Source organism: Festucalex cinctus, chromosome 6 (genome assembly GCF_051991245.1).
Source record: "Festucalex cinctus isolate MCC-2025b chromosome 6, RoL_Fcin_1.0, whole genome shotgun sequence".
Classification (NCBI taxonomy): domain Eukaryota; kingdom Metazoa; phylum Chordata; class Actinopteri; order Syngnathiformes; family Syngnathidae; genus Festucalex; species Festucalex cinctus.
The window spans coordinates 9,694,510-9,766,598 of NC_135416.1; the positions used below are offsets into that span (position 1 = coordinate 9,694,510).

General features: G+C 38.8%; 3 protein-coding genes and 1 long non-coding RNA gene across 5 annotated transcripts; 1 reads left to right on the forward strand and 3 right to left on the reverse strand.

Annotated features, from left to right (window-relative positions):
- Nucleotides 1-6,234: 6,234 nt before the first annotated feature.
- LOC144020814 (uncharacterized) lies at nt 6,235-10,706 on the reverse strand. The gene is made up of 5 exons (XR_013283978.1): nt 10,542-10,706; nt 9,360-9,771; nt 8,369-8,428; nt 7,193-7,305; nt 6,235-6,803 (listed from the first exon to the last, which is right to left on the reverse strand). It is a non-coding gene; the product is annotated as an uncharacterized LOC144020814 (long non-coding RNA).
- A 256-nt stretch (nt 10,707-10,962) lies between these two features.
- On the reverse strand, nt 10,963-32,484 carry rab11fip4b (RAB11 family interacting protein 4 (class II) b). The gene is made up of 13 exons (XM_077524686.1): nt 32,089-32,484; nt 21,488-21,714; nt 21,233-21,418; nt 19,641-19,775; nt 18,325-18,360; nt 16,829-16,928; nt 16,298-16,401; nt 16,055-16,195; nt 15,894-15,975; nt 15,635-15,772; nt 15,359-15,517; nt 13,716-13,859; nt 10,963-12,546 (listed from the first exon to the last, which is right to left on the reverse strand). The coding sequence occupies exons 1-13, from the start codon at nt 32,164-32,166 to the stop codon at nt 12,430-12,432; spliced, it is 1,647 nt and encodes a 548-aa protein (XP_077380812.1). The 5' UTR covers nt 32,167-32,484; the 3' UTR covers nt 10,963-12,429.
- A 13,196-nt stretch (nt 32,485-45,680) lies between these two features.
- On the forward strand, nt 45,681-52,109 carry LOC144020948 (uncharacterized). Of its 2 annotated transcripts, XM_077524878.1 has the most exons (11): nt 45,681-45,826; nt 45,964-46,112; nt 46,198-46,351; nt 47,535-47,888; nt 48,057-48,338; nt 49,381-49,404; nt 49,482-49,583; nt 49,680-49,710; nt 49,824-49,873; nt 50,243-50,277; nt 51,799-52,109. In XM_077524878.1, exons 1-11 carry the CDS (start codon nt 45,766-45,768, stop codon nt 51,886-51,888), a joined length of 1,332 nt encoding a protein of 443 aa, XP_077381004.1. In that variant the 5' UTR covers nt 45,681-45,765; the 3' UTR covers nt 51,889-52,109. The 2 variants fall into 2 exon arrangements, with proteins under 2 accessions (XP_077381004.1, XP_077381006.1); XM_077524880.1 differs by lacking the exons at nt 50,243-50,277; nt 51,799-52,109 and having other exon boundaries at nt 49,808-49,873.
- A 3,900-nt stretch (nt 52,110-56,009) lies between these two features.
- On the reverse strand, nt 56,010-67,086 carry misp3 (MISP family member 3). The gene is made up of 4 exons (XM_077525596.1): nt 66,910-67,086; nt 62,457-64,410; nt 60,773-60,846; nt 56,010-57,548 (listed from the first exon to the last, which is right to left on the reverse strand). Exons 2-4 carry the CDS (start codon nt 64,366-64,368, stop codon nt 57,456-57,458), a joined length of 2,079 nt encoding a protein of 692 aa, XP_077381722.1. The 5' UTR covers nt 64,369-64,410; nt 66,910-67,086; the 3' UTR covers nt 56,010-57,455.
- Nucleotides 67,087-72,089: the final 5,003 nt, after the last annotated feature.

Consider the following 72,089-nt stretch of genomic DNA (forward strand, 5'->3'; position numbering starts at 1 on the left):
ATTCTGTATCAATTTATGTATTCTTTTATCTGTCACCGGCTCCTCCAGCCATTCCGGTTCCCTTCTCACATACAGTATGTGAGTGGTCTGCAGGGCGCCTGTTATCAAGTACCTTTCACGACATCCCTTGGCAGGGGAGCCAGACGGCACCAAACTGGCTTGTGTGCACACAGACAAAAGACACGTGGAGAGAATGAACCGCTGCAGTAAAACTAATGGGGAGAAAAGTGGGTAAGGGTGTGTGAGGAAGCTGTCGGGGTAGGAGTGGCGATAAAGGCCATCTTGTCAGAGGCAGACAGGTGGGCAAAGCAGCCAGACAAGCAGGTCGTTACAAGCTGGTGTGGAGCTGGAGGCTGAGCTACGAGCTCAGCATCTCAACAGGCCAGTGTCGATAGAGGCTGGGCTGATAAATACTGCCCCTATCTGGGCCTGGCCAGGTACTGCAGGATTTAAGAAAACTTGTAGACAACGCAGACGCGTCATACTGGAGGGAGTTTCAAAATTTTTGGTCCTCACACAGAATACATTTTTCCAAGGGCCCCCTTAAAATGCCACCTAAACATAACCGTAATGTTCATCCCTAAATGCCATGCAAATTATTTGGTTACTTAAATTCAAATATTCCAACCTGTTAATTAAATTTCATTTAATTAAAATCAATATTTATCAATCATCACTAGCTAACGTGAACTGATTTCCCAAACAACAGGGCTGCGACGCACAGTCAGTATTGACAAATTAGCAATTTAGTTGCTTTATTTAGCTTTATTTAGTTGCTTTATTTAGCTGGCCCCCATGCCTCTCATGCTGGAGGATTTTAGGTTTGGGATACTTCACAATCATATCTGAGCTTTTAATTGGCCCAAAGATGAGGTTGGGAAACGTAATTATATTAGTACGTACACCGTCTTGTTCCAGAGTACTTGAGGAAGCTCAGCGCTCTGCCAATGCCAAATTAAAACCATCATTCACAAATCTGGCAGGTTGACGGTAGATTTGTAGCGAGGCGAGACTCAAAATATGGTAGTCATAGACTTGTTTTTCCAAGTTGGAACTGATTTGGATACAAACTGCGCAAACATCCTTGGATAAATAGCGATGTTGTAATGGCGTCAGCTGAGTGAACCTTGGAAGAAGTAGATGGAAGTCACGCTGGCTGGCTTTACGTCTATGTGGTGTACTCAGATGTCACTGTAAGGCTTCTTTTTTTTTTATTCGAGATGGTGCATGTCATGCTGCTTTCTGCTGTGCCTCAATGAACTTGGGCACAAAAAAGGAACAAATACAAGCATAGGACATGATCAGTGTCTCAATTGTCAAGATGGGCTTATTTCTTGAAAACAGATTGTATTCTGCTATTTTGCAGTTGCATGACTGCTCGCAAATTAATAACATAAGAAATTAACATGGATTTTTCACCTCTTATAATGGCATATTCAAAACACTGCACATTCTATTATAAATTAGTATCTTCAAGGTGAATACTGATTGGTTTTTTTTTAGAATTCAATATTATTCATTTGGCAGCCTTACAGAGTAAACATATCATCATCGCTCTCTCTTTTTTGTGCATGTGTGCGCGCTTTTTAATTCACCTAAAACCTGAAACCCTTCACCTAAACCGGATACTTCAGAGTTCCATCAGAGTCGTTAAGTTGTTAGGAGACCGGTGGAAGGATCAAAGGAAGGAATGATGAAGGAAAGTGAAATACAACAATTTGGCATCACCCTGCATCAACAGAGCTACAAATCCAGAAACATTCACCAACCCTAGATACATCTGAATTCCAACAGGATTAGGGAGATATCAAGAGACCAGAGGAAAGACTGAAGGAAGGAAAGAAGGAAGGACTGAAGGAAGGAAGGAAGGAATGAAGGAATGAAGGAAGGAAGGAAGGATAAATGAAGCAGAGTGTAAAAGTGGAAGAAGCAAATTGTTTTTGAGTTTCAGTAGATGCTGGTGTGGTGGATCTGGCATGCATGAGAACCTCAATTCACTCCTGTGCAATGCCCACAATGAAGTTATTGCTAACCAAACCAAAAAAGAAAACATGACCAGTAGTCCATGTGGACTTGCAGTTTTTGTTAGTTAAATAAATAATCCCAGTACCACATAAAATGAGCTTTATCCATGGTTAAACCACATTCCACAACAATTGGCGGAAATCTGTTATGTATCGTGACATAATACATGCATACTGCACAAAGCTGGCTTTCATGAAGGTGTTAAGTACTCAACTCCTAGCCAATGTACCATTGAAAATTGCCTGGTGATGAATCTAGTGTGTCGTTCCAAGTCAACTGGATTCAGCTTCTGCCCCTTTCTGCCTGGGATAAGTATGATGCACCCAATAGTCAGGTCAAAGTAATCCAACCAAAGACCATGATAACAAAAGAAACCTCTAAAAACCCAGTTGACCAACCCGCCATGAATCCAACAGCCTTTTTACAGGGCCACGTGTTAACAATTTGAACAGCAATCACGTTACAGTAAAAGTGTTCTGCATTAACACTGCACACAGTGAGACACACACACACATGGTTGCATTACCAGCAGCAGTAACTATGCTCCACTTTCACAATATGGTGAAGATTTCACCCCAGAAAAAGAGTCTTGACTCACCGACTTGGCTAAATGTGCTGCCTTTCTTGTGTTCACCACATGTGGCAAGACTTTATTTCAGAACAATTCACCCAAGAGGACTAAAATGATTACACCCGCCCGTGTGTGAGATACAAGCAACAACAACAACAAAAAGAAAAAGAAAAAAGAAAATCAGGCTAGGGGTTTGCGGCCAAGAGGGAATGTCAAGAGCATGCAAGTTTGATTTATTAGAGTGAGGAAACATTGTGTATTGTCAAGAGGGCTTGCACCATTTTTGGGTCCAGACTGCAACCCTTCAATGATCCGTCACCCAGATCACGACAAACTGGCTGACTTCCAGCTGGGTCAAGTCACAATGAAAGGTTCCACCGCAAGAATTAAAGACACATCCTCACAGAACTGAACAATGCATCACATCCCAAACACTGATTATATAACGTCAAAGTCATTCAATTTAATGGTGAAATTGGCTCAAGTTGGCGTGCAACTAACCAGACTGAAGCACATTTTCGGATTTCCATCTTTTACCACTTGACACAAGATTACTGTGCCGACACTGGATTCTCCCGTAAATGGCAAAATGTTTTTCTACTTCTTGGGCCTGGTTGTGGTTAGCTAACTGCGACCATCTTTGTTTACGTGCCAACATACTGTGCAGGATCAATCAGGAGGAGGGCTCAGATGATGAGCAGACATACCAAGGGCAAGATGAGAAGGACTCGACTGGTTGTGAGTCACAGTGGAGGAAGAGAGAATGAGACGCCTGTTTATGTGAGTGTTTTATGTCCAATGCAGAACACACACACACAGCATTGATGCATGCTGTGTGCATGAGCAAAGAGGAATTCATCTGCTCGTGGTGCCAACTGATGGTGGCCAAATGTGATCGTGCAGCTAGTGGGTTAGCGGGACTGATAGATGAGAGGCCCTACTCTCAAGAGAAGTGGGTGTAAAAAGGTGACACAAAGACAAGTGATTATAAGACACTTGCATGTGTGTGAGTTTGTGCTCTTTAATTCACCTAAAACCTAATAAAAATCCCATACCCTTCACCTTAACCCCCCAGTTGTGAAGACAGTTGTGAAATTGGCAGGAGACCAGAGAAAGGATCAAAGGAAAGAAAGATTAAGCAAAATGAAATCCAACACCAACCAGACACCACCTGCCACCCACAAGGTTACAAAACCAGAATCTTTCACCAACCCCAGAAACCTCTAAATTCTAACAGATGAGGGAGATCTCAAGAGACCAGAGGAACAACTAAAAAAAGGGAAGAAGGATAGATGAAGCAGAGTGAGATCCACAGACACCAGCCTCCACTGATTCAGCGACCAGTGAGAGAAGCAAATTCTGTTTGAATTTCAGTATATGCTTATTGGCAAATTCTGTGTGTATAAATGGTAAATGTTTTTTATAAAGCATTTTAATTACAACATATGGTGCCCAAAGCGTTTTACAATGCCTCATATTCACCCATTCACACACCAATGGTCAATTGCTGCCATGCAGTGTGCCGCCAGGTCCACTGGGAGCAAATCGAGGTTCAGTGTCTTCGACATGGTCACCAGGGGTGGAGGATCGAACCCACAACCTCATGGATGGGAGACGACCACTCTACCACTGAGCCATGCCGCCGATATAAGATCTCTTAATGTTTCATATCAAGTCCAGAGCCTTTAGTCCCAACTCCAAGTTGAGTCTCAAGTTTTTTGTTTGTTAATCAAGTCAAATCACTCGATATGAAAAAAGTAACTACAGGCGACGGTCCAGTCCAAGATGCGATGACTCAAGTCCTCATATCCGTATATCATGCAAATCTGCATGTGTTATATTCTTTTACTGCGGGTAGGTCTGGAAACCTCATGATTCAATTACATTTTGATTCTTTAGGTTGTGTTTAGATTCAATATTGATTTAAATCATTTCGATATGCAACTGACGGGACAGCCTCCATGTGTATGTGCTAAAACGCTACTAGGCAGTCGAACAGTACATTACACAAAACACAATATATTGGCATGCAAAAATCTGTGAATTATCATTCACTACCCAAATCCAACTCGTAGAATTTAAATGATGAATTCAAGAATGCTGATGCAATTAAAGACGACTCATTTACATGCTGAACATCACCATCTGGACGACACATCAAAAGTGACTTAGGAGAAATCGTGGTGATAGTGACAGCCACGTGTTCGCCAAATCTGACTTTCAGGAAGTCAAAACGACCACAAGCCTCCATCCAGCGCCATGGCTGACAAGCCAGTCTCCCGCCGCCCGATCAATAAGACGCTACTTGACAGCTCATACAGGAACCAGATGAATGAAATAACTGCTGGTGAATCACATCTGAGGGAAGTGGCGCTGAAGCCCTGCAGCTTCGCCTCTCCAGACGTCATGACCAAAAACGGTGCGGTTGGTAGTGCAACACACGCAGACCAGCTTTATTAAAAACTGAGTGAGTTATTTTTGACAGCTGGAAAGAGGCTATTCGCTGGGATTTCACAACATGAGCAAGGTTGCAGGCTTGTGGCATTATCAAACAGATATATATATATATATATATATATATATATATATTATATATATATATTGTTTTTAATACTGTTACTTTAATAGAACCTCAATGAAAATGGCGCTTAGGAGACTGAAACTAATTATTATTAGGGATGCACGATAATATCGGTGACCGATAATTATCTACCTATGTGACGTCAAACAGATAAACCAGATAATAGAGAAATCTGCCAATAATTATCGGCAATTATCAACCAATTTGACATCATACAGACAAACCAGATCATAAAGACATTTGCTGAAAATTATTGGCAATTATCGACCAATTTGATTTCAACTGTATTCAAATTAATTTGCAAACAGTTATCAGCTTACTCATCGGTTTATCGACATCGGCTTTCTAAATGATTGCTTTATCGGTACCGGTTGAAAATAGCATTATCGTGCATCCCTACAACAGATACATACTTTTAAAATGTATAAGCATATAGACTCATAGTACTTGTGAACTATGTTACTACAAATAAAAATATTACAGTATACTAGAAATATATGTCTGTCTTTAATCATTTTCGATTGGCAACCGTGAGTACCCAGAAGCATGAATAGATTGTCCTTTTTTTTTTTTTTTAAATAAATAAACAGAAGGAAAAAAAACCACCTAATTTTTGTTAAATACCATTGTTTCCCGGACAACGTAATGTTTGTCCCACTTGAAGTCCACCAATCATAACGTGAGAAACCAATAGCTACACTTACTTGTATGTATCTAATGCAGAACGAGTTGAATAACAACACAAGGTCGTGTATTGCAAATAACATGACAATTGTGGACTGAAATGCTATTTATATCATAAAAAAAAACATCTAATTGGCACGATAACAGTTGCCTTGCCTGCATTAAGTGCTTCATGAATGAAACTCCAGGGAGAAATGCAGTCAGTAAGCAAGGGAGTCCTTGGAAATGAACTCATTCAACTCTCATTGCTGCCAGGAAATAACAAGACGCTGCAACAACTGCACCATCAAGTGGCCAAACACTGTCATCGCTACAGCAAACATTTCACTTTCAACATGATTTGAGTCAAACTGGTGAATAAAATAAAAAAATGTTTTGTGCTTCAGAACATTTGCTTTATTGGGGTTATGAAACTGAATTTGTTGATCAGAACCAATAAATGATAGCATACTGTATTAGTTGTATCATACTGTAAATGCGGCATTATGCATTTATTGTACACTGCACAGAAATCAAACGCCAACTAATGTTCAGATTAAAAACTTAACAGTCAGTAACTAACTGCAAAAAGTAGTAATGAAAATTAAAATAAATAAAACCAATGAATAAAACCAAAATGACAACTAATCAGAACAAGCCAAAAACAAAAAAACAAAAAAAAACAAACAAACCTCAAACTATTGTATTTAACAAGCATTCTATGAATGAACCTTAACCATTTATGGCAAACAAGTTTGGCTGTGATGAATCGTGGGGGCACCAGAATGCGGATTCACTCATCAGCATCTGCAAACTGTTCAGGCTCGGTACCGACGCTGTCGACGTACAGCAGGAGTGGGAGTGGGTGGTGTTCGGCTGGACTGTAACTGGCTGCGTTAGGCACGTCCTTCCCTTGTTCCAATGTTAAATCCTGAAAAGTCAACATAAATGCACGTTCTGGACCTAGAAGGAGCACAAAATATTTTCCAAACAGTCATTGGGGCGGCTAGTTTTTACAGTGACTGAGTCGTTAGCATATGCACCTCAAAATTCTATGGTTGGTGGATAGAATCCATGCTCATTGATTAATAGCCATGCAGCAAGCGCAAACCTCTATCGTCCTATATTGTGTGACGAGGAAACTTAAATGGGGAACAATTAACTCCAAGAATTGAAAAAAATAAAATAAAAAATACAGAAACTGACATTGTTTGCGTGAGGCTATTCGAGGAACTATGATAGCACACAAACCAAAGAAATTGCATTTCTGCTTTGTCCATGTTAGTCAGCATTACTGTTAAACTACAAATGCTAGAGGCAGACATTAATACAAAAGGGGAAACATGATTTACCGTAAGGTTGGACTGAAAATCTCTTCTTCAAGTTGTCTTCATACTCTTGCTCCCAGTCTTCCTCCTGGGGTGGTGGCAATGTTGGCTTCTTGGACTGTGTAGGTTCATTGCCTCTATAAAGGTCAACTCATTACTACGGCACGTTTACAGCTGATGGCACAGACACACGGTGAGGACAATAACTGGCTGAAAATTTGTGTGTGTGACGTAACTTATTTTTGTCACAACATTACCCGTTTTTGTTTTTTAACAATAGAGCAGGACCTTTTTTGGTAGTAGTTTGTGAATACTTGTGGCATGATTGATATGCTCATATTTAAAAGGCAGGGACAATGTGTTAAATTAGTACAAAGATTAAAAAATATATATCTGCTAGCTAAACTGACAAATTTTATGCAATATATGCGTTGTTTATAGTGTATTTCTTCACACGGTGACTGAGGTTGGCTAGTTAAGTTTCAGGTTAGACATTTATTATGGGGATATCCTCAAGTGGATTAATTGGGGTATAATGGTGATTGGACAGAGGCCACTATTGGAGGAAATATGGAAACTACATAATATAATCAAATGTTTTTGCAAGGCTGCCTCTACTCTTTAGCTTATTTCCATACTTGTAGTTGTAAAAACTATTGCTAGATTACAATGCTGCTTTAGGTACAATTGATTATCTAGTTCGAACTTCGACTTATTCAAAATAAAGGGCCTAAATTATACTCTATTATTATTAATAATATTGTGCTTTCAGATAGTGGTGCCTTGAGATACAAATACAACTGATATTGTTTAAGGGTTTTATGAGGTACGAGCTGCTGCTTGGCCAATTTTTCTCTCAAAGGATGAGCTAAAATAAGAGAACCCAGCGCACTTCAAACCCCCACCATTAGATGGCGGCAGCAAACATCAAACGTCAGGCCACCAAATGTTTCTTGGAGACTTTGATTCAGTAAAACACTGTTGAGTGCAAAATAGAGGTTTAAAAAACAATAATTTGGGTGCTTTTCAGGCGGGTTGAAATGAATTAATTGCATTTCTACTCATTTCATTGGTGAGGAATGATTTGAGATCCTAGCGTTTTGAGATAACAATTATGGTCATAAAATGAATTTAACTTGTATCACAAGGCATCACTGTATTATTTGCCCTTCCATGTGAGGTCTGATAGGAGTGACTTGCCTTAAAATACGTTGTGAGTCGTCAACGCTGCTGTCAGGAACCTGTCTCCTTTTTTTACGCCTCCATCCATGTCAGATTTCAGGAAAAGAACAAATTGTGACTTTTTTCAGATTTGGCATTTTCAATTCAATTCATGATTTTCTTTTAATCATGCTTCAGTACAAACATGATAGAAAATTATAGCACTTAAAGCTATTACACTAATAATGCAAGGATGAACACTAAAGAATTGCTTCCAATATATTAATTTTTCTTATTTAGTTTTGTTTTGGAGATCGTTTTGTTCAACTTATCTGAACACAAGGATTTCTTACACTACATTTAAATTAAAAGTCATATATGTCGCTTTTAGAATACCAAAAGCACTTTAAAATGAAGCAAAAAACTAATGTAAATTAAAAGTATGATGATGTACATTCCAGTACGATTTTAACAATTATCCAAGTAGTGTAATATGGCAAAATTTTATATCCTGATAACAGTATTTACCCAAATATATAGTATTCCTTAATTCCTTAAAATTACATCTTATCTTGGCAATTTTCTAAAAAATAAAAATAAATAAAAAATCTGTTTATTGTAACATTGGCCTTTTTAGCAAGTCGCCATGCATCCCACTCTCCAGGCATGACTAATCAATTTAAACCCTAATTCACCTGTTACGCTAAAGTACTGCTTCTCAATTACCAGGATTTTCTTTTTATGCACCCCACCCTCAAAAACCCCCACCCCCTAAAAAGAAAAAAAAATCCTTTGTGCCCCCACTACTCACCACTGCGGGTTTGTGACTATTAATAATATAATTTGGCTATAAAATTATTACACTGTCACTGACTACAGAGTACAGGTGGTTTGTATGTGTAAAATAGTTGACAAGAGATCCTGAGTTAATCAGGATTGCAGAGAAGAAGAAGAAACGTTGAAAATTACATGATCACGTTGTCTGAAATTTGAAATTTCCATCAGAAAATTGTAAATTATCCAGACCTACCACCATTTCTTATTTTTCATCCTCCTGGGTGTCACAGGCAGGCCTGGCTCTGTAGCTGCTTGCTCATAGGTGGACAAAACGTGGGCCTCACTGGCAATCCCGTTTACCATGATGCCACCTGCAGTTGAAAATGTGCTTCTTTGTTTCCTTTCAGTTCTTGCAGGTATTGCATTGGTAGTCTTGTCCTTCACATGGTTCAAGCATCCATTAATCATGTGTTGTGGCTTGGTAACATTTGACTTGACTGTTTTTGTTCTTCTCTTCGTTCTAGTGGTAGTAGGTGGGTAGTAAATGGACACAGCCTGTTCTTCAAACACACACGGGACATTTGGACCATTGGCGCTACAGATGTTCTCCCGAGCTTTTTTCGTTCCATCCACAAAATCTGTAGGATGTTGAGACATCTCGAAACCTACATAAAGCAGCTTCATGTCAGTACATGACAAACTGACAAAAATATTTATCGATTAACTTGAATTTAATCATCGAAATTTGAGTGATGAGTAATATTCTCCTGCGACAGTAGCCTACATACTGTAAATGGAATGCATCTGCTCAGTCCCGATGAAGCATTTTTTTTAAGAATATTTGAGATTTGAGACTCCTTACTTACAATCATAAAATCCTACTTTTAATGAGTTGGTATTTATATACTTATTTATTTATAACGTTTGATATATTTATTTGAGACATTTTAGTGCCTCGTAAGGTTTTTCAAAGACTTTTTCGGATTCAACACAAAAAAATGGGTCAAATTTAAAATATCTCCATCTGTTTTAATATTATTTTTGACAAATACTTGTATTATTGGAATCGTCTATGAGACCAATTTGGTAACGCCGGCCTGAAGTAGATCAACTTAGCTTTGAAATTGGACACACAGAGCGTGCTACTTAATGTCTGGCCCTTCAAGAATCAGTTCACACGTACAGTTAACAAACATAAAAAATTAACCAGATTATTAATGGCGTTGTATTTGGTAAACTACGTGCTCTTTTCCGTTCATTAAACTTTTGGTAATACCTGTCTCGATGCTAAGCTAATTTTACATAGCATACGTTTGTGATTAATACAGAAAATGGATGGATGGAAGAAGCTAAAAACACATTTGGGAGGACTATAGTTTGGGAGGGTGTTGTTTTAACGTTACATTAGTTTAATTTTAACTATATTGTGCCTCACCCGTGCCGTAGGCTGAGACGCCCAACTCCTGCTCTGTGATCGATTGTTAATCCATTAGCCTCCACCTGGAAGTTGGACACTAGCTGGCGCCAAAACATTGGGAACGAAGCGCCATATTTGTAGTTCCAAAGGGTCACACGGCACTCGTTCCTTTCATAGGACGAGGATAACCTAGGTCAGAATGTAATGATTTCACTGTAATGAAAACAATACTGTTTTTGTATTTTTTTGCGATTTGAATTCATCGTGTGATTATCCAAAATTAAAATACATTTTGTAAACAGTTTTACACTTGCACAATAAAATTAAAACCAATAGGTACAAAATGCCTAACAAACCTAAATGCAACAATCATTGGCCAGTGAAAGTGCACTGCCGTATATTTCCATCATTATGGTGAAGAAGAAAAAGGCAACGATAGTACTAGCTCCATGTGCTCCTTTAATTTCAATTCTAGAATGTTACAAACAGTCAAAGTGAAACCATTTGTTAAGCAGACGCTAAAGAGCAGGTGTTTATGGATGAGTTAAAAATGCTCACCACCACCGAGCTCAGATTAGGAAGACAGTTTTACTAAGCACAAAGCAAACTTAAACCATTATGGACTTTCTTTAAACAATAATAAATGTATAAACGCAACAAAAATCTTTCCCCCGCAGTGTTATAAAACTTTTAGATTGACAAAGACGCTAACCTTTGCTGAAGTACCACACAATACATTGTGCTATGCATCAACTAATAGGACACTTAAGCCATTGCATGTTCTTTCCTGATAAGATCTGGAGAAAATATGTTCTGAAAAAGAGTAACCAGTGGCACATGTTTACAAATGATTACTATATAACACAAGTTGGAAGAATGATTAAGACATCTACGTACCCTTCTGAAAATCGTCCTACCAAGGCACAGACAGAATGTATATACCATGCAGAGGGAAAACATGTTTTTTTGTGCAAGGAAGCAAAACTCAAGTTTCAGTTAATTACATAATACAGCATATTGTTGTCCCTTCTGACACATCAACATGTACATTCATGATATTTACACTATAACAAAGTTTCACACAACCATTTGGACGGTGTAGTCATGTTGTCTTTTGTTGTCTTCTACCACTCCACAGTGCCAACACGAAAGTAGTCACATTCATTTCACCTCGTCACATTTATGTTGAGCTTATTATTGCTAACAGCCGTGTACCTTTCAAGCATTGGGGAGATTCTAGATAATAGCAATTATGGAAATTCCAGTTGAAAGACACTCCTTGGGCGGCTGTACCTTTCTCTCCCTACGTAATGAAACTGAGCGGAGTGACACAGCAAGTGTCATTGCAAAATTCCTGGAAGACGTTCGAGAGGAAACATAAATATTACCTTCATTTGACTTCACCAAATCCCTCCTCTGAGTACACAACCCATTTTACTCCAAAATATTCTCGGATCACTTTTGCCACATTTCACAACATTCTCTTAAGACGTGCCAGGACCAAGCATAACTCACAATCTTTTCTTTTTTTTTTTTTCCACCTACATGACTCAAAATGTCGCCACTTCCAGATCAGATGGCAGTATACTGGCCGAATGTCTCACAGTGCTTAACTACTGGCCTACACTGAGCCAACTGTCCCTTTATTAACATGACAACATATGATGGCTATATGTGTTCCAGTTCTCATACCAGTGTGCACATAATCCAGTATAGCTTTTGTCCAGTCCCAAAACGCAGACGGAGTAGAAAAAGGACAGAGTCACAGCAGCATAACCATCAAGTTACTCCCTTTACGTCCCTGTTTTTCATTCCACAAACAGCAGGGGGAGATATTCCAGTTGTTTATGTTCCATAACAGGGCGTCTCATGTTCTGTTACAATCTCTTCAGACCCGGAGTCACTGCTAGTTCTTGATCTCCAGGATGGACGGGTTGTGATCAAGGATGGATAGAATGATTTTGTCCATGTACTGCCGCAGCCGCATGTTGATTTCCTCCTGCTCCTTCAGAGCTTCCATTAACTGCGGAAATAGTAGCACAGGTCATACAGTTATGAAGAACTGTTTGACAAACAAATAAATGCAGGAATTGCTTGTCCTTTTCATTCCGGTTTAGGCGTGACAAGTCAGTTGTGTGCTAGAAATAGACCTAGTGTTGATCTCCATATTGCATAATAGCTGCACTATTGACTCAGATGAAGGAAGATGTCAGGCAGTGCAGTCCTGTGCTGACTCATCCATCGCTGCTCTCCACTGCACAGTAATGACTTGGCTGAAGTTGCCTTGGTTTTTCAAAATAGCACAAATGCAGTATTTTTAAAATGCGGAACAAGTCACTTTACTGTGAAAAAGAACAACAATGTACTTTTCTGTATGTGGCTCAGGAAAGAGGACACATTTTATTTATGTCTTAGTAGATTTTCCATTAAGATAATTCTCATTAAGATAATGGTAATCCACCCAAGTTGAATCAAGGCACCAGGACTTCACATGAGGCTTGTTGCTACGTGTGGCTAGCGGCATTTACCAAGACTCCAGTTGCCTCGAATCAAGTTTTGCAGATGTCCAGAGCTAAGGCATAGGAATTGTGGTGGTCATTTTGGTCATGGGGCAATGATGAATCTGCTTGACCAGCAGCATCAGTAACCAGCAATGGGATGACCAACTATTGGGAATATTACCTCATTGAGCCGGGTTTGGAAAATGGAAAAGCATACATTAGAATCATGTACAGCATTTTATATGCAGCGACAGATGTTTTAAAGTGCTTGATGAAATAAATTCCTTATCTTCTCTTACAGCTTTGAAGAAGTAATTTTGCAGTATCTTTGTGTGGAACAGGCAGACTTGACTGTAATCCATAAAATTGTGTTTGCTTCCACATTGCATCTAATAGGTATTCACGGTTCCTCATATTTTTACCAGATTTTATGTTACATCCATATTACAAAATGCAATAAATTATATTTTCCACTTAAAAATTCTACACACTCCACCTCATAATGACAACAATAATGGGTGAAATGGACCAAAAAGTAGGTGTGCCAAGCTTATGGCATCTTAAAGTGAATGCATTTCATGTCTGCAGAATTCCGAGGGAAACAAATGAATTCAATTCATATTGGCATGAATCAAAATGTCATCAATTTCCGGACGCACAGTACTATCACACACCGTATTATGAACCTTACCTGGTCTCTGGAGGCGTTATCTATCTCGGCAGCCAGAGACTGGGCCTTGGTCTGCGTGGCAAACAAATTCTTGGCTTCGTACAGGCTCATGCTGAGAATTTGCCCGTTCAGCTCGTCGTTCTGCTCCTTCAGCCTCTGGTTCTCCTGGAAATAGACAATTAGAGAAAACGAAGTAAGAATTTAGGTCACAGGGATGTATTTGAAAGACACGGCTACCACAAAGCGTCACGCCAAGTTGCTTGCACTTGCTTGGCCATCCGGGCAGCAATTCACAGCTATTAAGACAGTCAATACCTACGGGGCATTAAGCAGGTGATGAGTGTTACCCTGCATTGGCTGGCGTGTTATGGACGCTCTTGATGACCTTGAGCGGACCACTGATCAGCGAGTGAGTTTGCGTTTTCTTGGATGCTTTACTTTATCATTAGTAGGGGACTGCAGCCCGGATCAGGTGGTGCAGATTCACTCTACTCCACTGAGATTAGTGGTTAATGTCGAATGGAGGTGTCAAGGAAGCAATTTTACCATCAAACTGGGACTGAGCAGTGCCCCCGACAACCCCAGCTGCTGGAATTCAGGGAAAAGAAAGTCCTGGGACATAAATCGCTGCACACACACACACACGCGCACACACAAAGTATAGACATTTACACAAGTGTGCAGGCAAGCATGGGATGAGTTCTGCCTATGGGACATCGAGTGGGAGGTTATTTGTCCTATTCCAGGTAGCCCTTGTTTGTCTAAAACATAATTATGAAGTAACAAGGAAATTAGAAATATTGAACTACCGGTAGTTAATTGCAGGTAGCAGAGAAAAAATAATTATGAAATTCACCAGTTGTTAACACCTGTACAAAGCTGATCGTGGGGACATCTGAAAACACACATGTGCTGTCAATTTTTATCTAACAGCAGCTCTGTACACTGTACACTCGCTCAAACAGCAAATAATATGTCACAATTTTGAAACTCGGTAACATAAGGCATTCCAGGATGCACCGTCTTTCATAAAACAAAACAAATACAAAGACAAAGATGGACTGCAGAGTACTGTTAAGAGGCTTGTAAAGGTCATGCAGAATGGTTCAGTTCACGTTCAATGAAAGTGTGAATGTGAATGGTGGTCTGTTTCGACAGTATATGTGTCCTGTGATTAAATAGCAACCAGGCCAGGATGCAGTCTGCCTTTCACCTAAAGTCAGCTGGCATAGAATCCAGCTGCCCACAAACACTCAACAAAATATGCGGTTAAAGGGTCCATTAAAATTGTTGATTCGTTTCCTGGACGGACTGTGCGAATATTTTTCATCAAATACATAAACTAGGAACACAACAGGCCTCCATTGCACCATCCATGACATTTAGTAGCTGTACACTAAAAAAGCAATTATATAGGTAGAGCAGTAATTCCAAACCACTGTGGCGTGTCAGTGACCCAATTCCACTTATTTGGTCTGACTATTATTAGTTATTTACTACAAATAATGTCATTTGATATTCTACCTATTCCAGCAATGTATAGTGATGGTAATTTAATGCTCTTGCACTGAATGGAAGGAGGTACTCTATAAATAGACAGAAAGACAGACAGACAGACAGACACACCAGGCGTTACATATATCTGATACTGCGTTAAAAAGTACCTGCTTGAGCCTTTTGACCTCATACTCCAGCTCCACCTCCCTGGTCCTACTGTTGTATTCGGACAGACTCGAAGAAGAGCTGCGCCCTCGTCCGGGTTTCTCTGCCTCCAGCTTGAAGAGCTGCAAGTGCTCCAGCTCTCGCCGCAGGTCTTCGATCAGCTGCACAAAAGGATTTGACATATAGTATAGTATAGTATAGTATAGTAAGTCATGCTATATAATGTCAGTGGTAGAGTATGTGAGAGGAAGTGTGATTGATGAAATATTTATTCGCACCTCCTGCATGGTTTCTTTCTCTTGCTGAAACTGGTGCCTGCTCTGCCGCAGTTTGTCCATCATTTTCCTGTACAGGTCCATCTCATCCTTCAGGCGCAAACTGGTGTCCTCCAGCTTATCTGTCATCCTTTGCTTCTCCTGAGCACAAACGTACGTTGTGTATTTTTTCATTTGTAAGATAAAAAGATCAGGACAAATCGAAAAAGATTCATGTACATTTTGAGCTCACCGAAGCAAATATTCAAATACCGTGTCTCACCTCGTCCAATTTCTCTGTCTGTGTCTTGAGTCTGCACATGCTAACGTGCATTTCATTTTTCTCATCCTCCAGCTGCTTGAGTCTAAAAGTGGAAAAGAAACACAATCAACAATATAGCAATGTATGTCTCTTATAACGCAATACTTGTGTGAATTTCTCACCGGCTGTTCAGCAGCTCAATCTGTGTGTTTTTGTCTTTCTCCATTTTGCCGAAGGCCTCTCTGTGTCGTTTCAATTCCCCCTGCAGATTTTGGTTCTCACGGGTCTCCTGGTCTTTCAGCTGCTCCTCCAGCTCATTAACTCTTTGATAATTGAAACAAAAAATGAATATTCTTCCTACAGCAAATAATTGGCAAAAAGCTTTCAAAGCTTGTGAAGATGTGGCACGTTAGTTTGGCCCATACCTGTGTACTAAATGAGTGTTATCCTGCTTCAATTTGGACTTCAGATCACCGTTCAACAAAATTTCATTCTCTAGTTCTGCAACCTTCTTTTCCAAAGAGTTTACCTGGCAAAGAAACAGTGCTAAATAAATACTGCTGGTTGCCAGCCAATTAAACAATTCACATTCACATTCACAGGATAGTTTAAAGCTGTCCTTCCACATTATAAACACTTTAATTGAAAACTCTCTTTTGACCATAGGTTTAAATGTGTGGTTGCAAATGTGAGAAGTGAAGCACTACCAAAAAATATTTACCATATGAACTGCTGCTATAACATCCACATGTTTTGTTTTATTCTGTGTTAAACATGTATAGAAGAATATTCTTTGGCATGGATTTCTTAGTATCAGATTATGTCTGTTAACTAACAAATGCCTGTTAGTTTTTTTGTGCTGACACAATAAAACAAAACAAAAAAGTAAAATGTAAGAGGAAGCCAAGGAGTAAACCCAGCTTGCGCTTACTGCTACTTAAAAAAAATGAGCTAACCTTCTCATTGATGTCGATGTCACAAGAGTCGATGCTATCTCGGAAAAGGTCCTCGGTGCTGCCGTTGCTGCTACTCAAGTTGCTGTTGTGGAGCAGTTGCCTGTGAAAACACACAGTGTTACATAGTAGGTCTCTTTAGTGTGTTTGCATTACTGGAACAAAAAGTACAGGGCAGGACAAATATCTCTTCGAGGAAGGCGGAATGATAGACGATGACAGTGACACCCGAGGCCAATGTCAACTAGGGAAAGTGGTGCAAACAGAATTAAAGCAGCACACGTTTTAGCAGCGTCGTAAAGGTGTTTTTTACGTCTAAATTGACATTTAAATTGTGTTATTCATGCCTTTAAAGTACAACAGTGGCCTCTCATTCTTGGGGAAACTCAAAAGAGGAAACTAAAAGGAGAAACAGATAACGAGGGCGATAAAACGCAAAGAAGGAACCAAAGCAGACAGATAGACACAGATAGACAGAGAGAGACAGAGACAGAGACAGAGAGACAGAGACAGAGACAGAGAGAGAGAGAGAGAACCGTGCAGGATCAAGTGCTATATTGAATACATAGATCAGCTCTGACAGGCCATTTTCACTCTGTCACTATAACTCAATTGGTACGGCTGCAAAAAGGGATACTAAACATCTCACCCGGCTCAAACCAAACGACCGAGCAGCCCGGAGCAACGATTTTACAGCACGTTCTGTTAGTGATGTCAATGCTTTTATTGGAATATGCAGTTAGTAATTAACTGACTGTTTAAGTACAACACTGCACGTGGGAGCCGAGCGATAAGGAAGTAGTATACATGCTTATCTGCTGTATGTCAACAATGAGCAAATCTTTCTTGCCTTTGCTTTTATGTTGGACCAAAATTAAACCGTAATACAGGGTCTTAGAAAGACACTGAGGATAAACGGATGGATGGATGGCATACTGAAGTAACTTTTGAAGCTCTCTCATTCAGTAAATATGACCATTAAGAGTGGACAATATGGGCTCAAATTTATATCAACCCTCCATCTAGCATGTATTCGATGGCGCTTGTCCTCATCAGGGTCGAGGGTGAGCTGAAGCCTAGCTCAGCTGAAACGGAACGCAGGAACACAAATTTAAACCCTTAACCTCAGAACTATAAGATAAATGTGCAAGGCATATAAAAATATTTGACATTTTCTGAACTTTTGCAATATTTTTATATGCCGAGAGGTGAGATGTACCCACTTTCATTTCAAAAAGTGATGTCAGAATGTAAATGCATCCACAATGGGTTCAAAACAGACATTAATTCTCACTAAGAAGTGTTTGCTGCCTCTATAGCAAAGATTAGAAGGCCCATACCACGAGGCTTTTCTGATATTTTCGCATTCTTACATGAGTAGCTATTAGAACAGCTCTCAGTATGATGCAATGCAGTTTTGCCCTTAAGAGGGGGAAAAAAAAAAAAAAAAAAAAAAAACATGGAACGATAGAACGACATGAACATTGTGTGTTTCTTACCTCCCAAATGCTGTGCTGGAGATTTTCCTGTTGGGGCTGCAAAAAAAAAAAAAGAAAAAGAAAAAAGAAAAAAATGCATGAGAGTGTTTTATCAGGGAATTGCCATGGAGATGTCTCCCGGTTCAACAAGGCAGTGGGGGGGGGGGACAGCAGCTGGTCCTTTAAATGGTGTGCGATAAGAGAGATGTAGGACACCATATACGAAATGTCGACCCTTATTTGTCCATGGGATGGAAATAGTTCAGGAATAAAGACCTTACAGCTTCATGAATGTTTACCTCATTTGAGATCATCCTCAAAATGACCAAGATGGAACATACTAATAAATGTATCTGTGCGAAAATGTGACCCCTTTAATTACATTAACAACAGACATATAGGCTTACAATCCAATAAAGCTTATTTCAATTTTATTTAATTTGTCTTTCATCACCAGCTCTCTCTTCACTACGAGTTCCACACGGAATTCAAGATGAATGAGTGGATGCAGGCAGGTACGACTATTACGGCTAACCCTGGATTGTGTTTCCATTAATAGATTCCCTGTTACAGTTCTTGATGAGGTAAGCGCGAGAGTGAAAGCCTTATGTAAGAATCAATTAAGCCGTTATATTTGGGCGTGTGCGTGCCTATGTGTCAATGACGGTGTCTCTGTCATGTACAAGTATGGATGACAAGAAGACATCATCCAATTGTTCATTACATTGTAAACAGTACTGTACAAGTGTATCTCAATGAATTACAATATAGAAAATGGAATTTATTGCATATACAGGATCATCCCAATGATTTATAATCTGGTGGAGAAGTTTATATTTCATTGGCTCAATTCCAAAAGCCAACTTTATATAGATGCACTTCACACAGAGATATGTTACGATTTTCTTTTCCACAAGAAACAATGAAAAGGACATTTAATATATATATTAGAGTAATGGGTTTAACGACTTGCTGAGTTTCACTTCCTAAGTTGAACTATTGAACTAAATTAACTTTTCTACCTACCATATTCTATTTTATTGAATTAAACCTGTTATATACCAAAGAGGTTCATAATTACTGTACATTTGAACTATCAGATCAGCTAAAATTGAAATAGTCTTTTAAATTACACTGAATTTATTAGATAAAACGTGCTAGATTACTTACAGGGGAATTACAAACTAACATTCTATTATGTGCATTCTTTATTGAGAGAAATGCTTCCATTAGGCCAGTTGTGGGCAGTGAGTTAAAAACTAAATCATGCTCAGTATTGTGTGAGCGAACATGCGGGACATTGTACAGATAGTAAATAAGACAGAGTGACATTCTACCTGTTGGCCTTGAGATTCTTGAGACGTGCTTCCAGGTCATTGAGCAGGTTGACTTTTTTGCTGCATTGAGAACAGTAGACATCCACCATCTCGCTAGGGTAATGTTGACGCACCTTCCGAGGCGTCTGGCCCGCACTGTTGACAGACATAAGTGACTCTCACAAGGCTGCCAGAAGGGGCGTGCAGATCTCAGAGTACTTTCATGTAACCTTAGTGCCAAAATTGGGTGTCGTACGATAAGGGTTCGTCGAAAGTTGAGTCATCTATGCTCCTTTATTATATTCGTAAGCGACGCTGTGTGAATAAAGTTCTGTGAAACCACATACTGTCTTTCCATAGCTTGCCTATAATTAATGTTCTTTGACTTTAGGGTGTATCTGAAACCGTTTGATTGTGACAGGCAGCTACATTGTCTAGGTTGCGGTCTATACTGTAATGACTTACTTAAAAGTCTTCATACCAAGGCACAATCACGAAATGTAGACCAGTGAAATGGGTTACTTCGTTTTGGGCCATGAAACAAAGGTTGCTACAATACTAAAAATGAATGCTGTACTTTGAAACTGTGATTTGTATATTAAACTCACATTGTGTAAGCTTGTTTGGTCCAAAGTGCATTGCACATTTATTTATAGAGTACCCGTAGTTTGTTTACATAACTGAACAAAGAGGGAGGAGTCTATTAAAGGAGAGGCCTTCATTTGGGGGGGAACAGACAACCTACACGTAACATGAAGTAATCAGTATGTACAGGGAACTTAGGTCCTCTTTGTGGATCGAGTGAAATTATCTCAAATGCTACACCAACTTATAGTATGCAGTCTTGTTATGTCGTGGAATGGACCTACTTTCCACTAAACCACACGTTTAAAATTGCTTCTCATGCCTCCCCCCCAATGTGCAATCTAAGACTTCTCCTAAATCTGGCCCTCATTTGGAATAAATATCTCTCCTAGACAGCTCGCTTGATAGGTTTTGTCTGCTTGGTATGTGTGGAAAAACCACAGAGTTGCTTTCTCCATTTTATCAGTCAGGAGTCTTAATCGCATTAAACAAAAGCTCCTGGTGAATATTAATGTGGTCCTTGGGGCAAAAACCCAAAAGCTATGGGTCAGGTAATGAGAGTTTACGGAGTAGAAACTATAGCTGCTCAGCATTTTACAGCTGTACGGATGATCTAAGGATGCAGATACTGTTCATCTTCACTCATACACTGAATCAAAAAATGCTCCGATACTCCACACCAATACCACTTTACCAAGTTAACATTAATTTTCCAGATAGGTGGAGAAGGAGCCACGATAGCTGTGTGGAGACACTTTAAGGTAAACAGTGATGACAACACTTTTTATTGTCCGATTGCAGTTTATACACTGCAAAATGGAGGATGACCTCTGCTCAGGTGGCGATAGAGGTGATTGTCTTGTTTCTCCTGTGTTTGCTTGATCAAAAATGACCATTATTATTTTATGTTTGTATAAACAACTTTTTTGATATCTCTACCTCCCATTAGATTGTTCAAATGTTGCATCAATGTCCCGCATGAAAATGTCATGCATCGTTTTGGGGTAGGGCCTCTGAGTCTTTCTTACCTTGAGGACACGGATGAGCCAAGATCAGAGTACCCGTTGATGCGTGTTTCATCATCTAGACAGGGACTGCTGGGAGCGTAGTCGGGCTCCTCTCCTTCGCCGTAGTCTTCAAACTGCTCCTCGTTCAGGGAAGCCGAGGAGCGCGTCGACAGGTCAGAGATCACAGAGTTGCTTGTGCCGCTTTTCCTGATGGCAACACAATGAATGAATGCAGTGTAGGTCAAATAAAACAATACATCTTCAGGTTTAGCTTACTTCTCAGCTGGGAAGAAGAGATCCCCCAAGATGTCTTCTTTATCCCCGAGTCTGGTGGGACCTTCCGAGGTGTCAGATCCTTGGGTGCTCTCCACTGCACTGTCTCTGTCTGAGTCTCTCTCTTTTTCTTCATCCACATCTCTTGAGAACAGTGGGCTGCTGGGTAAGGTGTCGGGATAACCCCGCGTGCACATGGTGACCGGGAAGTGCTGCTCGTCCTCACTGAACTGGACAATGATAAGAAAGAGGTGACAATACGGCATTAGATCATAAAGATTTGCTTAAAACATCAGGTTAGAAAATAACCTACTCTTTACAAACCATAACCTGAGTAAGGATACGTTTAATTCATTTATTTAATCTCGCTGCGATTTACCACCTTGCCAACTGTGTTGTTTGCCTGCCTTCGGCGAATATGGCAGAGCTTGCTACATTTTCACACTTTTTCCCATCAAGAATATTTTGAATGTACTGACGTACTTTCCCGTCATGCTGTGCATCTTTCAGGTCCAGTTTTATGTGGATGCAATGTTAGTAAGTGCTCATGTCTGACTTTTGCACAGTACCTCAAGCAATGCATTCTTATTTATTTATTTTTTAATGCTGAATCAAGTTTAACAAATCATTCAATTCAGTGGGTATGAGACAGATTTCTTCTTAAACTTTACTCGTCATACACGGCAGCAAGAGCAACAACACTTCATGAGCCCTTATCATACTAACCAATCAGAATCTGCGAATTTATTTCTCGTAAATTCATGAGTTTTTTTCTCCCAAATTTGCCACTTTTTTCAGAATATTACCCACTCTATAAAAAAATCTAAATTTATAAGTAGCCCTAATACTCTGTCGTACAGTCCAGGTATGCTATTTAAAAAAAAAAATTAAAAAAAATAAAACGTTTTGGGTTGGCCAAAATTATAAATCATGTTTTAAGGAGGATTAGATGTTAGTAAATCCGCCCTTTGTGGGAATGTTCTTAAGACCAAGATGGGGTTGGGAAACAAGAAGGAGTGAAAAGGTTGATGGGTCATAGGCCACAGGTCCTGCCACATTGTATTCAAATGTTTCAATCTAGTGTGATACAACAAGCCTGATCCCAGCATGCCTGAGCAGCTGAAAGAAAGCAGCGCAAAAGGGGGAGGTGCAGGTGAAAGAAGTGATGAGATTGGACAGACAGCAGAACAACTCAAACGCTACTAAAGAGGAGAAACACTAAAAAAAGCAGGAACGTTACGCAAAAAAAGTGGAGCAAATAATTAAGAGTTAAAAAAAAAAAAACAGAGAAAAACGTAAAGACAACAATCTCAGCAGAATGAAACACTTGCACTTGTTCTGCAAATGTCAAGTCAGGATAAAGTTAGTCATAAAACTTTATCTGACTCTCAACACATGAATTTGACATGCAAAATGAAAGAAGAACAATTGACAGGTGTTTATTAATAAAACTGCGAGAGCATCTGGGAAAATACCACTTATTTGACGCAGCAACATTTACTGGTTGATGAAATGACATCATCGAGATATAATCTCACGTGCAGCTGCACATGTACAAACATTCAAAGAGTTTCTACATGTATTTTTTATTAACTGTTGAAAAGATTAGGGAAGGTGAGTTTTTTCATTCGTGTACTGCAACAACAAAAGCATATTCTACCATTTCTCTTGGCAGGTTTTCTGACAGTTCCTGTTTCACATGAGCACTGCCACCACCGTTTACAACACAAGCATCTGACGCAGCGGGTGTGTCGCCATCAAACAAAGAGTATAGTTAATCAAGATATAACATTTAACTCATTCACTGCCTTTGACAAGTATACTTGTCAATTGTATTTTTTAGAGCGGTGCTAAATGGGGGCGAATCTGAGCATGCTCCACTGTAAATATCAAACTTGGAAACAACTTTACTGATGCCCAACCACCGGTAGATGACATCATTGCCCCATTTTATAGGAAATAAACACAGTTTCAGAGTCCATGGGAGAAATGGCTGTATTTTGGCAAACCTACATTTTTCTGCTGTCAATTATAAAAGAACGGGACGGGACAAAAAGTAGGGAGTCTATTCTGTTATTTGGTAGATTCGGTTTATATATAATTATTGAATGGAATATCACGTGAGTATTGGAAATGTAAAAATTTTCTATAATGACTGGCAGTGAATGAGTTTTAATAGTTGTGAATTACTTGAGATAGGTACCCAACCAGTAGTACAGTTTCGGTGTTCTGTTAGTTGCAGTCAGATGATTGTCATGTGGATGGCTGAGTAGAAGTGTTGTTTCTGTTAACTAATTTGCGCCAAAAACGTATAAACACATTCTATTTTAAATATTGCCATGGTTCCAAAAACGTATTTATACATTTATGTTTTTTAAGAGCATACAGAAGGCTTTGTTGAAGCCTCAAGAGGTTGCTTAAAGCAATGGTAGTTATTTCGATAAACGGCCAGCAGGTGGCATCAGAGTATAAGCGATCAACCAGGGCCATGTTGCAACAATCTCTTTTCCACAGTGTTTTCAACAAGTTTGTGAATAATGATGAAACTTAGCTATATTCGAATGCTAAGCTGCAAAACGGAAACAGATACAAATATATATATTTTTTTTCTGATGAAAGAAGATATTCTAATCTCTGTTTTGGTAGGCTCCATGTTTTTATAGCAATAGAACACAATAATCTGTGGGCCTTGCAAAATCAGTCAAAATCCAGTAAAACAGCCAGGAGCGAAGGGGGTTGCTTCAGTGAAAATGGCTTGGAGTGAATGAGTTAATTAAGTAATGTTTAGTACTCTTAGTGGCTTTATTTTGATAGCTTTTTACTGCCCAGTTAGTACGCAAACATCCTCACATTCATGTAACAAGTCTCCAGGTGAGAGCTATGTCCCAGATGGATATTTTTTGATAAGGAGGGAGACATAGCAATAGCTCTTAGGGTAGGATTACAAGGCAACGGGAAACACTTGCTTGGTGTAATAAGGAGGCAACTGTTTTGGATGGAAAACAATAACAAGTGGTACCATTAATGATGTGAGGGAGGAAGGTTTAAAATCTCAAACCAACATTTGCTTTCAAAAGTGATGTGTCATTACAGTTGGCAAGTCACACTTTTTGATACTTAAAAACATGTCCTATTAGAATCTGCCAACAACACTGTTGTTTTTGCAACAAATGTCGACTGACAAGAATCATCTGGTCTTGAATGAACTTTGCATTATAAACTGCATTGATGGGATGGATGCAGAACTCATTGAATCAGCGAGTCAGCACAGCAAAAGGAATACTGGATGAGCTGAAGGATGAACGATGCAGTGAGAAGAGGATGGACAGATGGATACAGGAGAGGGAAAACAATAATGATGAGAGGAAATGCGGCAGAATGTTAATATGGGACTGCAAAGGCTTTTTCTACATCTGTAGCTCTCCTTCCTCTGCTTTCACTCGTCTTCGCCGCAGGGCGACTTAAATGTTGGCAACACCAAAATATTCACAAGTGCATTTAATGCCTCGCCTCTGATATTCGGGCCTAGCTGTCGCCAGTGGGGGCTTCTGTCATCTCAAATTTATTCAGAGGATCCAAGAGGAGGCTACAAAAGTTTGAAAGTGAAATTGGTCTTCAGGGATTATACTTGCAAACAGTTTTAAAAAAAAATCATTAACCTTTTCCATTAACAAGTTAATTCCAAACAGAAGTTATTATTTATTTTTCAGTGTCCCTGTGTCCTTTGAATAATTTTTAGAAGTTGGATATAATACAAGGTGAAGATTTCTCAGCAAAATTAAAATGTATTAATACAGAAAATACAATTGATAGATACTGAACATTAGAGCAACATGTTTTAACACAGCAGCTAAACTTGATAAGCTAATGTTTTTATAACCTCATTGCAACATCACATCGACCATTGTTTCCTGAAGTTTACTGACAGCATCAATGACCAAGGACAGTAAAATCACAAATGATGAATGTGATTTATTGCAGGAAAGTGCATATGCTGGGCATGTGGGATACAGTGTAAACAATGTGACTAAAGAAGAAAATCATCCTTATAGCCAGCAAAATTATGAATAAAATTGATAGATTGCCCGTTTCACCATGTTTGTTGGTATTTCCTGTATTTATGGAAAATGTTTATTCTGGGGGGAAAATATTGATTTATCTTATCTAAATCTCTCGATTAAGAATATAAAACATTTTTACAGGACAAATTTTAAGTCAAAATACATTTTTAAAAAAACTATTAAATTTGTTTGCAGTATGTAGACAGTGTCAGGTTAGCAGTTTATTACAGAAAGGAATGCTTGATTTGACACATTGTTTTGTTTTCTTATTGTTTTGTATTGGAATAAATTCCCTTCTAAGTCACTGGAAAATGTGAATCAACAACTGTAAACGTACAGTTAAGATGAAAGATACAGTACGTTAAAAAAGCCAAAGTCCAGATTCCATAATATTATGTCACCATCATAGATTATTAACACACAACTCTGCACAGTAGCTAAGTCTGCTGCTGGCCCATTCTACGACATAACACGACTGCATACTATAAGTTGGTGTAGCATTCGAGATAATTTCACTCGATCCACAAAGAGGAAGTCAAGACTCACATTTCACTATCAGTTTGTTAAAACTGACATGACCGTTTTAATCTGGAATAACTGTTGACTCACAATTCTGAGAAGTTAATTTACCCTACCTTCCTCCTTCCAAATTTATCTTATTGTCAAAACTGGTAGGTAAGCCACACAGAAAGTTTGTGTGTATCCTGACAAATGATGGGTGTCAAAAAAGTTCCAGAACAGGTGTCACAAAATGATGCATTTGAAATCCAAACTACAAAGTTTGTTTAGTACAAGTTTTCCCCTTTGAAGTAGTCTCTGTGGAAATGCATCCTCTCAGCCTTCTGTCACGCTGTCATGCACTCCTAGGATGCTTCCGGAATCCTTCACAGCTTCGTTGTCTACAGAACTTGATTTCGAGAGAGGACAATAATCACAGGAAGCCAGGTAAGGTAAATTAGTGGATGACTCCAGCACAGCAATGCTCTTCTTAACCGGTAACTGGCGGATACTGAGAGTGAGCAGGTGCTTTGACATGGTGAAGCTATCACAAGTTACCCTGCCTCTTCGCATCTATGGGATGAAGCACACGCTCCAAGATCTCGTTGTAAATGTGAAGGTTGATAATCTGTCCCACACCTTTGTAACAGCGGTCGTGGAACTTTTCTGAAACACCTTGTACACATGCAAGTATACAAAGAGTATCATTGTATCTGCACAGGTTTTAAATACACACACGCACACAGACATTTGCTTGTTTCCAATAGAGTCCCAAGGCGCACAGCTAACATCTTGGATTACGAGGAATGTTAGCCTGGATAAAGCACAATGCAGGGAGGAGCTTGTGGTGGCTGTGTGGAGGCATTCATACCGAAACTCTGCTCAGGTAAGGACAGGAAAACCCAAGGGAAGAAACTGCTTTGCTTTCATTTGCCCTGTGATGCAGAACAAGAACAATGTGGCCTTAAAAAGATATTGGGAACTTAGCAGACAACTATTGCTCACGCTGTCTTTTTTTCTTGGTAGAAATAGTTCAGTATCTACTTGAGGGTGTTTCTTAGCTATTTTCACACGGATTTTCTGCTAAATTGGCAACTCACAGAATATTTCAGGGTCTGTGTATGTTGGCAGAGCGACGCGGCTTACGACAAAAAGATAATTAGATGCGTGGCGACGCCTGTGCCAGCGTCTGGTGTGACGTCGCTGATACTTGTGGGACAATGACAATTAACTGCTTTCACCACAACTGGGTGTGTGTCTCGGGTGTCCACACGTCACATCCGAGCCAAGGCTTTCCGCTATTCCTGTTCAAACTGCCACCATTCCACCTCTGTTAGGCCACTAATCCTACATCCAAAGATGGAATATTTGCAGATTGAATTTGACCCTTCATTCCTGCTTGTGAGAAGAGCAACCCGGCCTTTTGTATTATTATGTGGATGACGCATGAGGATATTCATTGGGGAATGGCGACTATGATCATTATTTGAAGACAGGACTTACTGTTTTGCAGTCATTAAATATAATTAAAACACCAAAACCTAGCACAGTATAGGCTTGAGAGTGGTGCATAGTTCTTATACATCTAATAAAACTGAGGGTGTGGAGCGGCCGTTAACAAGGAAAACCTGAAATCCATCCCATCATTAAGACCAAACGTGAAAACTCATCCGGACAACTTAATGACTAATCAAAAAGGAACTCTAAGTCACATTATGAAATTTCACAGTCATCAAACGCCTTAGTAGAGGAAAATTCCAAGACTTATATACAGTTGGATGAGATTAACAAAGTGCTTACTTTAAAACAAAAACAAAAATGTACAGGAGAAGGAGCTCTTAAGTGGCTGGGGAGTGGGAAGTCTGGGCTTCCCTGCTAAAGCTGCAGCCCCCGTGACACAACCCCAGATAAGTGGTAGATAATGGATGGATGGCTCAACACACTTAAGTAAGATTAAGAACAATGAAGAAAATGTGTTGTTAAAAACATGTCTTTGAAAATATAAAATGGTATAACATTTAAACATACAAAGTAACCCAATTTATGCAACAAAATGGGCCAATCCACTATTCGATTCAATTTGGTCCAACTTTCTGGGATGTCTTGCACAAAATTACTAATTTTTTATTAATTTTTTCATAAAGTTTGGTCAAACTGACCCAAATAGTATTAATAAGAGCAGTGAGTCGTATGTCAGTATGGTCATAAAGCAAGGAACGCTATATATTTTTCCTACCTGTCCAAAACCTACTTTTTGGTCCCGACCGACCAGTTGAGAATCACTGTTTTAGATCATAGGCTCGACGGCGATGATGGCAATGACAGAAACCATTCCTTTTGCAACAAGCCAGGGAGACGTCACATCATCATCAAATCTGAGAATATTACCAACTCAAAATATTAAATCTTAAAATGTCTGTTGCGATAAATTTGAATTTATTCTTGCAATAATACAACTTTTTCTTGTAAAAATACAAATGGGAGATAGTATTTTTAGAGCAGATAGTATTTTTATATAAGAAAATGGGAAGCTGATCTTTGTTTGTATTTAAAATTTGTCTTGCTGGCAACGCTCTGTTTTGTCAATCTACAGAATGGGGGTCATTTCATTGTGTGCAGCGGCAGACCCTCGGCAGGTGGTCAAGGCCCTGCCTTTTGTGCAGTGACACATAAAAATGTTGGCACGTTCTGTTCTCACAAAAACAGAAACAACTGTTAAAGCGGAACTAAAATGTTAAAACTGTTATTTTCAATGTGCATAATTTATATTGTCCTTATCTGATGCTTTTTACCTACCAAAAAAAATAATAAAATAGAAAAAAAGATTTAAAACATTCGATCTACTCTTCTTAGGTCTTTTCAGTCTCATGAGAGGACAAATTCGCAAGAATGTGACATACTATACGTCAGCCCTTCCTTCCCACTTACTAACAAATCCAGAGAGTGTTAGTAAACATTCAGCAACGACAAGCCACACATCGGTCAGATCCACTCACCTAGCCAGCTAATGCTGGACAAACGGCTCAGCAACTTATTGTTCTCACATCATTAAAGTTGGCATCCTAGCTTCCATTGACTGCGGTCACGCCAGCCTCCAGTCCAAAAAAACAAGTCAAGCCAGCCTTCACAACGACTGTTCATACAATGAATTGTATGAACGTAATACACTACCAACGCACTTCGAGGGGCAAAATAAAAAAAGTCAGATAATGGCCAAATAATACATGCTAGGACATTAATGCGGGTTAAGGGTTGTTTTTATTTTTTACTTTTTAAGTTGGCCCTCGCAGTGCCGTGGCGGCATGTTATTGCAATGCATAGTATAATCATTATGGCAGCTGGTTTGACTTCGACTGTAGGCTCAGTCTGGCCTGACCCCAGTTTATATTGGCAGGTCCTGCAACTTATGTACGTGACGTATCACGAGTTTAGTGTGTGGCTCAGCCGCTCAGAAGATGTTAATGTTTTGGTATTGAAGCCTCATTTGCTTTGTGTGGAGAATAGTTTTCTCACAGTATCATTCTGCCAGGTGACATAAAAGAGATTGTAAAAAAGGAAGGACTGTTTTAACTCCAGATTAGCCTCCATTCATCCACTATAGCTCAGTAGCGTGAGTTAATCTAGTTATTCAATTGCTTGTGTACACACTGAGCTAGTCGGGACATTTGTGGTTTGAATATCTTCTTTCAGAGAGCATAAAAATATAATAATGCGAGTAATAATCCCATCCGACAGGGGAAGACACTCAAACCAGATAACTGGCAGAAAGGGGGGAAGTATTCAGAATGTTTTGTATAACGCAGGTCTATGTGAAGGAGTAAATCTCATTATGTAACGTCCAGTCTAGCACCTGGAGTATTCCACACATCACATGTTGCTATTGACAATCACACAGTAACTAGCTTATGTCACCATTCTACTTTTGGACTAATTCATGAGTATCACAGCCTTATGAGAATTCAACGTTTACATTATCTTATTGTCACAAAATATCTTTACTGAGCCACGGCACAAATTTTCCATGAGAACATGGGACACCAGTAAAGACAAATTGTCACAAAAAGTATGACTGCAGAATAAGGATCATCTCATCTCGATTGATTTACTCGGTGGTAAATCTGGTCGTATTTAATTTAACATAAAATTAATATACTTGCAGGAAACTTACAGTATTTTGTTGCATGAATGGCAATAGATGCATAGGTGGTAGTTTTTTTTTTTCTTCTGCCTGTCACTATAAGATGCTGGCATAGATAGATGAACATGCATGTTACAGAAGGGTGCAGCTGTCCACAATATAATTTGTAACTTTTTTTTTCCCCCTCACACAGTACAGTACACTATTTAATTAAAATCTCTGCGCTGTCAAGATAAAGTGTCACGTGAACGTGATTAAATTGCAACACACAAGAACACACTATCAAGTTAACATCATGTGATAGCGTTTTGTTTTTCAATTCAACATTCAATCAAACTTAATCAAAATCAGTTCAAATCAATTTAGCATTCAGAAGTCCTCTGAGGGCCATGCTAAATTTATTTTAAAAATATGATGCAACAATTCAAACTTTTTTTGTTATATGATGGGGAATTGATTTCATAGGATGCATCAAAAAATAAAAAATGAACAACCAATGACTGAATGAAATTATTATTATTTAAATGTTTTTAAAGCCCAATAGTGTCTATGATTTCATTGCCCAAACTGTGAGTCTTCGAGTATTTTCTTTCAAATACAGTACATGGGTAAGATGCCAAATGTGGCAGCCAGCAGCCTCACCTCACCTCGGATTGTGCAGTCCCTCACAAACTGGGTTGAGGAGGACAGCAAAGACTATTTCTGTCTCTCTTCGTGTCCCCAATAGATTGTTTTCAGACACTTTTGATAGACACCCACATTTTCCATAGCCAATATAGAATGTATTTAATGCTTGTGTGTTACATATATTTACTTTTGCTGATCGCATAAAACAACAGATAAAGCAAAACATGAGGCAGACAGTATTCTGCCTCACAAAGGTGGCCTCACCACTAAGCATTCTGGAAAAGGTGCGGTTTTAGTCTGCATTTAAAGCAATTATTATTGTTTTAGTCTTAACACACCACTTAAAAATGCATCAAAATGCTTAACACTAATTGCTTAATCATGATCATTTTGACCGCTCCCCCACATTTCTCACGCAACGAAATATTCCATCTTCCTCCTGCACATGTTAAGACATGATTTAGGAAGACATTACAAATTTGTTGGCATGGTTGTGAGAAAATGAAACAAAATTTTGCTCCAAATGAAAGCCAAACTTGAACGATATTGCATCTAGCCTTAAAAAAAAAAAAAAAAAAAAAAAAATCTAAAAACTGGACTATCAATCGAAGCAAGATCTAATTAATGAAGGAAGACCAACACAGATGAAAAATCTGCTTCAAACATAAGGCCAGAAAATACTAGCTCACCAGTTATTAAGGTTGCCAATTTAATGGCGAATACGCCACTCAGCTGTCACATAAATGTGTCAAGCCGACTCTAACCTCACCCTTTCGTTACTGATACATGATGATCATTTGTTCTGTTAAATTAGCTAAGGCTTATGAGTGTAAAGTTCTGATTAGTTTTTAGAACTGTACAGCGGTAGAGAAAAATGCTCTCATGGCCTGTATGAGGCCCACGGGCCACAAGTTGTACAAGTTTTAAATTACCAGTGTTGCTTGGATTTGTTATTATCTTGACAATTCTATGTTTTTGTAACTTTAGTTCCCCCACTGAGGGAGTGTTTAATAAATTAACCCAGGGAAGGGGACACCAAAGTGAAGTGTGATGTTTTGAACACCAACAGCTGAGCTAGAAGACACACTACATTTGCGCAACAATAATGCAACACATTCAAACAACTTACTGTATTTTATGAACCACTCTGACACAACGATAAAAAAATTATTTTAGTTTCATTCTTCCTTAAAAAATAAAATAAAATAAATTAAAAAAAGTATCTATTGAGCCAAGTATCATTTGTCATCCCCGCCGGCTCCAAGCCCCCATTAACTCACCTCGCTTCCTAACGAGGGGGGTCCACCGTCCACGGCCCCCCTCTTGGCGTCAGACAGACCTTCATCCACCGAAGTCATCCACTCGTTCCGGGGCTTTAGGTGCGGGAACGGCGGTGCTACAGTCTTCGTTCAGCGGCTGACACAGGAACAGGTGCTTCCGTCGTCTCGACGCCTCGGAGGCTTCGACAAAAGTCCAAAGGCTGCGTAGCTGCTAGTTGAAGTATTACGGTCAGCCCCAGGCAGGCTAAAATAAACTCGCTGCTTCCCTCTCTCACACAAGCAACGAGTAGCAAGCGCACACGGTGTCCCCTGAGTGAGTCGCTCACACGGTTTGAGTAGTTCCTCCTCCTCCAGCACGGTGTGTGAAGTGGAGAGGGCGCAGCGGCCGTTGCTCGTTGCTCGTTACCAGGCAACTGTCTAAGTAGGCGGGGCTTACAGATACCGCCCACTCATGCTATATTTGCATATGAAGCCACGCCCCGTCGGCCTGTGTGGCCGGTGTGAGGGAAGTGATTGTTCCAAGGGAGCACAGGGAGTCTGCTGTGAAGCAGCACTTTCCACAAGCAAAGATGAATGAAAGGCGGAAAGAATCCCGAAACAAACTTCAATTACTCTCCAGGAATTTGATTGCTCCTTTGAAGGAATTTTGAGGCAAGAACAATCAGGAATATTCACATCGCTATGTTCTCCATTTTTAATCTTTCTCACTTTTTACCATTATTTAAAATACAAAAAGACAGTAGCTGCTGGTCTCAAAAAATTCAGGTCACTCTTAATAGAATAGAATTCAACTTTATTGTCATTGCACTGTCACAAGTTCAGAACAACGAAATGCCGTTTGCATCCATCCAGAAGTCCTTTAGCAAGAGTAAATTATATATTTTAAAAATAAGATCGATTTAGTATGTACACATTATGGCAGGATATGAATATGTATATAATATTGATAAACAGCTAAATAATTGTATATGACTGTCTCTACAGTATTTACAGATATTTATTTACAGTAGTGCAATTATGATCAGGAGACAGTGTTCAGGAGTCTAACAACAGTAGGGAAGTAGCTATTCTGATATCTAGTGGTCTTAGTCCGGAGGCTCCTGTAACGCCTTCCAGAGGGCATGAGGGTAAAGTGTCCATGTGCTGGATGACTGGAGTCTTTCGTGATTTTCTTCGCCCTCTTCAGGCACCGCCTCATATAGATGTCCTCAACAGAGGTGAGTGGTGCACTCAGTGGTGAGTGGTCAAGCTACCACTGTCTATGAGGAATGCAGGCACACTGTTGTTGACTTAAGTATGACATCAACTTTATTAAAAGTTTGTAATAACTCAGCAACACTCAGTGATCAATTAAAATAAGAAACTGAGGGCCAGTACCTTGATTTACACACGGGTAATTGCTTCATTAACACAATGAACCTCAGTTTAGCTGTGATACATCTTCTCATGCAGCAAGTGAGTTGACCTGATTTCTCTGCTGCTGCATAATAACACAACACAGTCACAACAAGAATTGGTCTCATTTCTACAAACAGGTCAGTGATGATAACAATTATAAACCAATGGCTTGTAATTATTTGTTTATGTGCTATTTTTTGGATGGCCCGCTCCTTTCCCTTTGCTAAGGCACAATTTGCAATTCTAATCATGTCTGTGTGACACTGACACACTCGTGTAGAGGGGACTGTATCTGTTGAAAGTGGATCACGCTACATTCAATACGAGGCAGCGATTCTCTCTTGTAGATCAATTAAAGACTGATCTGCGAGATGTAGAGAATTCAAATAATTTGAGTTGGCAAAGTTCAGCTGAGACAGCACTATGGAGGATTCTCCACCCACTGCTGCTGTTCGCAATGCAGCAAGATAAATGATGTAGAGGCAGGAGGGGGGTTAGTACGAAAGGGATGCACTTTAAAGAGAAATGAGTTTTTAGGTCACTTATTTGGAGAGCGTACTCTGCTGCCATACATCTTAAATGAAAATGTATGTATGTATTCCCACAAAGTGAGTATCCTTTGAGATTGAGTGTGTCCTGACATACATTAGAGTGCACATGAACAGCATCAGCTTCCTCAAACTCAGTTGTGGACTTTGTGAACCACAATACGTTGTTCATACTTAGTGCAAAACGTGAATTGAGAATACTGTAAGCAATCCATTCAATTACCAGAAAGTAATGTTCTACGTCTATGTACAGAACTTCCTCATGAATGTAACTGTTGATTGGGTTAAACTTGCGTTCAGGGAATGACACATTTTCAACTTATTGATTATTATTCACATTGTTAGAATGTGAATGAGCAACTTCAAACATGTATTGATGGTGTTATGTGCTGAGGTTATTTTTATTCACATCGAGAAGCGTGGAATAAACTTGACTACACAAAAAACAACGAGAGTTGCTCAGAGGTAACAGAATAATCCGACAAAGACACACACTTCTCAGACAGGCTTATATAGACAGCGAATCGATCTGATTTGTTGTGGCTCGACATGTGGGTAACAGGACTGACATGGAATTATCTGATTGGCTGTTGATTAGATAAAGTGATTAAAGATTCCTGACATCACATAGTTACATGTCGATCAGGATTCCTGACATCACATAGCTTCTGACATCACATAGCATCTTACCAGTTGAAACTAGATGCTGGTTACATCAGTTCAAAACAGACACTTGACCTCACGGTCGTGACCCAAACATAACTCTTGCATGACCCTAGTCATGACAGTATTAAACATTACACTTGCATGACCCTAGTCATGACAGTACTAAACATTACACTTGTATGACCCTAGTCATAGCAGTAAGCATAACCCTTGCATGACCCTAGTCATGACAGTATAAGCATAACCCTTGCATGACCCTAGTCATAACAGATGGAATGTTAAGTACGTTTGGTTTAGGTGTAGAGAATCCAGTGAGAGCACACAAATCACCTGTCAAGTTGTACTCTCCACTCTGAAACGATTAGTTGCATTAGTTCTCAAAAGGCTAAAACACAACTACAACACAATGTCCATCCAAATCCATCAGGAAATGACAATGGGGAAAGGGAAAAGATTAGCGTAAGGTGATTGCAGGTATGTAATTCAAGATACAATAAAATTCACAGAAGGTGTTCAGTATCACTATTAAAAAAAAAAAGAAAAAAAAAGCAAGAGCCACACTATACGAAGTGCTTTGGTAGCATGTGAGCCTAACTCAAACAATGCAACAATCGGTGCTAACAGGCCTGATGGATAATGAGTTTGACGCACACTGGACCATGAAAGGAGTCATTGATCTGGAACACTGAAAATAAAAACACTCTCTTAACAGTTAACAGTGCAAATAAAGAGTTGTAAACTGAAGGAAACAAGTAATTAGGTTCCTGTGCTTAATGTCACAGTGTGAAACGCACTCCAAAAGAATGTTTGGGGGTGGGGAACATTGTTATGAGAGGCCATTTCTGTTTTTATACTGTTCTTGGCTGCAATGATCCAACAACTGTTTATTCGTTCGTATACTGTACGTATTTTATGAGCAGTTATGGGTTAACAGCCTTTGAGCTTTTCATAACAGTTCTTTTGAAGACGTATCTATTTTGGAAGGTTGCCTACCCGTGCTAGAAAGGGAAACAAAACAACATTTTTAAATAGAGTGCTTAACACATGTATTTGATCACCTGTCACAAAAATGAGAAGCGGCCATCCACCATCATGAAATGCTTTAATGCAGACTCTTTCATTTTCAGGGAGCAGTTGACATTTTGACCAGTTTGCAAGATTCTTTTTTTTTTTTTTCCCAAGAACATGTCAATGTATTTTAAAACAGCATACAGTATAAAACAGTATACCATGATGCAAGGATAGCGTGAGAAATAAAACCTCTCTTTCCTGTTTAATAAGCTATTAGCATAATATCGCAATTTCAAGATAGCATTATGTCAAACAAGACATTCAATGCAGACAGTCTGGCTTCTTGACACCACTTTGTTGTGACATATATAGGAAACACTTGCGGAATCACTTTGAGCAAGAATGAGTTTCCTGTGTTGCAGTCTGCAGAGCAGCGACAAATCTAGTCATCATTGTTTATTTACATTCATGATTAAATTCTTCTTTGCACTGGTAACAGAGCAATTTTATATATGTATATATATATATATATATATATATATATATATAGCTTAAACTCATCAGTAGGTGTAGTTTTACTCCTTGCTTGTATGTATCCAGTATGATCTCTGTCCCTATAGGATTGGGTTAGTTAGCTTAAACCCAATGTGTTTTACTTTTGACCTATAAGTGTATGTTTGGTGTAGTCTACTAACTAGCCTCAGTTTCAAGACGCTACTTCAGCCAGGCTGACATTCTGCATTGTGAAAGTTGAGGTAACTCTAGCACGAGTGACTTTGTTCTGCAAGATTCCTGCAATCCACCACGTTTCACTATAGCAACATCCTCATGGCAGCAGCTGCCTGTTTTTGGCCCACGGCTCGCTTGACTTTATCCGTTTTCATGATGCCCACGGTGAGCGTATGAATGACTGTACTAGGGCTTTTAAAAAATCAAATAATCGATAGCAAATAAGTTTTCCTTTTCGAGCCCAATATCGATTAATAAAATATCAATTAATAAAACCATGAATCGATTATTTAAATATCTCATTACCCCCCGGAAATTCTTAAGAAAATGGAATTTTAAAAGCTGATTTTTTTTGTGTGTATTTTACTGTTTTCGAACTGAACTCTTGTGAATCGAAATCGAATCAATTAAGAAAATTCCAATCGATACCCAGCCCTAGACTGCACAATATGTGTGTTAGTTTGACAGCGGCAGAGAGGGAAACAGAAAGAGAGTGCGAGCAATGATCCAGAAGTGAACTCCTGTGACAGCTTTGCTATTCAGGCAACACCAATCGGTGACCTAATTAAATAAACACGGAACTAGTATGAGAAATAAAAAAGTGTATTCGCAGAGAAAAGATGGCTGACTGAGTGAACGGAACAACAAGAGATACTTGGTGACAAAAAATATTTCCACAAATTATTTCTTACAGATTTTCAGGAGAGCACTCATCAGGACTCTTAAAACTGCTGGGCATGTAGCATTTAAAATAACAAAGTAAAACTATTCGCCCACTGAAAATGCCTGATAGAAACTAAATGGAGATAAACATGAAACCATTTAAAAAAAAACATATGTGAGCCTGAAGGCTTGTGCCTTCCATGCAGATGCTCCAGGCAGGTGGGGGTGACCTCTGCAACAGACGGTCTAGACCTGTGGCAACGCACATGATAAAAAAAGACACCGTGTTCAAAGTCAGATTAAGGTCACGTAAACTACAACAATCCTCAGTTCTTACTCCTACTACGGCGCCCGCACAACACTCTCTCAAGCCTGCATTGTGCCTTTTATATAGTGTAGCAACTGAATAATAGATGCTGAGATGAAAAAGATTTCTGGAGCTTTTAAATATTGCACCACATGTCTACCATATTCATTAGGAACAGACCTAAACCCGTGCTAACCCAATAGCGTGCTATTGTGGTAGCGAATTATTTTAATACTTGCATGGGTGTACAGGAGGAGTGGGGAAGGGGGGGCTGTGGGTCGTTCCGGGGTGAATGAGTGATGTTTGTGTTCATTAGCAGTCCTCCCGTATAGCTCAATAGTTACAGGATAATCATGCCAGCTTGGCTGTGGCGTCCTTGATTGTCATTGGTGGGGCTCTGCAGGGCCTTGCCTCCATTCCAGACTGTGCGTGTGCGTGTTGTGTATAGTTGCAGGACACCTTCACAAATTTCATCAACACTGCACACTACCAGAAAAAAAGTGAAAGAGCTTCTTCTCTTCCAAATGAATAACAAACCATTTGATGAATAGTTGAAACAGAGTTTGATTCTGAAATTGTTTCACATTGGACTTCTATCTGGGGTAATGTTTACTTTTTCTTGATTAGGATAACTTGTAGACACCATTTCTGACACTAAACACACTCAAACACTATTACATTGTCGGAACCATAAGCTGGAGTGGCTAACAAGTGAGGCTAGTGGGAGAAGCTAGTACAAAAAATAAGAAGAAGAAGCTAGTAAATGCTCGCGAGAGCAAAGCAGTATGTGAGAATGTGATATTACTATTATTACTAGACCTAGGATTATAGGTTGATGTGATAGAACTTTTTTTTTTTTTTGCACATTATTTGAAATCAATAGTGAGTTTTTGAATTGAATGAATTGTTACTTCACCACTAGATGGCGCTTGGCCACTGTCGCTTTAAATAACATGTATTTAAACAACGTACAGAGACACAAAGTTGATCAGATAATGATTAAATAAAGTAGGAAATCATCACACAACTCTGTCCTGGCTGCTCAGTAAAATACAGTCATGTAAACAATAAATCAACAAGACTAATAAAAGAGTATTACTTGTAGTAAACAGTACCCTGGCAAGTTAGTTAGAAGCATTAATCTTTGTTCATCACAACATCTCTCATGAAAATTAAGACTGAGGTCACAATGTATTCATTTTAAGCTATAAAGCAGAACAGTTAACTTCTTTTTACACATCCAGTGCCATCAAATTTCATTGTCTACCGTTAACTTCTGTTTACACTGCACAGATAATAAAACATTGAGCCTGGAAGTCATTTTTTTCTACTCTCATTCTTTTCTATGGAAAGACTTGTTTCAAAACGTAAAAACAAATTGGAGCGGGATCGCTCTTCCGCGACAGATTGTGTTCCACTGTACTTCTTTGGTGTCCAAGTGTGGTTGGAAAAGTGCTCACTGCATTAATGGATCCTGTCACTCACAACTTGATGCCCACTGACTCGGCCATTAATCAATGAGATAAATGTACATTTTGTTTTATCAGACTGTGTCGTTCTTCTGTTCTTTCCCTTTATCCAGTTCCTATCTATTTAGTTTCTTCTCCTTTGTTCCAGTTCTGTCTCTTTTAGGACGTGACACATTCCATTAGGAGGCCTTATCATGTCCACTTTCCAAACATTCACTCACTCTTCACATCACTTTTTATCTTTTTTTTTTCTCCTCCGAGGTCTTGTCTTTCTGCTCGGTTAGTTGAATGAATTCCAAATGATTTTTGCTCACAGCTACAGGTGCAACATGCTATACTTAAGCCATATGCTAATTGAGCTACATGCTAATTGAGCTACATGCCTATTGCGATACATGTTGAACTTCAACTTATATTATCTACTATCGGCACGTTACAATTTGTCAAGTAGTGTTTTAAGCAAAATAAAAGGGCTATCGTTGTGAAAAGTAGCACAACTATCACTTTGTGTAGCTTTCTTAAAACATACGCAACAGGAGTCTACCGAATGCTAATCATAATTAAACACGCCGTATCTCCATATAATGTAATATCATCCATAAAAAACATCATGGGGATACATTTTGGACGAGCATTATCAAAGGTTTGTACCACTTGGCAATTCACACAGCTGGCAGATGACGACAGTTCTCTGGAATTCAATTCTAAAGTGACATTAACTGGAGTAGCCGTGAAAGGCCTGTGTCATTAGCGCGTCTGACAGAAGGCCACGCTGCCAACGCTGTCCTGCGATGATAAGAAAATGAGGCAATCGAAAAGACAGACCATCATGTGCTATCACATCCCATCGGTCCAGATGGTTCACAGCCTGACATCACATCACGCAACATTTCCACGCGTGTCAGCGGGGCTATCGGTCAAATGGCTTCTAATAGTACTGGAAAGCTCCTCGTGTGGCTTTTCTGGAAGACTTCTTTGCGTTCTCCTTGAATCCTGTAGCATAAAACCTGATTTCCTTTTCAAGTAGTAGTTCAAGTAGTCAAAAAGCCACACCGTGATAAAGCCACATGTTAGGAAATCTGCATTTGTCTCAACAATAATGTATCAACAGGTGATTAACACATCCTTCTGAATCACACCATGAAATAACTGACTGGAAGAGACCTCCCACTCCCAATCTGTTGGATCAAATCCAATTTCCTTCACATCTCTGAATCCTTTCTAGGACACATAAACAGCAAGTGCTCCCTCAAAGTAAATCCGTAGCTGTGGCTTCAAACCAAGCAGAAGATAATTTACATTTCCCAGTAAAGTGGAACAACATGTCCACAAAAAGAGAACAGATCCTCGTTGTAAGTCAAGAGACAAAGCAGGTAGTGACAAGTGTTGTATTTCAACCACAGTGAATATTTCAAGAGCACTTCTACACTGAAAGTTACACGGCACCAGCGGGTAGTAAAAAGCCACTTAAGTTCCTCTAAACCTGTCTCGCTAAAAACATTTGACACTCAAATGACACAAGCAGCTTTATCGAAAATAGACACGATGATTCATTGTTGATACATAGAAGATTTGATATGAAAACCTCTCAGTTTTCTTCATCATTTAACTACTCCCATAATGTAGAAATAAAAACCTCACTCTCTACAAAATGTTACTGCATTATAAAGCACAAACTGTCTCCTTCAAGTTACAACTCGATGTGAGTATATGATTGTGTAAATTCTAACACTCGTACCTAGCTCCTGATACACACACATAAATTACAGGCATGTGATGCTATAAATATAGAACTGGAAGTTATTTAAAATAAACTCGATAAAGAGCTATTGTCATACAAATTTAAAATATATATTTATAGGTTGTAGACCCCCAATGATAGGTCATGAAGGTGAATTCCCCCAAAATCTAAATATTAGTGGACTTCAAAGTCAGTTTAGAGCAGGTTTGTGGCAACATACTGTCCCCTTGTGGGCAGTTTTGTTAGTACAGTACAACGCATGGGGAATTTACTGATAAAATGCAACCAAAAAAAGGTGATCAATGTAAAAACATACAACAAACAACAGTGCAAAATAATCTTTTATCAAATGTTCTTATTATATGTTATTATTAACATTGAATGATATTAATTTATGTGAAGACACTTTCATTAATGGTTTATCACAATAATTAGGAAACAGATAAATATTAATATATGACTCTCTATTTCTATAAATCTATGCCAGTGTTTACATGTGCAAATGATCACTTCTGCAACTCTCCTAGAAATTCACAATGTCCCATCACTGGTGATCCATTTTTGGAACAGGCACAACACATTAGTGACCCCTGCCTGACCTATAGCTTTTCTTCTTTGCAATGTACAACTCAAAGCAAAAGATTCATTTTATAAAACAAGTATAACCGGAGAGGAACGTTTATTTAAAAAAAGAAATAAATAAATAAAGCAAGACAGAAAGAAAAAGGGCCAAAGCATTTATCTCACAATTGCTCATTATGTATAATAAACATTTGTTTGAGCGTTGGTCCTCAGAGGACTTCATAAAAACTCAAATGTACCCAGATGGGAAAAAGGTTCTCCACCCTTGCTCTAAATTAATCTCTTTTTAAATACCAGATAAATAAAAGCTGCATTCCCCGAAGAGAACCTTGGCAAGGAAACAACAAAACAATACTGTGAAGATGCACTGTGGGCAGCAAACTAAAATGAATTATGAAAAGAGTCACTTAGAGAGTTGAAATGCAGGATGCAAAACTTTCTCTGGAAAACACACACAACAAACTGAAGAATATGTTCCCTTAAAGATGATAAATAAAGTCATTGAAGCATATGTAGCCATTTTTGCTTCAATCAACAGTTATTACAGTTGGTAGTTCAAAAGAAAATGGAAGCAACACTGTGTTTTATAGGCCACAAATTTGGACACTGATCTTTAGCTGCACTGAAATGTTAATAAACGTCTTTATTATTCCTGCCAGGTCACTTGGTGTCCGTCCATTCCTGTGTCCTGGTTGGACTCGGTCCACACTGGAGGGAAAGCTGACCTGGTTTGACACAGACGCTTGGTTGAGGCTGTAACAAAGAGAAATTGGTGTTTGTAGTGGCAGAATATCAAGAATGATCATCAACACTACAGGCAGATTCCATTTCGGTGGAAGGGTATATAGTGGTTGATTATCTGAAGTGTTAGTTAAAAACACAGGAAGTCAGGTGTCTTATTGCTTTCAGAGAATTGTTAAAAATAATCTATCCGGTTGTGCGTGTTGAATCAGCGTCCGCTTGCGACTTGTGCATCTCGTATCATGCACATTTTGCCCTTAACTAGTATATCACTGAAACTGTAATGATGATTTCATACAATCAAAAAGTGTGGTATAATATCAGACACAAAACGCATGTAGTAAGTGGAATGTTATAATAATAAATCAGGCATTCTTATTATCTGTGTCATAATGAATTTAAGGCAGGATTTTTACATGCAAGCAATGTTCTAAGACTGGCAAAAAAGAATGAATATCTTCTTGTTAACAATATTGTGACTGTAAAGTCTTACGGGACACAAATAGTAGAAAATCCATCAAAATGCCTTTAAAAGCTCAAAAGTGCAATCGTGATTGATGAAGGGGGAAGTCATTTAGTTGTGAAAATTAATTTAAAACTGATATTAAATATATAAATTTATAATTTAGCCACAAATAAATACTAATCAGTAAAACAGCTGTCAAGTTTAATTTATTCCGTGACCATTCTCATAGCTTAAAATATTCATATCTCAAATCATCTTTCCCCATTGAAATGAATCAGAAAGCTATAAGTCTGTTCCAACCCCACAATAACGCCCAAAAAGCACTATTAAAAACACAATTAAATACATGTAAAGAATTAAACAAAAAACATACAATAAAAACATAATTCAATAGCATGTAAATAACTAGACTAAGTGCAATTTCTGGAGAAATTGCGTGGGAATGCTGAAAGCACATTGAGAGATAAATTATGAAATTATAACTGTATTATCAGACACCTGCTACTGATGAAAAGTTATATATATGGAAATGGTCGTGGAAAGTGATACTTAGAAAAGTTCAATAACTTTCCCATTGAAAATAAATGGCGAAATGTTGATATTAAATGTTAAATTGTTCAAATACTGTAAGTAATGTGGAATCAGGCAAAATATATATACCACGTGAGGTGTGAATTTTTGAAGCAAATTGAAATTTGAACAATGTAAATTGGAAGTATTATGTGGGAGTTGTTAGGCGGCAAAAAAGTGTGGAGAATAAAAATCACAATAACAACAATTAAACAATTTGTTGGCTTTCATGCTTCAATGCCCATTGACACGCCTGGGCCACCAGAGGGCAGTATAACAGAGACAATAATACCACATAATTGTATTTATTAACACAGTGTCGATGCTAGTTTCATTATCCTGTCTACAGCATTTTCCATTGTATGTTAGCATTAAGCTAGTGGACCTCTATTGGGTTGTAGTTTATTTTATTTATTTTTTTTTCTCAAGGTTTGTCAACTCAAATTATTGCATGCCATCAAAAAAAAAGAAGAAGTCAAGTTTAGCTTTACAGATGCCACGTCTGCTTTGCTGGTCTCTGTGGCTACACATCTGTCAAATAAAAGGAAATTACAGCCATCTCTTTTCTTTCGGGGGCGTCTATTTCCATTGCGTTTGCTTAAATACATTCAGCTACACCACCTTGGATGTAGTGCACTATATCTCAACGAGTTATTGCAATAATGTGAAAATAGGAGCAATATGATGAATTTCTGATTTTGCAGATGTTCCTCCATCACTCACATAGTACAGAAAGTGCTTCCTTCCTCTGAGAACTCACTGTTTGAATAATGCATCGTTCTCTTTGCTAGCTACTTCACATTTAACAACACTAATTATAGAAAAGAGCCTTTTCCCGGCTAGAAAACTCCCGGTGTGTCCCGGTGTTTGCCATAGGAGTTTGCGAGAAGAACACCGTCTGCAATCAAAATGGGTCGCTTCACTCCCCTGGAGCTTGTAAATGGGTCACATACTGATGTGCTCCAGAAGAGAGTTCGATTATTTTAAGACGTTTAAAGGTCGTAGTGAAGGTTACGAAAAGGAGAGCAGAGAGAGCCTGTGGGATTCACTGATCTAAGAGAACGGAGTGCATCCATGTTCCAGCATTTTTTTTTTTTTATATATATATTTTATCTAATTCAACTATGACATCTTCACAAAATTCAAATGTTAGATCACTACAATCATGCAAACATTTGTGGATTAATCACATATAATATACATATTTGCCTTCAGAAGCAATACTGCAATTAAAAACCATTGGATTTGTTGCCCATAGACACGGTCCAAAAGGTCGCTAGGAGGACAACTCTGAGTAGCTGCTCACTTTGTTGGAAAGGCCTAGTGTCGCCCCGGTTGTTATGGTAACAAAAGCTCTGTTCAGCACTTAATATAAAACTGAGCCACGACCCAAAATGCCATAAACTAGACATTAACTTCATGTATTTTCACCAAAGAACATTTTGACATTTTATTGAGACTCCTGGAAATAGTTTTAAATGGAAAAAAAAGTGCACATTAGATCTCTACTAAAAGAAAAATCTGCCAGCAAAAAATGGCAAAAAAATGTTAGCATCTTGGGCTAGTCACCAACAGGCTAGCTGCCAGGATGTTGGGCAGAGTGTTTTATATATGTCTTGCACTAGTATTGAGGTAAATATGGTGCAAAAGTAACTCGTTAAAAAAAAAGAAAGAAAAAAGTACAAATTTGTATCTGTAAGAGTCGTGATTTGTACATGTAAAAAAAATTGTACATAAAAAATAAAATGGACCTGTAAAAAACAATTTTACCTGTAAAAAGGAAAATGTGTAATAAAAAAAATCTGTATGTAAAAAAATGTACTTTAAAAAAAAGAAAATTATGTAAAAAAAAAAAAAAAAAAAAAAAAAATTCTGTACATAAAAAAAATAAAAATCACCAAATTTCTACACTGTAGCAAAAATTTGGTGCAAAAGTCATGTGACTGGACAGCAGCAGAAAACCCACTTTGACTACAAGTTGTCATTTATACAGGTAAATTTTTTTTTTTTTTTGCAGGTACAATATTTTTTACGTACAGATTTTTTTTTTTGGTACACATTTTATTTTTTACAGATACACATTTTTTATGCACACATTTTTCTTTTACAGGTACAAATCACGACTTTTACAGATCAAATTTATACTTTTTTTTTCTACAGGTACAATTTTTTTTTTTTTTTACAAGTTACTTTTGCACCATATTTACCTCCATACCATTAGTTGTAGTGTTCCAAAATGAAACACGCTGAAATAAATAATTTAAACATATTAGACATTACAGTAGACAGCATTCCTTTAAAAGTGACACTGTACAAGCTCATGATGTTTATGTACAGCACTTTGTATACAGAAACTCCTGTTCTTAAAGCGCTTTATAAATAAAGTTGAGTTGAGTCCTCATTTTGCTTGCGATTGGCTGAAGGTGAGAGGCTGGGGTACAAACAACTATTCACACCGCATTCTTTTTCGTGCCTCAAACAATTCAGGATTTTCCCCATTGCCCACGTCGAAATATTATCACCAGCTGAAGAAACAATATGATTTAACGTACAAAAGACAATGGTGGGCCTGCTGTTCATTCAGATGATATCATGCATCCGACCGGTGGACACAAAAGGAAGTGTGCAGGTTCAACCCCCTCCATCACAACACTACACATGACTTAAGGAGGATGTCATATGTATTAAGAAAGCAGAGAGAGGAAGAGACAGGGGCGAGAAAGAGAGCTGTTTTTTTTTCTTGAGGCAACGTCGACCAGCCACTCTTCTTCTTGTGTTAATTAAAGATGCGAGGTGGACAAACACTTTGGATACAAACGCTGCTACTAGCCTCTTTACCACTATGGGGTAAGCATTAGCAACACCGTCTACCTTCACCTCTGTCCATTATCAACCACTTATTGTGTTCACATGTTGCATGGCTGCATTGTTGCTTCATCTGGAAGAGGAACTGATTCCTGTTGTGTAATGTCCGTTTCTTTTAGGAACACTTGGGGCTTCCACGTCTCCTCTCAGCCCGCCGGCACCTAAACTCTCGATCCATTCATGGACCAGGGACTCTGTGGTTCTGGTTTGTCGGGCCTCAGAGGGTCACCAAGGAGTTCTCTTCAAATTGTACAGATTCACCAAAGAGGTATTTCATTTTAGAGAGTCAGGATTTTATGGGGTTGCGTGTGTGCGCGTGTCCACTTGATTGCACATGTTAACCATTCCTTAAGGTGGACTCAGTGGAGCTGTCACCTACTGAGGAGGTCCGCTTCACTGTCCAACCCACAGCGGCAACAAAACCAGAACTTTTTTGCTGTATGTATGTGAACCAGCAAGGCCTCTACAGTGCTTTCAGTCCCTATTTACCCATAGAACATCAAACAGGTAAGTGCTGTATACTCAATAAGAAAGTCAAACATGACACTCCATAACGTGTTTAAAAAAATAAAATCAATCTGCACTGATTTTACCGTTATGTGGCACAAAATAATAAACACTCCCATCCGCTGCTGTTGCACGCAGGTGCTCCCTGTGTTGCTTATTGTCCTCTGCTCCTTGTGTGTGCGTGGGTGTGTGTGTGTGTGGTGTGCGCGCGCGTTTTGCGGCTGTCACATCCTGCATTTCATATTGAAAGCTCCCACCCACTCACAACATCAAACACAAAGCACACTGCAGACAGTTACACCGAGAGGTTTGGTGAGCAACTGCGGTAAACCACGGCAGGAGACTACACTCGGAAATGGTGCACTATAAGGATTACATGAAATGTAATGTAGTCCTTCGGGTGTGTCTATTCTTGTGCATTCAATTAAAAAAAAAAAAAAAAAAAAACCCCTCCAAATTCACAAATTGGGAATTTTCCATTGGCAGCATGGGTAGGTAGCGTAGAAGATGAATAAGCTTGACCATATTTGGCATATGTAGCATAAATTAGCATCGCTCAATGAGCAATGTATAGGCTACGACTCAAGCAGGGGTCAACAACCTTTCTGTCAAAAGAGCCATTTTATGCCAAATAAATAACAAAAATCTACCTGGAGCAGTAAAATACCAGAATACAAAAATATGCAGCGTCCAATTAATTTTCTTCTACCTTTTTATAATTTTCCATACTTAATTTTTAGATTGTTTTGTGATTTTTCTTCCTTTCTGTCAAATTTCTGATGTTTTCGTGCAAATTCAAATTAATTTAGGAGGATGGGGATATCATCAAATTCGAATGGGGCAGCGGGATTTGCAGGAGTTTAGACTCCATGAAGACTGGTTAAGATGTACTTAGGGTTGAGAATGAAGCCACGCCACAAGTTTTTGTTCTTTTTTTTTAATGACGTCACAATACTTTTTTATCCGTCATTGTTTTCACTGTATAACACCAAAATCGCTTGCTATTTTCACTTTGAAACTCGTTTTACTTCACTTGACTTGACTTGACTTCCCCAACGTCACCTGGGATAGGCCGCAGGGTTGCTTAACTGAGGAATAATGGTCCTGACTCCACACTGTGAAGACAAATAAATAAAGATTCAGGGCCCATGACTGTTGTTCATATCTTACCTTGCCTCTCTAGATGTTGCCCCCACTCTGGCTGTACCCGCCCTGCCACCTCCGGTCCTATCAGTGGAGCCCGCCGGTGGGATGGTTGAACGTGGCGACACGTTGTACTTCAGCTGTTCTATCCCATCTCTTCAGTCCGCCGACAAACCAACCTCCATTTTGCTGAGGACATCCTCAGCGGGGGAGAACATGATCATTCAGCATCATGACGCTCATGTGTCCAACTTGGAATCCCAACCGGGAGTGTTCAGCGTGGGGCCGGTGAAACAGGAAGAGGGCGGCGAGTATGCCTGCATCTACTACATGGCTATTGGAGAGGACATAGTCAATTCAACTGTCAGCAACAAGATTCAAATCACTGTTAAAGGTAACTGGTAACTGTGTTGTATGTCTGTCTGTCTGTCTGTCCGTTTGTCCCTCTATCTGCCATTCCAGCTATCCATCTGTCATGTTTTTAAAATTCTTCATCGTAAAGGTGTTGTTGAGTACAAAAAAAGAGAGACTTATTTCTGATTCCTTTTTGGGATGTATCCAGATGATCTACCCGTACCCACCCTCGTTCTCCGACAGCACACACAAGTATGGCATATGCTCTGCACGGGCTCCCCTGCGTACCCCGGGGCTGTGTTCACGCTATACCTGCTGGACACTCAACTTCCTGTGGCCAGTCACCGAGTACAAGCCACCAGCCACGAGACCACCTTCCCAGTCCCAGTGCAGGACACTCTGTTGGCTTTGTACCAGTGCCAGTACAGCGTCCTCTTGAGTGGGAGGTGGATTCATTCTGAACGCAGCCGCTCTCTGTCCGTTTCCAAAGGTAGAGATTTTGGCTGCTTGTCCTCATTAGGGTTGCTTGTGAGCTGGAGACTCAGTAGCTGACTTTGGACAAAAAGTGGGAATAGTTCGTCAGTCAATAGCAGGGCACATACTAAATAGATGCACCGATCTATTGGTGTACTGCATCTGAGTTTTTTGACAAGCACTGAATTGTCATGCAATGTGTGGAGGCTACCACTTTTCATGAGTCAGCCAATGGTTGTGCTGATTTAAGCGCCAGCCAGCAAACGGCATTGCAACGTTGCAAATTCAAAAATCCAATGAGTTAAAAAAGTTTGTATTTGTTTAAATATGCAATATTATATTCATAATTTTACACTCTAAAAACAGTTGAGTCAAAAATAAACCAATTATGGGTAAAAAAAATAACAAATAAAAAAAATAGTCAGATCCTGTACTTGGGTCAATTTGATCCAACATTGGATCATATTGTATAAAAAAAACAAAAAAAAAACAGAAAGATGGGTCAGATTGTCTACTTGGCTCAGTTTGACCCACCTTTAGATAAGATTTTTTTTTTTCTGTTTTTTTCCCCCCATTTATTTTATTTTCTAAAAAAGAATAAACTAAAATAAAAAAGGTAATTTGTATCAAAACAAATAAAGGGGTCAGAACTGAGGACTCACCCAACTTTCTCTGTGTGTTTAAATGTATTTTGCACCCAAAAAAAAGTGATTTTGTATTTAAAAAAAAAAAAAAAGAAGAAAGAAACGAAGTTGGGTCAGATCCTCTCGTTGGGTCAATTTGAGTTAGATTAAAAATTGAGTCAATTTGTTTAAAACAACCCATCAAGTTGGGCCAGCTACCCATTTGGGTCAATTTGACCCAACTTTCTGGGTTGTTTAACAAAAAAAAAAAAAAAAAAAATTTTGTATAAAACATATAATGACCATAAGGTGGACTGTACTGGAGACATTTTCTTCTTATGAAGACAAGTGCTATAGAAAATGGATGAAAAGCTGATTTTTTTTTTCCCACCACAGAGATTTACTTGGACTTACAAAATGTATTCTCTTTTTCAGCTCTTCCTCCACCATCAACACCAGGTAGCGTTATATTCATAGAAAGATATTTCCAAGCCTCCATTCATGCATGCGTGTATCTTATCGTATCTTATGTGCAGAAGCGTCAGGTGTGGATTGGCCTCTTATACTTGGCTCCTTAGCCACCGTGGTGCTCATCCTTTGCTCACTGGCCCTACTGGTGGTGGTGGTACACAAAAAGGGTACAGTATTTCCTCCAGTGCACCTCTACTTATGTCACTTGCTTATGTTTAGCCTCAAATATGCTTTTTTTTTTTTTTTTTTTTTTTTTTTTAAAGTGAAAGCAGCAGCTGATGAAAAGAAGAAAAGGTATTGAGTCAAGCACAGTAGTGTTGTTATTTAAAAAAAAACAAAACAAAAAAAAAAAAAAAAAAAAAAAAAAAAAAAAAAACATAAAAATATGTAGTTTTTTTTCCCATTAGGCAGGAGGCGAAATTTTGGACTCAAGTTCACTCCAAGGACCATGTTGTTGGTGAGATTCTTTCCAATTAATTTTTCTGAATTTGATGCTTTAGTATAATGACTCCCAACGACTGTGCAAAATGTATGTAATGACAGTGACAGGCAGAATAATTAAATACTCGACCACTAGATGGCAGAAGATACATAATTAGTTTTATCCACGGTCTTACCATTTATGCAACAGAATAAGTCATAGCATGGACACTATTTCAGTATGCAGTACTGGTATATAGCCTACTTTGGACATTTCGTTTTATGACGTGCCATAACACTTTTCTAATGTAAAATGTGTGCCCTGGCTCAGTACAATTTGGAAACCGCTGATCTAGTAAAGTGTTGTATTGATAAAGTTGTGATGATATTGCTGTTTTCTTTGCAGACCTAACCCTCAGGTGTACCAGTGTCACCTCCCAGGTAATTATTACTCATCAGCTATAACTCCACTTGCAAACGTCAACAAAAAAATCCTCCAATGATTTATCCGCTCTAGATGCGTTATAATAACTTATTCCAACCTTTGTAACTACAAATACAGATAAGACTTTTATCTGATTTAAGTGTCAGCATTAATTCTTACGAACAAAGTCAATAGTGAAATTAATTAGCCCTTTCGCTCGGTCTACATACTGTATTTCAAAACAGTGATGAGGTGAATATCATGAATGATAACACTAACACAAGATAATAGGCCTCCTATTTTGTGTTAGCATTAGATTAGCATCCGTTGCAATCCTCTGAAACAGTGCTAACGATACGAGAGGTCTTCCAATGTGGTTAGAGGGCGATTAGCCCTAATGATCTAAAAAGATAGCACGCTGACGAGTTATTTGGCTAGTTAGTTGCTATTAATAATGTCAACATTAGTGAGCTACTTGCTTCTAACTGTAGTGTAGACTTTAACATTAGCTTCAGCCTAATAAGGGCGATCTTAACTATTGATGCAAGTACATTGAAAATAAATATGTATTTGCATCACTGCTAATCAATTGATTAGCACGAGAAATGAAAGTTGAGTGTGAGATAGGACAAAAATGTGTGAGACTGACTCTCAATGCGTGTGTGTTACAACTCTGTCCATGTCATTGTAGCACTTGTATCAATGGATTAGCATCAATGCTAATCCACTGATTAAGCGCCAGTGCTAAGACTAACGCAACACGAGTGGTAGTTCATTGTGGTGAGAATAATTTGGAGCTCTTCCACTGTGATGAGAAAGTCTCCACCATACCGCTAACACTACATGAGAGGTCTTAGAGACCAATGCTAACACTGACGCGTACCCAAATCCTCATTTGGTTGAGGGGGTGATTAGCATTAACGCTAGTATTACTACTAAGGCAAGAGTTTGAAGTTTGAAGTTTTGAGGTTTATTGAACATATGCATATATACATATATAATTATATAAACACATAAACAAATAAAGAAAGTTAAAAGTAAAAATAAAAGAAACATCCAATAAATATCGATTTATATGTTCAAGGGAGTAGGAAGAATTTGAAAACTTATCCAGTCCTACCCCTTATTCTTCATATCCTATCACTTATTTACAATAAATTACATTTTAATAAAAGAAAGAAAATATATATATAGTTCTTCCAACTCGGTGAAAAAGTGATCACCCCCCAATGCTAGTGTCAATATGAGTGGTGTCTTGACTGCTCCACCAACATGCTGTTCGGCCCAGCGGACCACCACAGATGACTTTGAAGCTATTTATTAATGTCAAACTATCATCTATTGCTGCTATGGGGAGAACAGCAACATCCAAATGTGAAAATTCCCCCAAAACTGTGTGAGAGTTTACCAAACAGAGAGATGAACTAGAAGCTATGCTGCAGGAAATGCTTTCATGCTGGGTCGCTCGCAGCTTGTGTTGTGATCGTGTTGATGTTGTTTGTGTCCGCGTGCGTGTGTGGGGGTGTGTGTGTCTACAGGAATGGGCCAGCGGGGACATGGGCACAGACACCACCTCCAGATCCCCATTATGGAACTCCCACTCCACATTTGCAAACCCTATCCATTAGAAGTCTCTCTCTCTTTTTCTCTCTCTCTCTGTATATTTATACTTTATTATGGTGTGTCTGTGTAACATCAGCTGGCTTTAAACACAGCAGGACAGGAAAAGCAATTTCCTTACTTCCTACATCATGTGGAGAGGCACGCTTCTACAATTAGACAGGATGTGATGTTTGCTTTATGTACCTGCCACTGAGCCACTATTATTGAATAAAATCTGCCATGTTTACGTGTGAGGGTTGAATTGTGTGATGTATTTATTAGTCATCATTAATTTTGATAACATCATTCCAGACATATCTACATACATATTTAGCAGAATGTTCTAGAACCATCTTTTGGGCGTGGCGTGCATAGGAAAAGCTCTTTTTCAATATGCCACAAATCCACTTTGATTATTCTGAGAAAATGAGACATATTTTCAAAACAAGGCATTAAGCTCAGTCAGATGTTCAACAAAAAGTTAATAGAGTCTGTTCACAGTAAATGGCATGGGAAGATTTTATAATTATTATTATTATTATTATTATTATTATTATTATTTGGGACTTGGAAATCAGACTGAAGTTGAATATGAGTTGGTTACTGTAAATTTAGCTGAGCATCCTGCAGAGGGCACTGTTTATGTATAATATCAGTCATCAAGCAAGCAGACTGTCATGAATTCTGCATTTTGTTCTTGATTGTGACAAAAAAAAAAAAGAAAAAAAAAAGAAAAAAAAAGGAGTTGTCTACACTGTGTGTGCATTGCGCCAAAACAAACAAAAAGTATCACAGAGGTTGTCGCATTTTTGCTGTATGGAAGAAAGAGCACACTGGAGGGTGATGCACCTTCCACCTCCTTGTGTGCTGGACAATAATTCAACACTAAAGGTCACTCAGTGGACTTTGGGAAGTGGCAGAAGACCAGCTTGTACTGATGGATTTTGTCGCCCAAAACAGCTGTTCTGTTTTTCTTTTATTACCCATCTACATCCACTCAACAGACACTTTATTAGTTACAACTGCACTGTCTGAGCTCTCACTTTCAGAAAGACATCTGAGATCATTATATATTTGTTGTTCAAAATATTGATTAATATTTTCGAAATATTAACCAATCATTGTATATTGGGATATTATTAATATTGTTGGCAAAATATTGTGATAAAAAGTTCTCTCGGTATTCCTAACAGCAATCATAATATAAGGACTGTATCGTGATATACTAATTGATATTGCAAAAGTGTGATCATTGCACAATTGCCGTATCATGATACTATTGATCACGAGTCATGAGTTACTCTGTAATTCCCACCGTTGGCGAATGAAGAATATATGACTGTGAGTGTTATATTGTGTCTAAATGTGACTAGCAACTTGTGATGCTAGCGTTAGCATGTCAGTGGTGTTTTGCATTGTTTGTTAGCATTAAGCTGAACGGAAGGGAAAGCTCTGTTGTTTAAAATTCACAACTCCACACTAAGAGTGAGAATCATATAGTTGCTGTACCGTATTACTATTTTATCCCACATTAGTGTGATATATTGTGATAACATTGTATCAGTGATTCCTATTTCTCCTAATAAAGTTAAGTGCTTGATATACTTTATTCAGATGGGTTTTCAACGTTTGCCACGTCTCTTCATGATGTCACATCCTATTTGCAGAATAATACTTACAGTCTGATCAATGTTGACGAACTTAGTGGCCCCTTTTATCTCCCCATGAGCAGCCTCGCCTCACCCTTTTGCATAACTTGGCTTGCCACGTGAGTCGCTGGCATGTGACGTGCAGTATTTATACTGCATTCATCATTATGAGGTCTTATGATTGTGTGGTTGTTGATGGTGTGTCATCAGCACCTTCAATGTCCATTTGGCCTGATGATTACTTTGAAAGTGGCAACAATCATATAAAAAAATAAAAATAAAAAATAAAATCAGCATACAAATGCTAGACAAATTACTGTGTTATAGGTTTAATAGCAACACGTCTAGGTAGACAGGGACAGCTTTTCTTGGGTGATTCAAATCATTGATGGATGGATTTTCACATTTATATTTTAGTATTAGGGTTCACAGCAGTGGTGGGCAAAGCATGGCCATATAGCCCACCAAGCAGTTGCATTATCAAGAGAACATTTGCTGCATTAATTTGACTCCCTCCTAATTTCTTAGATAATTTTTTTTTACAATGTATTTTAATTAATTGCAAATATTATTATAAACAATTAAGTGTAAAATACAATATAATTGTTTATTAAATAATTGGTAAAGTTATTAAATTAAATTAATTTCACAGTTATGCAAATAAAGTGAGACAGAATCATTACATTATTATCAGGGCCTGATTGATTATTCAGTCAGTCGATTTAATATTAATTTAATATGATAGTGGCTAGTTTTTTGCTATTCTTAAAAAAAAAATCATTAACGCTTCACAAAATTAGACAAAGATCCCCCCCTAGAAAAAATAAAATAATAATAATAATAATAATAATAATAATAATAATAATAATAATAATAAACGCCATTTTTCCTATCTGTTGGAAAATTAAAAAAAATATTTGGGAAAAAGTATTTCAAACAGTCAAGAAATTCATTCAACATTCATATCTTTATTGTTTTAGGCATTAAGGGACACAAACCCCCCCCAGTTATTTTATTCACTTTATATTTTTCAATTAATCGGATGATTTAATGGTTATTGGAATTTTATTCAGCCAAATATTGGAATCTGCATCAGCCTAAAAAAGAAAAAAAAAATCAATATTACTGGTAGTCAGGCCCTAATTAATAGTAATAAACAAACTGACATATTTTCTATACAATACACATTTTAAAAAGCTTTTAAAAAATTGTCTGCAAATGACTTTACCAATATGTCTGTTAAAAACACATACACACATGAAGGTAGCCCCAAAATTTCAACCCCCGGCCGGTGTACACATTGGTAGCAGAATTACCAAGTCCCTCATCCCACGTTGCAGTTTTAGCTCTGCCATTGTATCCTCTTTTCTCTTAACATGCACTAAATACACACCCACACCCATGTGAAGCATTAAGATGCAAATATGTGAGAAAAATCTGTTCTGATGTGTATGGATGATACTGACACATCTGCATTATGACTTCAAGTGAAATATGCTGGCATAGTTTTATTTCAAGTACCCATCATTTATTCATAACACATTTTATGGAGACACAAAACATAACAAAACAACCACTGAGTTGATTTGTTGCAAGCTTTCGTGACAGTTTTAGTGGGGTGAGCATTAGCTTGCCATATTTGTTTTTATTCGTGAGGCAAATAGAGAGAAACTATGGCCCTTAAAGTTAACATGTGTGACTCTATGCGGAAAAGAACTTCAACCTTTGAAATTTCTTTACAACACTTTTGATGCTGTCAGGCTTTGCGCAGAAAGAATAAAGTGATCAATTATTTACAGGTAATTGGGAGGCCACTAAAGCGTACCTCTGATGCCTTTCAAACATGCGCTGCTACCCAAAAGTGGCCAGCAGTGCATAAAATATGATATTCAGAAAATCCAGCACCATTTCTGTCATCTTTATCCAACATTTGGTCGCATTTTGAACACACTGGCACCGCTTTAAAAGCAAAAGTATGCGATAACCCAACTTTACAATTAATGTAAATGGCTTGTGGAAAATGAGAATAGCATCTCTGTTATTGCCATGGCAACCCCAGAGTGTTTTCAGATAGCTATAAAAATTGGTGGCCCAGTCAGTACACACATGTTGGGTTAGCACGAGCATTGATGTTTGGGTTTAGGGTTAGCTACTCAAAACACTTCTATCTGAAATAATTCTTTCCCACTGAAATTAATAGAAATGCCAGAATCCCTTGTGTGAAAAGTGAACCACGCAATAGCAAGGGAACACATTAATTTTTTAAAACATGTCCTTTTCGCTCTTATGGAAATGGCCACCCTAGTTAGCACGTGTTGTTTATCATTATGCGTTAGCATTAGCATGAAGCGAGCAGACATAAAAGACTAAGCTATGTGATTGTTTTAAATACACAAAGTGTAAGAGTGTTTTGTGTTTAATTTGACAGAAATGCTCAGGTGTTCGCAATTGTTCATTGTACAACAGCAACAGTTGCCTTGCAAATCCAAACAATTACAGTACTTTAAAGTGATTTCTTTATTTTAAGAACATTATTTACAATTTAACATCAGTCTTTCAATGCAGTTTCTGAATAAACAACTTTTTGCTACAATATGATTGAAAATGCTAATTGTTATTTTATATATAGCAAAAACATGAAACACTTTCAAATATTTTGTTTTGCCTGTATAATCAAACAACTTTACAGTTTAAAAGCCCATATTTCAGTATATTACAAACATGTATACAATGTCTATTCTATGTACGTGATTTCAACAATATTTAAAGAAAAAAATGTGGATACATCAGCCATAATCTATGGTGCCTTTAACAGCAAGGTATGAATGTTACATGAATGAAAAAAACTGGAGAAGCATGTCAAAATCTGCATAGCATACAGTAACACTGCATAGAAAAATAGAATGGCGTATACAATAAAGAGTCAGCTCATCCTGCTGGAAAATATCAAGCTTCATTCCAAAGTTCAACATTTACTGCGTGACTCAAGAAGGTGTCAAGGAGTGATACAACAGCGGCACTTTTATTCACGCGACTATCATATTTCACCTGCAAAATCCAGATCAACTTTATTGCACCATAATCTGAGCGCAGCGCATTATAGGCAGGCTCCGGGATTACCTCCTGCTTTGTTCATTCCACTGGGTGACAAGCTCATTAGGAAATTGTCAACTTTGTGATCACATACGAAAATACAGCAATGAATTACATGTGGAGCTGTTTTTATCGGCTCAACATTAGGCACGCCTGCACGAGTTGCAGTAAAAGGTTAAAGTAAAATAGCGACAGTAGGAAGCAGTGCGCCACACTAACCAGATTAATAATCAACAATGAACAATATTATTGCAAAGACTCATTACTATGATCAAATATGCCAATACATGCACGAGTAGCACAAATACTTATGAAGTTTGAAAACTAGCCTGCTTAAGTAAAAGGTGGTTTATTGCATGGATGTTGTACTGGATGGCATTTGATTGCACACGTTAGGTAAGCGAGATGTCATAAAAACAAACATTTTGATTGTGTTTACAAAGTACTAGGGCCTGACCAACATAGATTTTTAAAGGCCGATGCACTTTCTGATATTTGTCAGAATAAAATTACGATAACCGATTAATTAGCCGATGAACGAGAAAGAAAAGATTGAATGAATTTAATAACTTTTTTTTTTTTGGTCCCTTAACAATTAACTGTACAACCATAAAGATAAGAATTACACGTAGAACATTTTACTGTTTTACAATACATTGTCCTTTAACATTTGAAAAAAAAAAAAGGCAATAATCAACTGATTTTTGGAAAATTTTGCATGTCATTATCCTCTTTGTATGTTGCAATGTGTTAAATTAATGTGCAAAAAAAACAAACAAACTCTCAAGTCATTTTTCATCCCGTCTTTCACACACTCTCCAGAAATCTTCACTTTTCCGACTTTCTCCTCATCATTGCTCTTGCAGGTTGTGCCCGTTGACCAGACCCGACTCCCACATGTGCACCAGGGGGGTCTTGTGTCTGGAACCGTGGGAGGCCTGCACCTAATTGACGACGAGAACGCACAAGCACAGTGGACCATCATTGCAAGGTAAACAAAGAGCGTCTATGACTAAATGAGCGGGAAATCTGAGTGCAAGAAAATGGTAAAAACAAGCCAATTAGACGTTTAAGATGAAAAGTTGTGTGGATATGTAGCACTTAACTAAATCATCTTTCCCCATTGAAATGAATGGGAATTCCATTCATACGTAGAGCTTATTTTGGCTAGCATGCTAGCTAATTCTATTGATTATTGAGCGGGAAAACTGAGTGGAAGAAAATGAAACAAACAAAAAACAACAACACAGCAATCAGATGTTTAAGATGAAAATTAATGGATTGATTTAAAAAAAAGTTTTTTATGGAGGCTTTGAGTTGTGTGGATATGTAGTACTTAACTAAATCATCTTTCCCCATTGAAATGAATGAGAATTCCATTCATTCATACAGCTTGTTATTTTGGCTAGCATGCTGGCTAATTCTATTGATTAATGAGCGGGAAAACTGAGTGAAAGAAAATGAAAAAAAAAAAAACAAGGGAATCAGACATTTAAGATGAAAATGAATGGATCGATTAAAAAAAGTTTCAGGAGGCTTTGAGTTGTGTGGATATGTAGTACTTAACTAAATTATCTGTCCCCATTGAATTGAATGGGAATTCCATTCATTTGTAGAGCTTGTTATTTTGGCTAGCATGCTAGCTAATTCTATTGATTAATGAGCGGGAAAACTGAGAGCAAGAAAATGAAACAAACAAAAAACAACAACACAGCAATCAGATGTTTAAGATGAAAATTAATGGATTGATTTAAAAAAAAGTTTTTTATGGAGGCTTTGAGTTGTGTGGATATGTAGTACTTAACTAAATCATCTTTCCCCATTGAAATGAATGAGAATTCCATTCATTCATACAGCTTGTTATTTTGGCTAGCATGCTGGCTAATTCTATTGATTAATGAGCGGGAAAACTGAGTGAAAGAAAATGAAAAAAAAAACCAAGGGAATCAGACATTTAAGATGAAAATGAATGGATCGATTAAAAAAAGTTTCAGGAGGCTTTGAGTTGTGTGGATATGTAGTACTTAACTAAATCATCTGTCCCCATTGAATTGAATGGGAATTCCATTCATTTGTAGAGCTTTTTATTTTGGCTAGCATGCTAGCTAATTCTATTGATTAATGAGCGGGAAAACTGAGAGCAAGAAAATGAAAAAAAAAACACAAAAAAAAAAACAAGGCAATCAGATGTTTAAGATTGAAATGAATGGATTGATTAAAAAAAAGTTTCAGGAGGCTTTGAGTTGTGTGGATATGTGGTGCTTAGCTAAATCATCTTTCCCCATTGAAATGAATGGGAATTCCATTCATTCGTACAGCTTGTTATTTTGGCTAGCATGCTAGCTAATTCCATTGCTGAGCCTCATGTGAAGGTGGAGGTGTTGAATAATTGAACTAGTGAATACAGTTGTTTATGTGACAAGGGTTAATCATTGTGATAATCTTTTGGAGACATCTGATAACCAGGCCTTTGATGGATGGGAGTGAAAAATTCTACAATTTGGCCAGATTATTGTTGTGTATTGAACCATGCTTCAAACATTTATATCAAAATCTGATGTTGACTGTGCTGAATTGCTTTTGCCCTCCATGTCATCTCTTTGGATAACTTTCCTGGGGCCCCCCAAGGCAAGATTATTACGACACTGTAATCAGGGACAGATAATGAACTGAAAGAAAGTGAGTGGAAAGAGGAGACAACACTTTTAAATAGATGCAAGAAGCCACAAGGCAGGTAACGGAACTCAACACACACACACACACACACACACACATGCACGCACGCACGCGCACCCCCACACGCTCCCTAGACTCTTCCCTGCCTCCTTATCGACGAAGATAAGCTGCTCGCTGTGTGTTCTGAGAGCTATCAGATGTTTTCCGACCCGCATTTGGCGTCGCGCTGATGCTTGTTTCCTGTCTGAATTCATGCCTGTGAACCTTTCAACAAGAAAACATTCGTATTCACCCCCATGGAATGCTCCCTTGTTGTTTCACTGCAGGTAGCTTCAAAGATAACTTGAGCTCTCCTTTGACTGTGTTTCAAAGACTCTGGAAAAGTGATTTTTGGACATTTTTATTTACTATAATAGGGCTTCCTAAATTTTGGGAGTGTGTGATCATTGTTCAGTTGATCATGTTTGCATGACTAAAGGGATACTTGACTCATGGAACCATTTTCAGCGGTGAAAAGTTCATATTTTGCCCAGAGTTAATGTGATAACTTCATTATTTTTCTTGAACAATTAATACCTTTAAAAACTATTTTTTCCTCTTACTGTCGACTGATGATGACATCACCCGTGCTGAAGAAGTAGGTAATGACCAATCATGGTTCACCTGTTTTCTGGGGTTGGTCAGCAAACTGAGCCATGATTGGCCGTTACCTACTTCCTCAGCACAGGTGATGTCATCATCAGTCGACAGCAAGTTGAAAAATTACTTTTTAGAGGTATTTGTACATGAAAAATAATGAATTTACCACATTCATTATACACAAAATATTACATTTTACTGCTGAAAATGGCTCAGTGAGTCAAGTATCTCTTTAAATATAGTTAATAAATAAAAAAATTAATCTATTATTACTATTATTATTATTATTATATTTTTTTTTTCATGTTTTCACCCTTAAAATTAGAATATTTTCCCTCATTTTTTAAAACAACAAAATTGATATTAATGATATTTTATTTACTTTGTATATAACAAAAAAAAAAAAACAAGTTATGCATTTTTATCTGGAATTCAATGTTTCTGTGTCCAAAATGGGCGTTTCGTATACAGTAATAAGTTAACGCATGTACCGCTGATACTGCATTGCAATTCTTACATGGGCCCAGTCTCCTCCGTTGACAATACTGTACAGTCCCACGTTAGCGCTCATGTAGCTCATTTGTAGTCTTAATGAGCCGAATCAGATTTAAAACACACATAGATATTCCTGCACACACGCAAAGCACACTAAAATATAGCATTAAAAAAAAAAAAAAAAAGTACTAATTGCGAAATGCTGCATGATGAATATTCTGAATGAAGGCTAAGCATCCCTGAAGTGCAAATCTTACATTCGCCTCTGGGTTTGTGATCCCGTTTCTGAATAATTGCATCATATTAGAGTGTATTGTAAGAATTGTATAATAAAGCGTCAAGAAGCCCCTGTGCTTACCTTTTGCTGGTTCACTGTGTCTCCATGGTCCTGGCCTGGGGGCCACGCACTCAGCTTTCCAACAGATTGACGGGCTGGTTGAGGCAGAATGAATTGATTTAAATTAAAGAGCAAGAAGAAGAATTTTGTATTTTGTACCACAATATATGACAAAAAAGTCTTGAGATACACTTCTTAATCCATCATTATGGTAAATGTGGATGACATTTTTTTTTCACAATCTATGCCATCCTTTCTGTGCCGTCATCATAGACACACCCAATTCACTTTGTTCTGGACTTGTGTTTTTTATACCCATTGATACAATTCGGACCCACACAAAGACTGTGGGGAAACCCTCCCTGATAACAAACATACATTCATTCAGGTACTACATTAAAAATGAAGCTGAGCAAAGTTCTGTTTATAAAAGAGGAATTTTATAATGAGCTCATAAGTGAGTGAGTAAATACAATTATAACTGCAAAGGGTGGGAATCACAGATATGTACATTCCAATACAATATTTGATCACAGTATCTGGCCCAAGTTATGCATACTTTCTCGTTTGCATTTGTAGGTTTATCAATACAAGAAAATGAACTGCAATACGTGATGTTGTATCACGGAAGATCAGCAATTATTTTTTTATTTGCACCTACGATATCTATGGTATCACGACACATAGTAATCCAAGTAGGTAATCAAAAGAACCCAAGTAATTAACTCCATGTTGATATGTTGATATGGGAATAATTTCGTCCTCACATGACAACTAATTATGCAAAAATTCTCAGAAAAGGTCACCCCATAATATTTGGCTAATGGTATCTAAAATATCATGATGTTATGTTTGGATGATCAATACACACACAGCCCAACTACAACACAGGCCCGTGCACAAACTAAAACATTTTGCACTTATGTGACGATTATTATTTTGCGTACGGTATATAAAGAATCCCGATTCACTTAATACAACTACGCACCATATTAAGACCTTTGTGACAAATTTTGCACTTACATTATAAATGAATATGGTAGAATTTTGCTTAAAAATTAATTTGTGATATCTATCATTGCAAGAAAACCAATTGCAATACACAAAATAAAATTGTCCTGAATATCACTGCCAAAATAAGCTACCCTAGATGGGAATCAAACTCACAACCGCTGCCTTCGAGGTCAGCAGGGCTCTCACTATGCTTCATCTATCCTTACTTTGATCTTTCCTCTGATCTCCTGACCTGAACACGACTGGCGAGACTCTGAAACATCCGGTTAAGGTGAAGGGTATGGGATTTTTATTAGGTTTCAGGTGAATTAATGAGCACAAACTCACACGCACGCGCACAGACCAAAAAAAAAAAAAAAAGACGTAGGTTGCATCTTGCAGGCAAATCTTCTCCACTGGTCGATCTTGTGAAGAACGCCATCAAGAACAAGAAAAACTGTCACAATTCTACGGCGGCGACTTGTCGGTCGTTATCAAAATTGTAATTACGAAGTTGGAATTAGTCATGTTAGTGAGGCTCAATATGGAAGCTTTAAATCCTGCTCTGTATTTTTCTTCCAAAAAAAATTGACCCCCAAAAATGGAAGAAAGAAAAGAGAAGAAAAAAGAAAGAAAAAGAAAGAAAAAAAACAGAAAAAAACCATTGAGCCCCAGTGCTCCATAGCAAGCCATTATATTGTGGTAGACTGACCTCCTGTTTGTCTGCTGCGTCCACTGGAGGAGGTGCTGGAAGAATCCAGAACATTTGCTTGGAGGCTTCTTCTATCCCCGCCGACTGGCCTCCCACCACCTCCTCCTCCTCCTCCTCCTCCACCATACAGACTGATCCTCTGCTTGCGGAGTTCTTTCTCCCTCTCTTGGGCCTCCCGGATATCCTTTTCCACTTTAACACCATTTGTGAGCGAGCGCAGCTTGAAAAAAGGGTTCTCCTGAGGCAGCATCTCCTCTGCCTCCATCTCGAAAGAGTGTCCTGTACGAGCAACACCGGCGAGGCCATCTACCTCCGCATTGGTGCGGTAGTGCTTCTGTGTTGGGGCATTCTGGTTGTTCTCCATAATGATGACCTGGCAGGACATTCCCTCAGATAAGCCCGGTCCTCTGGAAGTTGAAGACGCACCAGCACCTCTCAGAGGCTCTATACCGTGTTTCCTCTCCAAGCTTCTCACAGTGGACGCGTGTGACGAGATCTCGTCTCGGCTCTCTGAACTGGAGCTGGAGCTGCTGCTGCTCCCACTAGACACACTCGAAAATGACTCCCTGCGGTTTTGAAAGGCTTCAAAAAGCTGTTTCTTCTCTTTCAGTTGCCGAACCGTCCCCTTATCGTAAAAACCTGGCACCTTACCCAGCTTGACCAAATCCTGCTCTCGGCCGACCTCCTCGTGGATCTCATGCTGCATGATTTTCCCTGCCAGCTCCCTGTCTATGCCCTGGAATTTCTCTGACTTGGTAGCGACGGTCTGGTTGAGAATGGTTTTCAACAAGGGGATCTCGACGTACTCTGCGGAGGAATTCGGAAGCCCTCTAGCTCTTCTCAAACTATGTTCTCGCTCAACGGTTCGTCTGATCTCCCTCTCAATCGGGGTTTCTTTGGGTCGAGTTTCTTGGGAGGCTTTGGGGATTTTCGAAGCTCCGCGTGGGGAGAAATCCGCCGATAAACCGCTGTCGCTTTGGTTGTCATCGCTTGAGTCACTCTCCATTTTGGCCAGATGAGGACACTCACTATCCTTCTTTTCTCTCTTCCTTTCCTGTATTTGGATCAACTCGTAAGACCTCACCAGTTCTTCACCTTGCTCTCGTCTAACCACCTTGTCCCCTCCAGGTCCAATGTGGTTCTGCTCTCCTGTTTCGCTTTGCCCTTCTGTCCTTTGCCCTGCCCTGTCTGCCTGCCTTTCTCTCACTGTGACAACACAGACGGAGCCTTTGGAAGCCGCCCCGCCCTGATTGGGTGGCTCCATGGCAACGCCAGACAAAGGTGCAGAGTTCTGCCCGAGCACCTGTTGAGCAGCTTCCTGGTTTGCTCCCCTGGGGGTGAGATCTTGGCCTTGGGGCAGTAGCTCCCCCTGCTGGTTATTTAAGTCAACAACATGAGAGGTTGGGTTTTTGGAGTGTGAACGTGGTGAGGACTTGGAACTGCACATGCTTGTTTCCTCTTCTTCAGTAATACTTTCAGGTGACATTTGAGAAAAAACTAGTGCTGTAGAACTGTCTCCATATGGTGAGAATTGTTGAACTTTCTGGTGACAGTCCAGAGAGTCGTTTAGGTTGATATCGTCATCACTAGGCCACTCTGGCACCTCCACTTCCAAGCTGGAGAAATCCTTTAGGAAATCATCTTCTCCAAACGACATCTTAAAATCATCCAGTTCCTCATGAGACTTGGGCTGCTGGGGAACTTGTACCCATTCTGTCATTGTTTCTTCGGTTTGGCCTTGATCCCTGCAACCCTGGAACACTTCAGTGCTATCTTCCGGTACTGCTCTGGGAGCTTTTTGGTTGAGCACGGCGGAATCAAGGCTTGCGGCCTCGACACATTGAATCGGACACTCTCGCTTGTGGAGCGAGTCAGTGGGACCCTCTTGCTTTTGCAGGGACTCTGTTGCCATGGTGATGGCAGTCAGGATCTTTTGATCTCTACACAGTAAGCGCTAAAAGGGCATAAAGCAGAGATGGAGCACCACAGGGATCATTTGTTGTACGGCAAAATCTCAAAGCCAATAACAGCTTGACCAATATTCGGTAAGTTAGTTTCTAATATGTTTATACAGTAGTGTTTTAAAAAAAAAAATAAGTTATTAGATTGGAACTACGACTTTCACAAATGTGAGGCAAATGCTCTAATCATTAGCGCTCCACCAAACTCTACAGCTGCACTTTTAGAGCTTCTAACAAAGGCTTTAACTTGATAAACCTTGCAGCTGCATGTAATGACTAGGGATGTAACGAACGCTTTGGATTAGCATGCTAACATTAGCATTTGCATGCTACCTTAGCATTAGCATACTAACATTAGCATTTGCATGCTAAGCTAACATTAGCATGCTAAGCTAGCATTAGCATTAGCACTATAAGCTAGCATTAGCATGCTAACTTAGCATTAGCGTTAGCATGCTAACTTAGCATTAGCATTAGCATGTTAAGCTAACATCCTAACAACCTGACAGTTTTAACATCACGATATTACGATATCGTTACATCCCTAGTAATGATGTACCATCATGACCAATAAGTAGTAGCGTTGTCGTGATTGAAAAGTCTCCTGCCAGTCACGATGCGATAGGTATAGTAATTGCAGTACTTAAAGTACACAATACTAGCCGTGATATTTGACTGAATGTATTGTCCATCCATCCATTTTCTTGACCGCTTATTCCTCACAAGGGTCGCGGGAGGTGCTGGAGCCTATCTCAGCTGGCTTTGGGCAGTAGGCGGGGTACACCCTGGACTGGTTGCCAGCCAATCGCAGGTGAATGTATTGTAATCAGGGCAATATTGATGCTAGCCTAGGACCCTGTTTATACTACAAGGCCCTCAAACGATACAATGCACCACAGATCACTTTTAATCCTTAATGACTGTCACCTTATTTTCACTTTCATTGCCTTCAATGTGATATTGTTAGTCTGCATTAATGCACTGGTGGACCTTGTGCAGCTCATAAACCCACCTTCTATTTAATCAGCTTAAAGCCTGGCGGTAAAACACGCACGCACGCGCGCGCACGTACATTCTCATTCAGGATAATTCTGGCTAGGCCAGACTCCAAATTTGAAATTTAGGACTAATCATTTTAGGGAATGTGCTCCAGAGCACTGAGTTTGAATTGCGAAAGATGCAAAAGCTAGACACACGTATTACATAATAATAGGAAGAATGAGTATGAGCCAGAATTAGTTGGATATTGTTCAAAATAGTATTCTCTGTTCCATCAAGTAAGGCAACATTAAATGTTTCCTCATTGATGAGTTTAAGAGGGGGAAAAAAAAGCTAGAAAGAGGAAATGTTGCTTTTGGCAGCTATCTCAGTTTTAGTGTTCGTCTTTTGAATGAAAATGATGATTAGTTTTAGTCACATTTTAGCCATTTCCATATTTGAAAGTTTTACTCTAAATTCAGTAATTAAGTAAGTAAGTAAGTAAGTAAATAAATAAATAAATAAATAAATAAATTACGTTAGTGTAAGTGTTTTAACAAATGCAAAAAATCATGTTTCAAGTTCAACTAATAATTTGACATTTTTTTCATTATCAAGCAAAACAAAAATACATTTTGATATCTTATGAACCGACTGGCGCCAACCCTGTACATTATAATGTACAGGACTGTCTCAGAAAATTCGAATATTGTGATAAAGTCCATTATTTTCTGTTAGGCAAATAAATAAGCAAAAATGCCATCCATTTTGAATTCATTAAAAATCAACTGAAATATTGCAAGCCTTTTATTATTTTTAATATTGCTGATTATGGCTTGCATCTTAAGAAACGTCAAATATCATATCTCAAAATATTCTAATATAGACCAAGTAAAAAAAATGTCAGTCCTGTATCTGCATGTTTTCGTCGTGGAATAAAGCGTTTACAAAATAATTGTCATTGTTGATGAAAATAACACAAGAAAGAATATTCATTATTTTCAATGGTTAATTAGTGGAATTATACTAGTAGTCACATACATTATAAAATGTCATACAGAAATTCTCTTTATTGCACAGTGAACGAAACAATCCACTTTCAGTGTAATTATTCATTTAACATTTTGACTTCAACTAAAATAAACGGGTCCTTCCACAATATTCCGATTTATTAAGATGTTCCTGTATATTTAATGTGACATGCACTTGGGCGTACTACCATTTTATCATAGATGCATGAAAAGTCCACAAGAGATTACAGATTAAAAACCTCATTACATAACAGGCTTGTGTTTGCCTCATTATCCAAAGGAGCTATTTATTTTGTTATCAAAAGAACAGCAAAATCTTAGCATCATTAAAAATACATTTTGTGCAGGCGGCGCAAACTCAACATAAAATGAGGCCATTTTGACAGGGGAAAAAAACAAAATGAATGAATTCATACTGCAGACATTTGCACACATAATATCACAAACCCAATCGGCATCGTGATTTTCAACGATTCCACTTACCTGTGAACAGTCACCGAAGATGCCCTCTAAACGACACACGCTACTCTTAACATGTGCACACTCCTCCCAGCATCCCCAGCGTGCACATCTGCAGTGCACTATGCTGACCAGCAATCACTGTCTATAATGCATAAACCATAATGACAACGCACACGGGCACAAGAGGCTTACTTTATTGCCGCTGTGGATTAAGAAATGCTAATCCTGTTTTGGAGCGACACATGTTCGTTTCACACTGCTCGCGCATTCACATTCATCAGGAAAAACAGATGCAAACTTGAATTAATGCTTGAGTGCGGGCAATTAAATAGTTTGAAAAAAACAAACAACAAGTGCTTCTTTTAATTGGAAAGGAGAGCTCCACTTCACTTTAATGACTATGGCATAGAAAAGAAACAAACTACAATACAAACATTAAAGGGATACTTCACTAATTTAGCCCATTATAGCAATAAAAAGTTAATATTTTGTCTATAATTTATTTGATACTTTCATTATTTTTCACGTGCAATTAGTACCTTCAAAAACACATTTTGCAACTTGCTGTCGACTAAAAATGACATCACAAGGGCTCAGATAACCAATCACAGCTCACCTGTTTTCTAGGTTTGGGCATGTGACATTCACTAGCTGAGCTGTGATTGGTTACCTGCGCCCTTGTGATGTCATTTTCAGTCAACAGCAAGTTGCAAAATGTGTTTTTAAAGGTACTAATTAACTAACAAAGCAAAAATATTTTTGGAATATTAATGCAATTTTAGATGGAAAACAGCAAAGAAAACGCTATGAAAACGCGTTTATCAAGAATTACAAACTCATACAACGTTATTGCACGGCACAATCACGTTCTGTCCTACTTCTTCTTCTTATAGATTACTGGTGGGGATCACATCTCTATGGTGTATACCGCCACCTACAGCGGTGGAGTTGCCTCGCAATATTTGAAAACGACGAACAGATGGAAACGGGATAAGTCGCATGTCTCTTTTGCGCATTTTCAGAAAATTCGCTTAAAAATTTCGAAACAATTGGATGGAAATCCTACTAATGACATGGCCAAGCCTACTTCGCCGTCACCTCTGTTATGTACAAAAACACAATATTGTGCTCTTTTTTCCCCAAATATGAGCTTTTTAAACATTTCATTAAATTATAAATACATTTATTTTAATTTTAAAAAGCTCATTATGCTTATGCAATGTGAGTTTTTACACAGTATCGTGAGCTTTTGCATAACGCCAACCTCTTAGTTTTTTTTATTTTTTATTTTTAATAACTCCAAAAAATATACACACACTTGTGTTTAGAAATTTGAGGGAAAAAATTATTCATTCAATTTTTAACTCATTCACTGCCTTTGACAAGTATACTTGTCAATTGTATTTTTTAGAGCGGTGCTAAATGGGGGCGAATCTGAGCATGCTCCACTGTAAATAACAAACTTGGAAACAACTTTACTGATGCCCAACCACCGGTAGATGACATCATTGCCCCATTTTATAGGAAATAAACACAGTTTCAGAGTCCATGGGAGAAATGGCTGTATTTTGGCAAACCTACATTTTTCTGCTGTCAATTATAAAAGAACGGGACGGGACAAAAAGTAGGGAGTCTATTCTGTTATTTGGTAGATTATATATAATTATTGAATGTAATATCACGTGAGTATTGGAAATGTAAAAATTTTCTATAATGACTGGCAGTGAATGAGTTTTAATGTGGCTGTAACATAAAATGTGGGAAAAAAAGTGAAACACTGAATACTTTCTGGATGCACAAAAAGGTGAATATGTGCGTACCCTGCTTTAGTGACTTTCGTAACAAACAGTCGACTCTGTATTGCGTTACAAGTACTTTATTCTCAGTCAGACGCAACAAAATGGACAGAGAATGTATATATTAGGACGAAGTGACAGAAGCCTCTTCTGTCCCTACAGCCTCCTCGGGACAAAGCTCCTTGCTGGGATCGAGCCAAACGGGCGGAAGCATGTTCAGACACGCCACCTGAGCCGTGAACTCCTCCCTCTCCGCCTGGTTGACCTCCCTTCTCCTGCTGAACAGGTAGGCGCGCAGCACCGTGCTGTCGTCCTTGTCGAAACGCAACAGCAAACAGTCCGCGCACGACGTGTACATCGAGGTCACGGTGACGTTGATCTCGTCACGGAAGCGTAGAGCGCTGCCATCGAGGGTCACGTTGTGGGTTCGAGAGTGGCACTTTCCCTCCATGTGAATTCTGGGCGTGTAAGAAATGTCGTGGCCGGTGCCCACGATGACGTCAATGCTAGCGCTGTCTCTGCGCTTGAAGTGCAAAAGTTGTCCTGGGTCGGTAAAACCGCCCGAAATGAGAGCCCAGCGGCCGGCCAGGAACCCGACGGCCATTCCAGCACGAGGGCGGAGCAGGTCTTCGCAGGCTGAAGTGTCTGAGCGGACTAAGGACCACCAGGTGCAAGCCAACACGGCCCACAGAGGAAACGCTCTTGCTGCATGCATGTCCTTTGGTTACTGTCAAATGTTGATTGCAGAAAGAAGAGAGCAATCTGCTTTTATAGTTGATTTTAATTGTGCAATACTAAACTCCACACAGTCATGTTGGACTATGACTCTTTGTTGACACTGGATGTACCAAAGTATGTCTCTCAACAAACAATGAAGAAAGAAAAAACAAACAAATCGTAATAATCTACAAAGTATTATGTTGTACACCAAGATGATGTGTGGAATGATTTGTATGATCTAGTTCAGCGTTTCTCAACCCTATCCAGCCTGTTTTACATGTCTCCATATTCCCAATGCAGCTGATTCTAATGACAGCTAATCAGCAAGGTCTGGAGAAGCCTGATAACGATCCTCACCTGTGTAGGAATCAGGAGAACAGGCTCGATAGTGGGCCCCGAGCACCTGGGTTGAGAAACACTGATCTATTTGAGATGTACATTGATGACGTGAAAAAAACAAAAACAAAAAGTTAATTTTTTTTTATGTAAAATGTAAAATATCCTCACTGTTCGGCAGAAACATTCTATGTCCAAATATGGTCAAGTTCACATTTGTTTAAAAATTCATGCTATTTGTCTGAACCTATGTTGCCTTTTTTTTTTTTTTTGCATTATTAGTCACTTTAAAGCATTTTTTGTGTGCTAAAACTGCCTCTTCCCGCACTCTGCGAGAGCCACTGTAAAAGAAAAAAAAAAAAAAAAAAGTCACATTACTCAAGCATTGAGGACAGCCACTCTACCACCTGAGCCATGCCACTCTTGCTGTTTGCCATTAATGCCTTGCTGGTGTGTCCAAAATGAGACAAAAAAAAAACAGGTCTTCGAGGTACAAGGATTCTGCCTGACAGGCTGACTAACCCCGGGTTTTCACCGGTTGCGGTTGCGGTGCGGTTGCGGTGCGGTTGCGGTGCGGTCCGGCGACGCAAGCAATTAGATTCCATTCATTCGAATGGTGCAGTTTACACCGCTTGCGGGTGCGTTGCGTGTCGACTGCGGAAGGCCTGCGGCGTGCCGCAAGCCTTCCGCAAGGATAGACCTATTTTCTATTTTTGCCGGACGCCGCAGCGGTAGGCCTCCGGCAAATGGCAAGCTAACACAAAACACATCGAGCGGGACAGGAAGACCGAGGCAGTTTCAAAATAAATTTCCGGTTACCTTTCAGAATAAAACACTCGCCAGCTCCTATTTCGCAAGTTTTTCAGCAAAACGTGACGTGGGCGTCGCCGGGCCATGTGCTCATTCACGGTTTAGACACCAGCGAACATGGACGAGGAGAGGTTTATATTGGAGGTGGAAAACCACAAAATAATATATGACACGGCACATCCTTTTTATAAGGACTGTAATGTATTGTGAGTTTGATGTTCGTGATTGCTTGTTGTGCCCGTCTCGCTTGCCGTACTGAGCGGCAGCCGGACGCGGAAGACAGTTCGCTGCTCGTTGTGAAATGCCACATGATCGCGCGCGCGCGGTCCCGCGAGACACGTTGGGAAGTGGGTGGCGACGGAGCTGCCGGACCGCAGCTGTGCGGAGCCGGTGTGGATTGACAAAAAAATTGACCCGTCCGGAGCACGCAGTCAAGACGCACCGCACCGCAACCGCACCGCAACCGCATCCAGTGAAAACCCGGGGTTACACACAGCAGGAGCGGCATGGCTCAGGTGGTAACCCTGAAGGTTGTGGGTTTGTTCCTCAATCCTTGAGTAGCTTTTTTTTTTCTTTCTCTTTTTTACATAAACTAGTAAAACTCTACTTGTAAAATTTACTTAGAATTCAGAAGTGAAAAAACTTTACTAGATTTTTTTCAAGTAAATATTACTCCTTTTTTTTCTTTTTTTCTTTTTTTTCTTTTTACACAGTGAGCCATGTGGCATTATGTCACCTCATGATAGTAAGTCTGGATGTTGACTGGTCAGCTGTGAAGGTAAGATCAATTCACTTCAAAGGTTGGTTTGAATCTGGGCTTTGGCCTTCATGTGTGGAGTTTTCATGTTCTCCCCACGCTTTCGTGCGTTTCCCCCGGCTTCTCTCCACATTCCAAAAACATAACTCATTGAAGACTCTAATTTATCTGTTTTAATTGTGAATTTTAAGTGTAACAACTTGTTTGTTTAGACATACCCTGTGACTGGCTGATGACCAGTCCAGAGTTCATCTGCCTCTCACTGAAAGTCTTCTAAAGAGGACATTTATGCTTGTTTTGGCCGGAAGAACAAAAGTCCTAATTCCACTGGCCTCTTATCGAAATGGCATGAACCAATACTGAGAACATCACAATCATTTTTTCCCCCAATCAGAAATACTGCGAATAGAAATACTGTAATGTGTTCCACAGTCACACTGTCTCAAGTGCAAAAAAAGGACAATCACTGTAAAACTGGGGCCAATGTTAAAGGCAACATGAGTAATACAGATTACATTCTATACTTAACACATATCCACTGTCATTACAATACTTGCACTAGTTGTTTTGCCATTGAGATGATAATTTGACTATATTTATGCCGTCATTATTGTGACACCTTAAATCTATGTACTTTTACTTTTTTTTTTGTTTTATTCTGTCTCAGATTGATGTAAATTTTTTCTATGTGATCCCTCAAACGCTGCTTTTATACTAGTCGTTTCTATTTTCTTTGATTATGTAATTGTGAATCTAATTTCACTCACGGAGATGAATCCATC

Coding starts and splice junctions, on each gene's coding strand:
- rab11fip4b (XM_077524686.1), bottom strand. CDS start 32,166: ATGACTTCGGTGGATGAAGGTCTGTCTGACGCCAAGAGGGGGGCCGTG. Junction 21,419..21,487: donor CTCTTCTTCCCAGCTGAGAA/GTAAGCTAAACC, acceptor TGTTGCCATCAG/GAAAAGCGGCACAAGCAACT. Junction 15,773..15,893: donor AGACAGAGAAATTGGACGAG/GTGAGACACGGT, acceptor GTTTGTGCTCAG/GAGAAGCAAAGGATGACAGA.
- LOC144020948 (XM_077524878.1), top strand. CDS start 45,766: ATGCGAGGTGGACAAACACTTTGGATACAAACGCTGCTACTAGCCTCT. Junction 49,405..49,481: donor TCCTCCACCATCAACACCAG/GTAGCGTTATAT, acceptor TCTTATGTGCAG/AAGCGTCAGGTGTGGATTGG. Junction 49,874..50,242: donor CTCCAAGGACCATGTTGTTG/GTGAGATTCTTT, acceptor TTTTCTTTGCAG/ACCTAACCCTCAGGTGTACC.
- misp3 (XM_077525596.1), bottom strand. CDS start 64,368: ATGGCAACAGAGTCCCTGCAAAAGCAAGAGGGTCCCACTGACTCGCTC. Junction 60,847..62,456: donor ACGCAGCAGACAAACAGGAG/GTCAGTCTACCA, acceptor TGCCTCAACCAG/CCCGTCAATCTGTTGGAAAG. Junction 57,549..60,772: donor ACACAGTGAACCAGCAAAAG/GTAAGCACAGGG, acceptor GTCGTCAATTAG/GTGCAGGCCTCCCACGGTTC.